Below are 72,089 nucleotides of genomic sequence, written 5' to 3' on the forward strand. Positions count from 1 at the left end.
AAAAGTCCTTTTAGCCCCCTAAACAATTTCCATTTTACCCTACCTCATATTACTAGCAAAGTAACCAAATGGAAATAGCCCTTGTTCTGTTTTCTCAAGTCTTTCATTGCAAATAAAATGGTTAATTTATTTAAATGAGATAGTGTATGTGAAATCTACATCTGGCACTATAAGCTATAAAACAAGCTAGACAGGACTTCCCTGGTGGCACAGTGGTTAAGAATCTGCCCACCAATGTAGGTGACATGGATTCGAGCCCTAGTCCAGGAAGATCCCACATGCCGCGGAGCAACTGGGCCCGTACACCACAACTACTGAGCCTGCACTCTAGAGCCCGCGAGCCACAATTACTGAGCCTGCACATCTAGAGCCCGTGCTCCACAAGAGAAGCGACTGCAATGAGAAGCCCGCACACTGCAGTGAAGAGTAGCCCCCACTCACCACAACTAGAGAAAGCCCTCACACAGCAACGAAGACCCAACGCAGCCAAAAAATAATAAATTTTTAAAACAACAAAAAAACAGGCTAGGCAAAGCAAAGGCTGCTTAATTTAATATTTTTAGTTAGAAGGGTCTATTAATTAATTTCAGAGAATCCTATCATGTCTGAGCTGTAAGGAACCTGGACCTTAGAGCTCACTTAGTCCAGATGAGAAAAATGAGGCCTAGAGCTTAAACAACATCCTCCGAAGTCACCCAGCTTAGCAAGTTTTCCCCAGGTAAGGAAGAAAACAGAGAAAGAGCAATAATCAGTAGAGTATTGAAACTGCAGTAAGATCCACCTTAAAACATCAAAACAGGGCTTCCCTGGTGGTGCAGTGGTTGAGAGTCCGCCTGCCGATGCAGGGGAAATGGGTTCATGCCCCGGTCCGGGAAGATCCCACATGCCGCGGAGCGGCTAGTCCCGTGAGCCATGGCCACTGGGCCTGCGCGTCCGGAGCCTGTGCTCCGCAACGGGAGAGGCCACAGCAGTGAGAGGCCCGCGTACCGCAGAAAAAAAAAAAAAAAAAAGTTGCACATGCATGTTGGGGAGAGTCCTAGGACCAGTCAGGTGTGAAAAAAGAAACAAGATAATTGGCTAAATGTAAACAAAGACCCGGAAGGGCTGTCCTATATGTGATTTAAATCACCTCTTTATTGCGCTCCTCATTCAGGAAGCCCACACTCCTTTCCAGGCGTCTATTTCTGCCTGGCTTCTGACTTACTGTGCTCCTCCTCATTAGAGAGGATGCCCATACCCTTTCTCTCTGGGTGTGTATTTCTGCCTTACTTCTGTCTTAAACAAACTGCTTCTCTGTGTGCTCTCCCATACGTTGTGCTGTCTTTAATAATAAACCTTGTACCTGTTTTTACAGTTTTTGCCTCCTTGAACAAGACATTCTTCCTTTCAAACAGGGGAAAGAGCTAGGGCCACTTTGCTTCTAGCCTCTAGCCCCTGGTGGTCTGGTGGCTACCATTCCTGGTTTTCATCCAGGCTACCTAGGTCCAATTCCTGGGCAGGGAACTAAAATCTCTCTTCAGGACTGCTCACTGCTCTCTCTGAGATCAATTCCTTTATAGAGAAATTATATATACAGATACTTAAATAAATGTTTACCTGTACTTACTTACCTCTACAATTTAAATTTTAAATGCCTTAAGATTCTCAAAAGCCAACTATAAAAATTAAAGGTTTAAAAAACAATTTCTTTGTTCTTAGAGGTGAAAATGTGCACAGAATTTCAAAAGAATATTTTTATTCAATGAAAGTTTTTTTAAATACAAATACTTCCATGAAATAAATCCCAAGTGCTACATTTAAGTTTTTCAGTACAATTTATTCTTCTTACATTTTAATTTACATTTATTAAGTGTTTTAGAAATATTACACTCAAAGTAATAGAGCTCCAGAGAGAGGCCATTAACTAAGAGGTGAACAGTCTCAGTGTGTCAACTTCCTAGTTAGCCTGCTCGCCTCCCCACTACACATACTTGCCCTCTGGTGGTTATTACTATGTAGCTGTCTTCAAGATGTGGCTGAAGCTTGAATCTACATCTGACATCAGGCCAAGTCTGTGAATCCATGAATATAGGCCACCAAATGCATTTAGAGTTCAGCCTGCTGAAGGTTCTTTCTTGACAGACAATGATGATGAATGTGGAAAGACTGGCTATTCTCTTGGGAGAAGAAAATATACCTCACCTTAAGTGACAACTACAGTTTTCTAACAGAAAAAATAATCAGCAAAGGGACAGGATCAATGATAAGGATAGGGAAAATACTCTGAGAATAGAGTAAGTACAATATATACATAATGGAATAGTGAGGCTGCTCCTGAGTCCAAACTCTTATTTTTAAAAGTCTGATAAAAATTTACTCAATTACATTTTATACAGTAATATTTCGTGAGCTTTGTCCAAAAAGGCTATGTTTTGTTTGTAAAAATAACAAAAGCTTTATCACTCAGTCTCTGGTCAATAAGAAAGGAAGAAAACCTTGCTAGAAATAACAATAAATAATTTCACACAAAAGTCCAGGTGACATAAGAATAGTATATTAATTAATATATTTTTTTGTATTTACAATAAATCCATTTGTTAATACTGCGATAGAAAAAATAATCAGTCCACATTATGTAGTAGAAACTGGCTTTGAGGCTGATCATACCTCTCACAATAAAAACATACAAGGATTTCTTCCACAGCTAAAGTACTTTTCAACATGACAGTCTTGGGTGAAGGTAAAACTGACAGAGTACTTTACTCTATGTCCTAGAATCAAGCGATCAAGGCTATTACCGTTAAGCAAGCAGCGAAAAGCTGTTTAGTTTTTCCAGGACTATTTAAATAGTAGTTACCATATGAGAATTTAATTTTACTTTGATGTAAAAAGTAAAAATCCTAAATAGGGAAACTGCATTAATCAAAAGCAGCCCCAAACAAAAAAGCCATCACTAGAAATGAAACAAGGCATTCTTATGTATCATGCATAAAAAACGATAATTATGTAATACATACTTTAATGACCAGACTAATAAATAAATGAGGTAAATTTTACAGTCATTGGAACAAATAAACTATATTCAACTACTTGAGTGCTGTACTGACACTGCTTTTGTTTCAAAATATAAAGTAACATAATTAATCTAACATCTAAAAACTGCATACTTTGAATGTTTGCTTTTTTGATACCCTTTTGAGATAGTAAAGGGGAACTGTGTAACAAAATATTATCTGAATATAAATTATCAACACCAATATGATACAATTATCATGTCATTGCCATTTTGTATATGCACAGTGGAAATATTTTGAAAGCTAGGAAACAGATGAAAACAGACTGGTCAGAATTTTAAATTTCAGACCAATCTATGATAATCTAGAACAGAAGACAAAAATAAAATTCACTAAATAGATATAACTTGATATCTTTTCCAAATTCAGTAGTCCACTAAGATGCAACTTCAAAACAAGTCTACTACCTCAAAGGTAAAAAGGAAGAAAATGTAAATCTCTTTCGAGCTTTAGTTTTCAAGTTTATGCTCTGAAAGAAGGCTGACATTAGTCAAAACAGCAATACTGTATCTTTGCTTTTGAATTTTGTATTTGCTTTTCCTATTTTAGTTATAGTATGGAATAGAGAGAAAAATATTAAATTATTAAGTCAAGGGTAAGTATTTACGGCCAGTTCATGAAATATATTGAGTTAATCAGTTGGGTCAAGAATTTCCTACTATGCTGCTACATTTATTATCTATAGCCTTGGAATAGTAATTTAGGAGATGTCTATCGTAACTACTGACAGCACTTTTCATGGTATACCAATTTCCATTTTTATTTCTTCTCTCCTTTGCCACTTAAATACATTATTTTAACCACCAGATAGGAAATTTTATTTTACAAATTCCTGTTTCATTTACTGAAGAGGTGATTTAACACATAAACCTGCCAATCCTGAGAGATGATGATGATGATGATGATACGAAAACTAAAACCCAGAGGATTATTCACTCAAATTTCTGCTTTAGTTTTTTTTGGAAGATGGCTGGCAGAATAGAAAGAAGAGCCAAAATCATTAGAACAAATACTGAGTTCCAGGAAACAGCTTCCCCTGCTGTTGTAAGCTGGTACAATGTTGTTCCTGCCTTAATTGCTACAAAAGAGGGAGGTGCAACACCTAAAATAGAAAGTAAAAGCATATGGTAAAAAACAATCAATTATTTTTAAAAATTAAAATACTGTGTGTATACAATTTCTTCTAAGAATATAGTGATTTACAATTGGAAGACTTTAATTTAAAGCCCCTCAAGTTTATTTCCATATAAAGAATTCAGTCTTTCATAATCACCGCTTAAGGATAATGAATTTAAAAACCCAAGGAAAGTCTCCAGAAAATAATTTTACAAAACTTATCAACAGCCTTAAAAAATGAATGTGCTATGATCCACCAATTTCAACTTTAGGAAATATTAATGTATATGAACAAAGATCTAGTCTCAAGGATGCTCATCAAAGAATTATAATAATAAAAATCTGGAAACACTCTAAGTCTTCAAAAATAAGATTGAGTAAATTGTCATTCACCCTTGATAGAGTATACTTAAAAATGAGTGGTAGGAGATACTCAGAAATGGAAAGATACTCAAAATATATGAGTAAAAAGAGCAGTTTATACAAAAGCATGGTGGAACAGCCACATTTTATTAAAAGCCAGAACAAATTGGAAAAATTACTTTAGCCAAAGCTGAAGTTAACTTTATCTCTAGGTATTTCATCTGTAAAATAAGGAGACAGTACAAAAATTCTCTCTTCTGATTCTATCAGTGTAATATTATTTTACAAAATCCAAAATTACCCCTGCTAAGATTTTTTTCCCACTTTTATAGAGAACCTGCTAAGATTTTTAAGTTTGTCTATAAATTTTTCTAAAAATAGCAATAAAAAATTAAGTATTATTGTAAAGCTTTAACAGACAGTCAATACTTGAGGAATCTGCTCATTTTGTTGGTATCTAAACAATTCACCTTAAATTTGGAAGAAAAGCAGAATACTCTTATTAAAGAACTATCAGAATTCACAAATATATAAATGAATCTTTACACCCACTGATTAATTTCAAAATTAAGTGTTAGCTCCTTGAAAGCAAGAAACTTCTTGTTCATCCTTGCTTTCCCTCAAACTTTCAGTAATGCCCATAATAAGTTCTATGTTAATAAAAAGATAGGATCAATTTTCTATTGAAAATTAAAGTTCAGTATTTCAGTACCTGATTAGAAGACAAAGGAGAAAGTACTCAAAAAAGGCATCTTCAAATTTTTTTTTCTCTCCACTGAGGGAGAGAATGGAGTTAAAAAGTCCTGCTTTAATTCTACACGATTAAAAAAATATCCAGCAGAGAGTGCTCTTGTTTAAAAAAAAAAAATTAAATCAACACAATCCAACAAACATTTCCAAGCATCTATTTATATGGGCCAGGCTCTGTGCCCACCAGTTATATATGGTGCTGGCATGCCTGCAAAGAGCACAAAATCTAGCCCAGCTGGACACTGCTAGACATGTACACAATGAGTTCTAACACAGCATGAACCAGAGGGCTTACCTAGAAAAGTGCCAATAAAAAAAACTTTCAATGGCACGTTTATCACAGGAGATGTAATATTAATAAACCAGTTAGGCAGAAATGGTGTTATTCTCAAAAATATAATGTAGTTAATGAGATGTTCTCTATGACGTTCAACCTGTCACAAGAAAGAAACAAGTTAGGATCAAGATAAAGCCAAGCCTGAAAATAAACTGATTATAAAATACCTTATTTCAAATTCTTATCCCTGATAGCTCAGCATTTACCCAACAGAAATGATCGAATAAGGAGCTTGAAAATGACAATGAACTGCTTATCAAATGTTCATTATCAGAGCTAAATAACATCAGATGAAAGTTTTTAAGATTGTGCTTATAGTGTAATGTTATACTACTAAAGATGGCTCTACATCAGCCTAGATAATATGGCTCAACAACATTTTAAACCTAAAAAGGCAAAATTAAATTTATAACTATATATAAGATAGATATCAAATGACCAACTTTTTAATGCCTTTAACATCCTGTAATATAAAGGGCTAGTATAGTACATCAATAAACCTGGCCTCCAATTAAAAATTCAGATAATCTTTATGTTAATGTACTTCACATGAGTGAATTCATTCATCATTGATAGATGAGGTTAAACAAGCATATAGAAACATTTAGCTGACTAAATAAAAGCACTGATTTCAGTTTATACTTCCTAGATCTTGCTACACAAATAGTGATTTTGATTTTGGACAAAATGCTTAATTTCTCTTAATTTCCTAACCTGTAAAACAAAGGGGTAAATTTCTAAAATTCCTCTGATTTAATAGTCTGCTTCTTCTGATTCTTTATAAGAATAAGATTCTTAGCAATACTATGCTAGACTTTCCTGGGCAGTAGACCTTCTATTTATCACTGCTAGTCTTTGCAGAGACCCTAACGGAAGATAAGTTCTTCCCACTGATGAAAGGCCTTAAAAGAGTTGGCTGATACAAGTTTTTCAGAGACCCACTGACAGCATCCTGCATCAACACAAAACAGGTGAGGTGTCTAAATATATGGATGCCTTTACATTGACACTTTGACTTTTGTGCTCTGATTGAAGTTATTAGGAATAAAGAATTAAGATTACTGTTACAAAAACATCATATTTGAAATAATTAACATTCATTATTTGCCTACCACTTAATTTTCAAAAGATCATTTTTATCAAAGCCCTGAGTCTGAGTTAATTTATGTAGATATTATACACTGACCCCCCAAGTAGCCAAAGAATTACATCAAATAATTTAAAAATACATGTTTACCTGCTGTGACCATTTTACTGCTTTCTCAGTTAGGTATTTATAGACAACTGGCCTCCCAACTAAATAGGAGAGCATATAGCAGAACGAGGCACCGAGTCCAGAACACTACAAAATAACAAGAACTCATAAGCACTTTGTACTTTTCCATCTTATTCACATAGATATATATTCACCTAAGGCAAACCTCACCTAGTTTCTTTCTTTTGGGGTATGGGGTGGATACTCTGTGTAACATCTCTTGAGCAGAGCAGAAGAACCCATCTGATCTAGTCCTTTCTCTGACCAAATTATAACTAAAATGAGACCAGCTAAAACAAACTGGCACTTGTGATTAAACTTCGTGACTATATCCAAATAGTTAATGTTAGCCATTGGCCTATGAATAAAACTTCAAGAGCAATATTTTTTCAATTCCTATGCTTGAAAACACCACCTCCTGCCATGGGACTTAACTCCTTGGGCCCACCAACATTCTTGGACTATTTGAATTACAAAACAGTATAGAAAGCAAAGGCTAGAACAGAGCCTATAAATGCAATTAAGTCTATGATAACCCTGTTCTAGAAAAAAGCCAAACTATAACATCTCCTTACAGAGGGACTTAACAGATATTACGGTAACATTAACCCCCTTTTAAAACTAATAAGTCTATGCTTCCAGAGACTAATGGGACTAGGATGCCATCTGCATTCCCATCATTCTATTTAAAGTTATTTCTTTCTAGTCTCCCGATTCCATTTTATATACTTACCAAACAAACAAGAAATAAGGCTAGTGGAAAGGGATAAAGAAACCCTGAGAGTATACTGAGAAATATAGAGCCTGGAATAGCAAATGTTTGCAAGCTGTTAACTTCTAAGTTAAGGATTAAAACATAATTAAATGAATTTTTAAACCACAAATCCAACAATCCAGAAAAAAAGTATCAATACAGAAATTAGATGTTAATAAGATTATATCCATATTTCAGTATTAAAAAAAAAGTAAAATTATACCCAAAGTTTAAAAAATACATGATTCTACAGCTGCAATACCTTTATAACCATTTACTAACATTATCGTAAATCAATGCTAATTAGAGTGTGTTACTAAGAGAAAACAAAGACAAATACTGAATGTGTACCAGATAGAGAGGAACTGGGCACTTTAGGGGAAGGGGGGAGGGGGGGGACGCAGGGCAGAAAAAAAGAAAGAGAACAGAAGTCTTCAGTAATCTTGTAAATGACATGCTTCTCTAATGCACTGGATTTTTTTTTTTTTTAAAGGGCTCTTTTTTAAAAAAATTTATATATTTTTTGGCTGCATTGGGTCTTCATTGCTGGGCGCAGGCTTTCTCCAGTTGTGGGGAGCGGGGGCCACTCTTCGTTGCAGTGTGCGGGCTTCTCATTGCGGTGGTTTCTCTTGTTGTGGAGCACGGGCTCTAAGCGCACGGGCTCTAAGCGCACGGGCTTCAGTAGTTGTGGCACGTGGGCTCAGTAGTCGTGGCTCGCAGGCTCTATAGTGCAGGCTCAGTAGTTGTGGCACACGGGCTTAGTTGCTCTGTGGCATAGGGGATCTTCCCAGGCCAGGGCTTGAACCCGGGTCCCCTGCATTAGCAGGCGGATTCTTAACCACTGCGCTACCAGGGAAGCCCCTAATGCATTGGATTTTTACTCTCAAATATTTTTAGGAAACATGATTTCTATGGAAATACAGGTACAATATAATGTATAATAATTACTATTTCTAATTTAACTTTTGGACATTTACTTCAACTTACTACTCATTTAAAAAAGAATAAGGGTTACAAAATATAGTAAAAGTCACAAATCTTATTTTTAAAACAGAATTATGTTTTTTTCCTGCGTCTCTCTAGTTCCTAGTTTTGGCCTGGACCTCTGCATCACCCATAATGTGATTTACTTGTAAGACAGACTGAGTGAATTCCTTCAACATCTCTCCCTTCTACTTTAAAATTTCTATCTTTACCCATCCTTCCTTTTTTCCTCTAGTTCCCACTTTACTCTTGTTTTCATTTCAATCTCCTTCTTCCTGAGTTCTTTTATCTTTAACTTCTTGCTCCTGCACAGATCCTTTCTGTATAAAACCACTCAGATGCCTATACACTAAAGAAAACCTAGGCTTTTCCTTGAGCAAGGTATCCTATCCAGTTACTGCCTCTCATCTTCACTGCCTCCCTTGCAACCTGGCTTAACCATCCCTCACTCTACTGAAACCCCCTCCTGGACAAAAGTAATGACTTTTTCTCAGTAGGAATTTTCTATTGACCCTTGCATAGGATTAAACATCCTTCAGTGTAAAACTCACCTCCAGTGAACTGTATTTTTCTTCTGTGTTACAGATCATTACTTCTCTAGTTTTTCTCTTCTCCTCACCCTCAAACCTGAGATTTCTCTAACATTCTGTTAGCTAATCTCTCACTTTTCTTTGCTAAATTCAGTCATTTCCATGTATACGGATGTACACATGGCTTCAAGCATATGGTGACAGATAGATAGATAAATAGATAGATAGATAGATAGATAGATAGATAGATAACTTTGAATTCTCTATCTCTGATTCAACTTTTCTAATCAAATACCAGTCTCAAATTTCCCAGCAGTCTACTGGATGCCTCCATTAAAAATTTAAACTTAGTTATTTCAGGGCTCTTTAGAATCTTTTACTGGGAAGTCTCAAACACATATGAAAGTAGAGAAACTAGTATTATGATGCCCTATATTCCCATGTACAGCTTCAACAATTAACATACAACCAATCTGGTTTTCTCTATATCCTTTACCTTTGATTATATTGAAGCAAATCCAAGACACATCAATACATGTACAACTACATTAATACCTTTAAAAGATAAGGATTCCTTTTCTTTTTAACACAACTATAATACCATTGTCAGAGATTAATTAACCAAAATTCCTAACTATCATAAGTAGCTATTGAGTGTGCTCAGTTTCCAAGAGTCTTAATTTTTTTTTTTTTGGACAGCTGGTTTGTTCAAATCAGGACAAAAAAGGTCCACACATGGTATTTGCTCTCCACAGCACTTAACTACAGGTTTGGTTCTTTTTTTGGTCTTGTAATTTACTTGTTGAAGAAACTGGGTCATTTGCAGGATTTAACAATTTTTGAACTTTGCCTATTGTATCCCTTAGGGTGGTTTAATATGTTCTTTTGTCATTTTTTTAAAATTAATTTTTATTGGCGTATAGTTGATTCCCAATGTTGTGTTAGTTTCTGCTATACAGCAAAGTGAATCAGTTATACTTCCACCTATATCATTCCGCTGTCATTTACCTTATAGTGTTAATAAAGCCATTCTCTCTGCATGGGGATATAATTTGACCTTAACTTTCCAGCTTTGTATAGATTTGTATTTCTTTTCTCTAACACTGAAAAATCTTGGTTCTTAATGTCATAAATATAATTAGCTATTTCCTTTACATACTATTAAGTATATATATATACACACATATATATATACACACGTGTGTGTATATATATACTAGATACATTAATATCACATATTTTAAAATTTCAGAACAATATAGCAACTGAAAATAGTTTAAGATTTCTTTCAAATCTTTTGTCCTTAAGATTTATCCCAGAAGGGACACACAGCCAAATTACTTTTTTCAAGGAAACAATTTGAAATAATTCTTCTAGATAGTCAAATCCCCATCAACTCAATATATTGTTAAATTTCTTTCATTTTGCTTTACATTGTTTAATTTTTTTAAATTTTGTTAAAATATACATAACATAAAATTTACCATCTTAACCATTTTTAAGTGTATGGTTCAATAACATTAAGTACTTTCACACTGTTGTGCAAGCAATCTCCAGAACTCTTCTCATCGTGCAAAACTGAAACTCTATACCCCTTAAATAACATTCCCCCTCCCGCCTCCCCCAACTCCCTGACAACCATCCTTTTACTCTCAGTCTCTATGAATTGGGCTACTCTAGGTACTTCATGTAAGTGGAATCATATAGCATATCTTTGTCATAGGCTTAGTTTGCTTAGCATAATGTCCTTAAAGTTCATCCATGTTGTAATATGTTTCAAAATTTCCTTCCTTTTTAAGGCTGAATAATATTCCATTGTATGTATATACCACACTTTGTTTCATTCATCCATTAAAGGACACTTGAGTTGTTTCCGCCTTTTGGCTACTGTGAATAATGCTGCTATGAACATGGGTGTGCAAGTATCTCTTGAGACCCTGCTTCCAATTCTTTCAGGTATACACCCAGAAATGGGACTGCTGAATCTTATTTTTAATTTTTTGAGGAAATGCCATATTGTTTTTCACAGCAGCCAAACCATTTTATGCTCCCATCAACAGTGCACAGGGATTTCAATTTCTTCATATCCTCACCAACACTTGTTACTTTCTGGGGGTTTTTTTTCTTTTTGATTAGTAGCCATCCTACTAACGGGTGTGAGGTTACTTTAGATTTTTAACATTTCTGTTTCTTTTTTCAATTTGATTTAATTGGTTTTATAATTACGTGAAATATTTACTTGGTTCTAAAGTCAAATCTATACAATAAAATACACTTAGAGAAGTTTCACTTCCATCCCTGTTTCATCTCGCTCCATAGGTAAACATTTTTATTCGTTTTTAAAACTATTCTTTCTTTTGTCATCCACAGCTCAAAAGTCCTCAACGACTATCCAATACCAAATCAATATTCTATATTCCTTAGCCTGTACTCAAACTTCTCTACAATCTGAGTGCAATGTCTAGCCTACCTTCCTAAACTTATTTCTCAAATCCTCCCCTTCTCACACCCTATATACCAACAAAACTGGACTACTGATCACTTCCTAACTGTGCCCCGTGCTTATAAGCTCTGATCTAGACTTGCTTTGCCTAGAATGACTATACCGTATCTCTACCCATAATTCCCATTATTCCAGATGGAAATAGTTGTTTTGGTTTTGAATGCTTAAAACACTAGATTGTACTCAGCATATAATTAGTACTTTCTGGTTAAATGGATGAAAGCTAAAGTTAAAATAAGTAATTATAATGTAAAAAGTAATTAACATACAAGAGTTTGAAATAGGTATTACCAATGAAAGTACCAGTACTGCACTGCTGAATACAATGGCTACTAGCTACATGTGGCTGTGGGGAAGAGACACTAAAATGTGCCAGGTCTGAACTGAGATGTGCTATGAGTGTGAAATATACACATTTTAAAGAGTTGGTACAAAAAAAAGAATGTGAAATAGTAATAATTTTTATGTGGTTTCATGTTGAAATGATATTTTTGACATTTCAGTTCAAGTAAAATGTATTAAAATTAATTAAAATTAATTTATTCTTACTTTCCTTAATGCGCTAACTAGAAAAATTTTAAACTGCATGTGGCTCACATTATACTTCTATTAATGAGCACTGTACTTATTATACGCCCAAAGATAAGTCTTCTCTTTTGTTCACTGAGTTTAAAAAGTACCTTTTTAACACTCAGAGCTTAAGATTCCAGAGTGTAAAATAAATAGAAAATTATAAGAAAATATATAGATTTAACAAATTATCCTATAAAAAATCTATAACAGGGGCTTCCCTGGTAGTGCAGTGGTTAAGAATCCACCTGCCAATGCAGGGGACACAGGTTCGATCCCTAGTCCGGGAAGATCCCACATGCCATGGAGCAACTAAGCCGGTGCGCCACAACTACTGAGCCTGCACTCTAGAGCCCACAAGCCACAACTACTGAGCCCATGTGCCACAATTACTGAAGCCCACATGCCTAGAGCCCAAGCTCCACAACAAGAGAAGCCACAGCAATGAAGAGTAGCGCCCACTTGCCGCAACTAGAGAAAGATGTGCAAAGCAACAAAGACCCAATGCAGCCAAAAATAAATAATAAATTAATTTTTTTAAAAATCTAAAACAATGCAGAATCACTACAATACCTTAATTATTAAGCAAATAGTAACCATATGCAATAAAACCTGCTGAATTGACAATATTAACCAATGATTCATTTAAAATTGAAAAATTTAAACCAAATGTATTTTATAACAATAAACCTATTCCTATCTTTTAAAAAAAATATTTAATTAATTTATTTGGTTGTGCTGGGTCTTAGTTGTTGCATGCATGTGGGAGCCAGTTCCCCGACCAGGAATCAATCCCGGGCCTCCTGCATTGGGAGCGTGGAGTCTTAACCACTGCACCACCAGGGAAGTCCCTATTCCTATACTTTTAATTCACTTTCTACAAGTCACTTTCTTTTTTTCTACTAATTTACATATGGATATTAAGACAACTAGGCTACAACATTTATTCTGCCATAGATGGTCTAGATTCACTTATGCTAACTGGCTCTCTGGCCCTGTGGGTAGGTATCCCCTTTATCCCTCAGCTATGAATCCTTCCAAAGCTAGGGGGCAAAATGGGGCAGAAAAAGACAACTTTCCAAAGTAAATAGAAACTATATGCCTCATTCACAAAATGTTCACAAAAACCTTATAAAAGACAAATGAAAGGACTTTTTTTTTTTTTATGGTACGCAGGCCTCTCACTGCTGCGACCCCTCCCGCTGCGGAGCACAGGCTCCGGACGCACAGGCTCAGCGGCCATGGCTCACGGGCCCAGCCGCTCTGCGGCATGTGGGATCCTCCCGGACTGGGGCACGAACCCTTGTCCCCTGCATCAGCAGGCAGACTCCCAACCACTGCGCCACCAGGGAAGCCCTGGGGAAAATATTTTTTATGGTTAAAGTTTATAAATGCAAAATAACCTACAAGCCTAACACTTCGGTTTTTACAGATAAGTGATGAAATGGGAAGTAGGAAAAGGCAGCAGGTGTGAATTTCTTAGAACAGTCAGTATATAATTAAATTACTTTACAAATAACTGTTCCAAACAACTGTGGAAAGACAGGTGCATAATAATCATTCTTCAAATTACCCCCAAATTTGAATTTTTCTAATAAATAGGGAGGATAATGACAAAGTGCCCACACATAGCACACTACCTAAATATAAATGTTATCTTCACCAGCTGGGTAAAGGAGTAATGTTTGTATTAGCAGCAAAAGCTATTATAACCGTACTTGTCACTAAGTTGTTTATGCCAGGAATAACTGGTCCAATGTGTTTTAAGTATACACTCAAAACATCTGCATAAGGAGGTAAATACAGGAACATCTACATGTTAAATACATAATATCTAATCCAATAAAAATCCAAGAAAATAAAATGCTATTGAATTTTATGAGAAAAAAATTTTAGCTGAAAAGTCCAACAAACCAAAAGAAATTCAGGAAATAAGAGAGGAAGCAAGAATAGAAATATTTTGAGAGAATTAACAAAATAATTAATATGCCTTTTAGAAAGCTGATTTGGAAAAGGGAAATGATTACCTTTACAACATCAAGAGTTAATGTCGACATTTCTCCAAAGAAGATATACAGATTGCCAACAAACACATGAAAGGATGTTCAACATCACTAATTATTAGAGAAAGGCAAATCAAAACTACAATGAGGTATCACCTCACACCAGTCAGAATGGCCATCATCAAAAAATCTACAAACAATAAATGCTGGAAAGGGTGTGGAGAAAAGGGAACCCTCTTGCACTGTTGGGGGGAATGTAAATTGATACAACCACTATGGAGAACAGAATAGAGGTTCCTTAAAAAACTAAAAATAGAACTACCATACGACCCAGCAATCCCACTACTGGGCATTATACCCTGAGAAAACCATAATTCAAGAAGAGTCATGCACCACAATGTTCACTGCAGCACTATTTACAATAGTCAGGACATGGAAGCAACCTAAGTGTTCATCAACAGATGAATGGATAAAGAAGATGTGGCACATATATACAATGGAATATTACTCAGCCATAAAAAGAAATGAAATTGAGTTATTTGTAGTGAGGTGGATGGACCTAGAGTTTATCATACAGAGTGAAGTAAGTCAGAAAGAGAAAAATAAATACCGTATGCGAACACATATATATGGAATCTTAAAAGAAAAATGTTCTGATGAACCTAGGGGCAGGACAGGAATAAAGATGCAGATGCAGGGACTTCCCTGGTGGTGCAGTGGTTAAGAAACCACCTGCCAATGCAGGGGACACTGGTTTAAGCCCTGGTCCGGGAAGATCCCACATGCTGTGGGGCAACTAAGCCCGTGCACCACAACTACTGAGCCTGCGCTCTACAGCCCACGAGCTACAACTACTGAGAACACATGCCACAACTACTGAAGCCCACGTACCTAGAGCCCGTGCTCCACAAGAGAAGCCACTGCAATAAGAAACCTGCACACCACAAGGAAAAGTAGCCCCCACTCGCCACAACTAGAAAAAGCCTGTGCATAGCAATGAAGACCCAACACAGCCATAAATAAATTAATTAATTAAATAAATTAAAAAGATGCAGATGTACAGAATGGACTTGAGGACACAGGGAGGGGGAAGGGTAAGCTGGGACGAAGTGAGAGAGTGGCATTGACATATATACACTACCAAATGTAAAATAGATAGCTAGTGGGAAGCAGCTGCATAGCCCAGGGAGATCAGCTCCATGCTTTGTGACCACCTAGAGGGGTGGGATAGGGAGGGGATATGGGGATATCTGTATACATATAGCTGATTCACTTTGTTATACAGCAGAAACTAACACAACACTGTAAAGCAATTATACTCCAATAAAGATGTTTAAAAAAAAAAGAGTTAATGTCTTTCATTAACCGAGAAGATTTGGAAAATACGTTGGATTAGAATAAAAGATACAAAAATTAGAAATTAACATCCACAAATTGAAAGGCTAATCACCAGTTGCATAGGCAGTTTGAAAATATGTAGAAAGAATAAAGCAATTTTCCTGACTAGTTAAAATACAACATATATTTCTATATAAAACAAAGAAATACATACTAAGAACTGTCCAAAAAAAAAATTCATATCCTTTACATGACTAGTTACTCTCATAGGATTTTTTACCAAGAAAACCATCAAATGGAAGAAAAATCATAACACAACATCTAGAAAAGCAAAAATTAAATACAAATTATATCTTCAAACCTAAGGGAATTTTTTAAAATTTATGGTATGGTGATTATTAATTCAAAATTATTATTTAAATTAAGACAATCAATTAACTAATAAAATAATCCTAAATAAAATGATTATCTTGAATAATACAAAGGAAAGAAAAAAAGTTTATAACTGAAATAAGCAGAAAATAGAAAAACTGGTAATAAATATTCAGAAATGACAACTGACTTGAAGAGAAAGGATTAAAGTGAGAATTTTTTCATTCTCATTTTTCAATATTTTATTTAAGGTTATACTGCATTAAAATTTTTTTAAAGGAAAAATAGTTACGTATAACTGAGCAGCAGATCTTTTAAAACCTTTTTCTTAAACAAAACTAGAATACATTTTTCAGTTAAAAGGATACAAAATATATGTAGCAAAATAAGCTACAAGTACTTGAACATAAAAGGTGTCCTTATATTTGGATAAAACTTTTCCTAGAGCCTTGGCATCATCCATATCTCTGGGAACCTTCATATTCATTCTTTCTTCTCTAAAGAAATAAAGTGAAAAAAAATTTTAAATAGAAATTTGCCAAGATAATTCATATCAAAGTCACGTTCAAAACATGAAGTTTTATCCAAAATGATTTGATGCCTTGATCTGTAATATGCTAAGCATAAATTCACAAAATTAAGTTCAAAGTCTATAAATTATTTTTTAATGCTTTAATATAATTTCATGAGATATGTAATCCATTTGAAAATTCAGGATGACCCAAACTAAAGGTTAAAAAGCATTTGCTCAAACACTGGAGTAAATTTTGAATTAAGAAATGAACCACTGATGTTAGCATATTTAAAACATACTGAACATCATTTTGGGTAATCCTCATGATAAACTGAAGTCAATAATCAATTACAACCGAAATTAAGTAAAAATTTCAATGAATTTATAGTTCACATCTTTTCTTGAATATCCCAGCTCAAAGTTCAGATAAAAACTTAAAACACTTGTCACTTTCTATTAATTTTACTTTATATTTGGTGCCTTGTTTGGAACTGAATGTTCTGTTTATAAAAGCCCCAAATAATCATCTTTGTGTTTAATGTATATTGTACCCATTTATTGTACCCATTTGTTTACATGATGAAATTTAACTAACCTTGCAAAACAATGATAGAATGTTGTTTAAGTCCTATAAAAATAGCAGGTAAACTAAAATGGGTTTTCTCATTTATAAATTTAAAAGCTTAAAAAAGCTCTTTATAGGCGTGTGCATGCATCTCACACATATACACACACCGAAAGAAATAGGCAGAATATAAAAGATTTATAACAGCATATTATTATACGAAAGTGTTATATTTCCTAGAGCAGATTGGGATCCAAAACAACCTTAATCTACACTCTATATTCTTTCCCTCTTTCAGTCAGCTCTTTATTTCCTACTCCTTTGATTAAAAAGAGAAAAGATCTAAAATTCAATGATACTAATATTAACATAACAATATAACATGCTATCCTCCCAAAGGCATTTACATTCACATAAGAAATCAAAGTATTAAAATAAAAATAAGTTTAACTATAAAATTTCAAGCATAAGAAAGTGTTAATGAAAGAAATTTAGAGGAAACAGGAACTTCCTTATACCCTGAAATCACATTTCACAGTTATCCATCACCACACCAAGCTGGCCCTGGTTGAAAATCTAACTACATTTTAGTAGTCTCTGATGTAATCTATGATTACCCAAGGGTGTTGTTATTGTGGTTGAATAACCCAGGGATATTTTATCCTCATAAAGTATGTTTCAGGTCTATAATCTTTTCCCTAAAATTCAAAAAGCTCTGAAAACCAAAAGTTCTTTGTAATCTGTCAGCAAAAATTGACCCACACTTATATACAGTTTTTCACAGTCTTCTATAATACAGGTTTCACTGTAAAAATATTAATGTATTTGATTATGGGGTGCTGCCCCAGATCCTGCTGGAGATACTACATAATATACAGTATTTATTCCATGTTATCTTTCCAAAATAGAAAAGTTCTAAATTCTGAAATACGTTTCACTCCCAAGGTTTTTGTTACGGAATTGTGGCTGTATACTAGATAGACAAGTTTTTCTACAAAGTGCATTTGACAGTGAAAAGTACCTATTCAAACCATGTCACTTCTATAAAACAGGGAAGAGAAAAAGAGCTAGGAGACAGAGATGTGGTGCGGAAGTAAATGGATGAATAGAGGCAGACAAAAACTGATGACATGGAAAAGTAGGAAGGTAGAAAACAGGGATGGAAAAAGGGATAAAGCAGAGAAAAAGAGCATCAGTATTTCTCAAACTGCAGGTCAATATCTATTATGGACTGCAATATAAATTTACTTGGTCACTACTAACATTAAAAAATAATATGCAATAAATTTATTAATGTGGCTATGTTTTTCAACATAGCCATTAGAAAGATGCCTTAATTAGAGGAGCAGCGCTAGGAGAACCTTGCATAGAAAATCAAGAGACATATTTGGAAAGAAGTATTTAAATTACAGTGTCAACATGAACTTGCTACAAGCCATGAGAGCTGACATACAATTATTATGCCAGTTCTGTTCCTTAAGTTAGTTGAACTTTCAATGCACGTTCATCTCTATAAATGTCTAGACATTTTCCATTTCTTTCAGTATACTTACTCACTAAGCTGAGGAAAATTTTTATATACCAAAAACATAACAAAAGCTGCAGATAAGAAAATGGACACCAATATAAGAAGCGACATTCTTGCTGACCCAGCTTCTGCACAGGCTTTCTCTGAAAAAAAAAAAAAAATTATAATTAAGATAAATATAGAGGAAGACAGTATTCCAAGCCAGTAAATAATTTCCTGAAAGGTTTTCCTCCCAAGAAACTGTTCACACTTTTGCCCAAAACACTGTAACATTAAATTTTAAATACTACCATATTTGATGTTTATTAACTGGCCATAGTTCTTTGCAGGGATATATGCATTTTAGAAGCACAGAAAAACAGAACACCAGAATTTGTAGCACTGATTTGTTGATAAGCCAAAGGGGAAAAAAGGGCATTGCTCTAAATGCTATCACTGACTTTCAATTTTATATATCTATATTGGGAGATAACAGCATAGGCAGAATGGCCTCTTAAGAAAAATGAGGTAATCTGGCAATTACTTCAAACTGTCATGAGAAAGAACCCACAGATTCACTAATGCAACTGATGAATGTTACACTTTCTCTTTACACCAAGGGCTTCAGAATATAGTTGAACCTCAAATGTTTTGGGTGGCTCTGTCTGTGACTCCAAGAATGGGAGAATATGTTTGTATTCTCCAACAAGGTAATCTTAGTGTTATCTTAAAAATCATATGCAAGTGGGCGGAGTCAAGATGGTGGAGTAGGAGAACACTGAGTTTGCATCTCCTCACAACTAGGGCACCTACCAGGTGATGGTGGGGGACTTTGGACACCTAAGGGAACAGGAGGAACCTGTGAGCGACCGGGTAGGACATGGGGGGGAGCGAGGGGGGAGGAGAAGTGGAGGCAGGAGGGACTGGCACCCCTGAGGTGCGCCTGGGGGAGAGGAAGGGTCCCCACGCCCGTAGGGGCCCACTCACAGGGAGGGGATCAATGGGGATGGGGAGAGACCGTCAGGGGATCAGAGGATTGGAAGGGAACGTGGCCAGCATTTCCCCCACCCACTCAGGCCCCAGGGAACCAGCCCAGTCCCAGGGCTGATCCTCCACCCTCCGAGGCCCCCTCCATCTGCGTGGGTCCTGGGGGTGTGAGAGGGAGGGGGAGAGGAAAAGTAGAGGCGAGATGGGACCAGTGCCCCGAGGGGTGGCTGGGGGAGGGGAGGGGGAGGTGGGCACTGAGGAGGGGCACACGGAGGGCACACTGTGATCCCCTACCCACAGGAAGGGGATCAGTGGGGACAGGGAGGGAACCTCGGAGGATCAGAGGGAACTTGGCCAGTAATGCCCCTGCCCACTTGGGTCCCAGCAAGCCTGCTGGGGCCCCAGGCCTGAGCCTCCACTGTGAGGCCCCCTCCAGCTGTGCTGAGCCTAACCCCCGCCCCCCACCCCCCAGGGCTTTTCCAGTCCTGAGCCTAGGCCCTGCCCCTGCCTAAGTCTGCCCCTCCCCCACAGCCAAGGCCTTTTCCTGCTTTTATTCTTTTTCTTTTTTTCTTTTTGCTATTATGGTTCTGTTTTACTGTGCTGCTATTTCATTTTTATTTGCATTTTATCTAGTATATTTCTTATCTTTCTAACTTTATTTATTTTTTATTCTTTGTTATTGTTCTGCTGCTTTTTTCTTTTTTTTTTTTGGCCACACACCAGGTGGCTTGCAGGATCTTGGTTCACAGGCTGGGGGTTGGGCCTGAGCTCTTGTGGTGGGAGCACCGAGTCCAAACCACTGGCCTAACAGAGAACCTCAGACCCCAGGAATATTAATCAGAGTGAGGTCTTGCAGAGGTCCTCATCCCCGCACCAAGAGCCAGCTCTACCCAGCTGCCTGCAAACTCCAGTGCTGGAAATCTCAGGTCAAACAACCAGTAAGACAGGAACACAGCCCCAACCATCAAAAATAATGAGACGACAAAAAAATATGTTACAAACGAAGGAACGAGGCAAAAACCTACAAGACCAAATAAATGAAGAGGAAACATGAAACCTACCTGAAAAAGAATTCAGAGTAATGATAATAAAGATGATCCAAAATCTCGGAAATAGAATGGAGGCACGGACCGAGAAAATACAAGAAATGTTTAACAAAGACCTAGAAGAACTAAACAATAAACAAGCAGTGATGAACAACACAGTAACTAAATGAAAAATACACTAGAAAGAATCAATACCAGAATAACTGAGGCAGAAGAACAGATAAGTGACCTGGAAGATAGACTGGTGGAAATAATTGCTGAAGAACAGAATAAAGAAAAAAGAATGAAAAGAATTGAGGACAGTCTCAGAGACCTCTGGGACAACATTAAACGCACAAACACTGGCATTACAGGGGTCCCAGAAGATGAAGAAAAAGAGAAAGGGTATGAGAAAATATTTGAAGAAATCATAGTTGAAAACTTCCCTAACATGGGAAAGGAAATAGCCACCCAAGTCCAGGAAACGCAGAGAGTCCCATACAGGATAAACCCTAGGAGAAACACACCAAGACACATATTAATCAAATTGACAAAAATTAAATTCAAAGAAAAAATATTAAAAGCAGCAAGGGAAAAGCAACAAATAACATACAAGGGAATCCCCATAAGGTTATCAGCAGATTTTTCAGCAGAAACTCTGCAGGCCAGAAGGAAGAGGCAGGATATATTTAAAATGTTGAAAGGGGAAAACCTACAACTAAGATTACTGTACCCAGCAAGGATCTCATTCAGATTTAACGGAGAAATCAAAAGCTTCACAGACAAGTAAATGTTAAGAGAATTCAGCACCACCAAACCATCTCTACAACAAATGCTAAAGGAACTTCTCTAGGCAGAAACACAAGGAAAGAAAAAGACCCACACAAACAAACCCAAAACAGTTACAAAATTGTAACAGGAACATACATATTGATAACTACCTTGAATGTAAATGGATTAAATGCTCCAACCAAAAGACACAGACTAGCTGAATGGATACAAAAACAAGGCCCATATATATGCTGTCTACAAGAGACCCACTTCAGACCTAGGGAAACATACAGACTGAAAGTGAGGGAATGGAAAAAGATATTCCATGCAAACTGAAATCAAAAGAAAGCTGGAGTAGCATTACTCATATCAGATAAAATAGATTTTAAAATAAAGACTGTTACAAGGGACAAGGAAGGACACTACATAATGATCAAGGGATCAATCCAAGAAGAAGATATAACAATTATAAATATTTATGCACCCAACATGGGAGCACCTCAATACACAAGGCAAATGTTAACAGCCATAAAAGGGGGAATCGACAGTAACACAATAATAGCGGGGGACTTTAACACCTCACTTACACCAATGGACAGATCATCCAGACAGAAAATAAATAAGGAAACACAAGCTTTAAATGAGACGATAGACCAGATAGACTTAATTGATATTTATAGGATATTCCACCTGAAAGCAGTTGAAAACACTTTCTTCTCAAGTGCACATGGAACATTCTCCAGGATAGATCACATCTTGGGTCACAAATCAAGCCTCGGAAAATTGAAGAAAATTGAAATCGTATCAAACATCTTTTCTGACTACAACGCTATGAGATTAGAAATCAATTACAGGGAAAAAACTGTAAAAAACACAAATACATGGAGGCTAAACAGTGCGCTGCTAAATAACCAAGAGATCACTGAAGAAAGCAAAGAGGAAATTTAAAAACACACAGAAACGAATGACAACGAAAACATGACAACCCAAACCTATGGGATGCAGCAAAACCAGTTCTAAGAGGGAAGTTTACAGCAATTCAATCTCACCTCAAGAAACAAGAAAAATCTCAAACAATCTAACCTCACACCTAAAGCAACTAGAAAAAGAAGAACAAAGAAAACCCAAAGTTAGTAGAAGGAAAGAAATCATAAAGATCAGAGCAGACATAAATGAAATAGAAATGAAGAAAACATTAGCAATGATGAATAAAACTAAGTTAGTTCTTTGAGAAGGTAAGCAAAATTGATAAGCCTTTAGCCAGACTTACCAAGAAAAAAGAGAGGGGACTCAAATCAATAAAATTGAAATGAGGGACTTCCCTGGTGGTGCAGTTGTTAAGAATCTGCCTTCCAATGCAGGGTTCGATCCCTGGTCAGGGAACTAAGATCCCACATGCTGCAGGGCAACTAAGCCCACGTGCTGCAACTACTGAGTCCGCACACCACAACTAGAGACCCCACGTGCTGCAAAAAGAGAGAAGCCCATGTGCCACACCTAGAGAAGCCCATGCGCCACAACGAAGAGCCCGCAGGCTGCAACAAAAGATCCTGCATGCTGCAACAAAGATCCTGTATGCCACAACTAAGACCTGACATAAATAAATAAATAAATAATTTTTTAAAAATAAAAATTTTTTAAATTAGAAATGAAAAAGGAGAAATTACAACTGACACCGTAGAAATACAAAGGATCATAAGAGACTACTACAAGCAACTCTATGCCAATAAAATGGACAACCTGGAAGAAATGGACAAATTCTTGGAAAGGTACAACTTTCCAAGACTGAACCAGGAAGAATTAGAAAATATAAACAGACCTATCACAAGTAATGAAATTGAAACCGTAATTACAAATCTTCCAACAAACAAAAGTCCAGGACCACATGATTTCACAGGCGAATTCTATCAAACATTTAGAGAAGAGCTAACACCTATCCTTCTCAAACTCTTCCAAAAAATTGCAGAGGAAGGAACATTCCCAAATTCATTCAACAAGGCCACCATCACCCTGGTACCAAAAGCAGGCAAAGATATCACAAAAAAAGAAAAGTACAGGCCAATATCACTGATGAAAATAGACGCAAAAATGCTCAATAAAATACTAGCAAACAGAATCCAACAACACATTAAAAAGATCATACACCATGATTAAGTGGGATTTATCCCAAGGATGCAAGGATTCTTCAATATATGCAAATCAATGTGATACACCATATTAACAAATCAAAGAATAAAAACCATATGATCATCTCAATAGATGCAGAAAAAACTTTTGACAAAATTCAACACCCATTTATGATAAAAACTCTCCAGAAAGTGGGCATACAGGGAACCTACCTCAACATAATAAAGGCCATATACAACAAACCCACAGCAAACATCATTCTCAATGGTGAAAAACTGAAAGTATTTCCTCTAAGATCAGGAAAAAGACAAGGATGTCCATTCTCACCACTATTACTCAACATAGTATTGGAAGTCCTAGCTAGAGCAATCAGAGGAGGAAAAAGAAATAAAAGGAATACAAGTTGGAAAAGAAGAAGTAAAACCATCACTGTTTGCAGATGACATGGTACTATACATAGAAAATCCTAAAGATGCCACCAGAAAACTACTAGAACTAATCAATTAATTTGGTAAGGTTGCAGGATACAAAATTAACACACAGAAATCTCTGGCATTCCTATACACTAACAACGAAAGATCAGAATGAGAAATTAAGGAAAAAATCCCGTTCACCACTGCAACAAAAAGAATAAAATACCTAGGAATAAACCTACCTAAGGAAGCAAAAGACCTGTACTCAGAAAACTATAAAACACTGATGAAAAAAATCAAAGATGACACAAACAGATGGAGAGATATACCATGCTCCTGGATTGTTAGAATCAATACTGTGAAAATGAATATACTACCCAAAGCAGGCTATAGGTTCAATGCAATCCCTATCAAAGGCATTTTTCACTGAATTAGAACAAAAAATTTTATAATTTGTATGGAAACACAGAAGACCCCAAAGAGCCAACGCAATCTTGAGAAAGAAAAATGGAGCTGGAAGAATCAGGCTCCTCAACTTCAGACTCTACTACAAAGCTTCAGTAATCAAGAAAGTATGGTACTGGCACAAAAAAACAGAAATATAGATCAATGGAACAGGATAGAAAGCCCAGAGATAAATCCATGCACATATGATCACCTTATCTTTGATAAAGGAGGCAACAATATAAAATGGAGAAAAGGCAGCCTCTTCAATAAGTGATGCGGGGAAAACTGGACAACTACATGTAAAAGAATGAAATTAGAACACTACCTAACACCATACACAAAAGTAAACTCAAAATGGATTAAAGACCTAAATGTAGGACTGTACATTATAAAACTCTTAGAGGAAAACCACTCTTTGACAAAAATCACAGCAAGATCTTCTATGACCCACCTCCTAGTGAAAATAAAAGCAAAAATAAGCAAGTGGGACCTAATTAAAGTTAAAAGCGTTTGCACAGCAAAGGAAACCATAAGCAAGATGAAAAGACAACCCTCAGAATAGGAGAAAATATTTGCAAATGAATCAACAAAGGATTAATCCCAAAATATACAAACAGCTCATGCAGCTCAATATCAAAAGAACAAACAACCCAATCCAAAAATGGGCAGAAGACCTAAACAGACATTTCACCAAAGACATACAGATGGCCAAGAGGCAACATGAAAAGGTGCTCAACATCACTAATTATTAGAGAAATGCAAATCAAAACTACAATGAGGTTATCGCCTCACACCAGTCAGAATGGCTATCATCAAAAAATCTACAAACAATAAATGCTGGAGAGGTGTGGAGAAAAGGGAACCCTCCTACACTGTTAGTGGGAATGTAAATTGATACAGCCACTATGGAAAAAAGTACGGAGGTTCCTTAAAAAACTAAAAATAGAACTACCATATGACCCAGCAATCCCACTACTCAGCATATACTCTGAGAAAACCATAATTCAAGAAGTTACATGCACCCCAATGTTCACTGCAGCGCTATTTACAATAGCCAGGACATGGAAACAACCTAAATGTCCATCAACAGATGAATGGATAAAGAAGATGTGGTACACATATATAATGGAATATTACTCAGCCATAAAAAGAAATGAAATTGGGTCTTTGTAGAGATGTGGATGGACCTAGAGTCTGTCATACAGAGTGAAGTAAGTCAGAAAGAGAAAAATAAATATCGTATATTAACGCATATATGTGGAATCTAGAAAAACGGTACAGATGAACCTATTTGCAGGACGGGAATAGAAATGCAGACATAGAGAACAGACATGTGGACACAGGCGGGGAAGGGGAGGGTGGGATGAACTGGGAGATTAGGTCTGACATAAATACACTACCATCTGTAAAATAGCTAGTGGGAACCTGCTATAAAGCACAGGGAGCTCAACGAGGTGCTCTGTGATGACCTAGATGGGTGAGAAGTGGGGGAGTCCAAGAGGGAGGGGATATATGTATACATATACCTGATTCACTTCATTGTACAGCAGAAACTAACACAACATTGTAAGGCAATAATACTCCAATAAAAAAAAATCTAAATAAAGACGTCAGTAGGTAACAGTCCTCTTAAATTAAAAATTAAACAAGACATTTTGCATGGCAACTCTAAAATTTAACTACAATATTTTTCTTCCCATCATTAATTCACAAGTCCTAAGTAAGGAGTCCGAGGAGAGAAAGGTGTGTACTTAACTGGACTACAGAACACCACCCTAATCCTTCCTTGAGTACACATCTCTCTGATTGCTACTTGTTGCCTTACAGTTGGATGATGAAATATATAGACATTTGTTGAACAAAATTAACCTCCAAGTTTAACTCGATACCTTTTTTTTTCATTCTCTGAAAGGAAAACTTTTTCAAGCATTGTACTCAGTATAATGTAAACACAAGAAAACAGCTAATAATGCAATAAAACTAAGTGAGAGACAATTCTGAAGCTCTCCATTCTTTCACACAAACTTGGAAATAGGGAGTGTTCCCTATTATGATTCCACAATTCTTTTTTAGTATAGTTCTAATAAATCTAGAGGCTAGCACGTAATTCATTTAGTTCTGAACAGAGATAAAAGTTATAAACTTGGGAATTCCCTGGCTGTCCAGTGGTTAGGACTCCACACTTCCATTGCTGGGGGCCCAGGTTCGATCCCTGGTCAGGGAACTAAGATCCCGCAAGTCCAAGGTGCAGCCAAAAAAAAAAGAAAGGTTATAAACCTTGCTTTAATGATCAACATCTGAATGTGTAACATACACATTTATAATGTGCATCCTCCTTCTGGCTGCATTAGACACAAGTTATTTAGCATTTAGAGCCACCCACAACAGTGCTTTATACATTCATTAACCTCCAAATCTTCCATCATACTAATTCCCATTCTCAATTATCCCATTATCTGTTTTCCAACCTCCTCCCAGGCCAAAGGTACAGCTAGAGAAAGATCATTGTGCTCTCCTGGCTTACAAGTTCATATGCTTCCTGCTTTTCTATCGTCAATTAAGGTTATCACTGGCAAACTATAATCCTTTTACAGTACCCTCCGAAAGGGCTATTTCAAGTCTTCAAGCCTTTAATTCTACTTCCCCCTATTCTCAACCAATGAGGCTGTCTCCATACTTTAGAGAGCTTCCCAATCTCTACCTCAAGATCTGTTCATGAAATTATCTCCACTTCCCTCTTTCCCCTTATCTTTGCATCAAATGCCAACACACTTCCTTGCAGATCTTGCTCTCAGAATTATCTCATCTCCATTCACTGAATATCTCCAACTCTTCCCACTAACAAGCAACTCTTCTCTAACTTCTAATATGCATATATCTACCCTGAAAAATCAAAACTTAACCTTAATGCCCCTGTAGTAGCTCTCTATTTCTTATAACTTTCATATCAATACCTTTTGAAAAGCAAAATCTTTATATCTACAAGATTTTAGGAATCACTCTTACTGGTCATCTAGTCCACTAGTTCTAGACCTACAGAATCCTACCATTCTAATAGGTAGGAGGAAGCAAAAGACCCATCTCCCCTGAGGACACAGTTTACAGGAACTCTAACAAGGATTTCAGAGTTCTTTTTTTTTAAATTTATTTGGCTGCATGGGGTCTTAGTTGTGGCACACAGGCTCTTTGTTGCAGCACGTGGGATCTTGTGTGGCGCGCGAGCTTCTCTAGTTGCAGCAAGTGGGCTTCTCTCTAGTTATAGCGTGTGGGCTCCAGAGCACATGGGCTCAGTAGTTGCACTGCGCAGGCTCCAGGGTGCCCGGGCTCAGTAGTTGCAGCACACGGGCTTAGTTGCCCCACGGCACGTGGGATCTTAGTTCCCCGACCAGGGATTGAACCCACGTCCCTTGCACTGGAAGGCAGATTTTTAACCACTGGACCACCAGGGAATTCCCTCTAACAAGTTTTTGATGGTTACAAGAATCTATTGTAACATTTTTGGAAGTAAATTTTATTTCAAGAGCTTAAAATTTTTTAAATTATGTATTAATAATCAAAAATGGTAGTATCATCAAGTATAAATTTAAACAGCTAAAATAACTTTTTTATAAAATATAAAGAATTAACCATTAAAAAAACACACAGAGAGAAAGCATGTTTGCAGGCAGCAGAAGAAAGAGCACTACCTATCTTGTATAAAAGCTCATTCTCTGACGTTTATGCCCTGCATCTCTGCTACCATTCAACCCACACAGCCTCACTCACTATCATCAACCACTTTCAGGCACTTCCCCTATTCAGCGAAGACTAAGCCAAGCTTCAAGCAAACTTTTCATAATCCTAAAAGATACATCTATTTAGATGATTCACCCAGCCTCAAAGTTCTTATACTTTCATTTCTATTCAACTTTAGCCACCCACTTCCAGTGGTACACTAAGTTCTTACACCACCTGAGACTGCTCTATCTTGGATATTTTAAATTCCAACATGCCATTCCTTGATCATCTTTATTCTTTCATGAGCTTAACACCTCCATTTTCTCCCTCTGTTGGGCTCCTCACTTCTCTTCCTTCTATGCGCAGCCTGGACTCCATGGTGTATGCAGCAGCACCTCTGATTAGAATCCTCACTCTTTCCTTATAGCTAACCTAACCCAAAATCAGTGTTTCAAGCTCACTTTCTTCATTCCTATACCAAGATGGTTGAGCACAAGTAGAGAAAAATCATGAGTGACCCATCACAGAAATCCACGTCTATGGGAAAACTGACTTAGCCTCATTTCTACTCCCTTTTTTTAGGTGTTGAACATGAATCAGTCTGAGCCAATTAGGTTATTCTTACCCTCTGACAACAGTGATAGGTTCAGGGATAAGCATTTGATCTGAGGCAATCTAATCAGAGTTAATATCTAGATTTGTATTGCTAATACTTAGAAAAAGATTCTCAAAATTATCAAGGAAGCATTTAGCTTACCTGGACCTTCAAGAGGAATCAACCTTAAGGTAAAGCTAACATCAGGTAAGCAAAACAAGATATGAAAGAAATCTCATCCTGATGATATCACTGAGCCACTGGTCCCAGACTGAAGCCAGTGAATCCCACTTAATCTCTCAACTTTCTGGTTATATGAACCAATAAACCTCCTTTTAGCAAAGTTTTTGATTGTGTTTTCTACTGATTACAAGCAAAAGAATCCTGATATATAATATTTGGGTTGAGACTGACATCAATACATCATACTAATACCTTGGTTGATGTCCAAATGCCAATTTTAGTCTTAGTTCCCAGTTATCAGTAATCAGAGCTTTCTTCTTCTTCCTCTAAGCCAGTACCTAGCTCACAGCAGATGCTCAAAGGATATTTGTTGAACCACATTAGCAAGGCAGAACCTAGAACAGGCATCTGAGAGGGATTTATTATCCAATTTTGAACAATACTGCCTCCTAAGAGCTGTAAAACCAACTTCAAGACAGTGTTTCCCAAACATTTTTGGCTGCTTTCCACAATAAGCAGTGTATTTTATATCATGATCTGATACACACAAAATCTATATAATTGAAAAATAAAATTCAAAGAATACTTACCCCCTACTACATGCAAAGAACTCTGCTATTTTCTCTTCCATTTTTTTAAATGGCTCATGATTACCCATCAAATTCATTTCACACTGCTCACAAAGGTATGACCTATATATTGGAAAACATGGTCCTAGGAGTTCTCTTAAATCAAAATGGGGAACTTCTATGATTTGCGAGTAAAAAGACCAGCCAGGGCAAACAACAAAAGAAAATAAAACACCTGGTCCAGGTACCCTTGCACACAGAGTAGGTCAAGAGCCTCTCAAGTAGTAATACCTCTTGTCTCTCACCCTTTCTAATCATGCAAGAATTAGACTTTCAGTGTTATTGCCTTGCTCAAATCATCACAGCGGTCCTCAGTAAGACTCAGACGTCGGACTAGAGTCAAGGCAAGGAATCCACTAAATGTACCAAACACTGCAATGTGAGGTGTAAAATATTTCAAGCATACACACAATGACAACTATTTGTCAAAATTATGTAGATGTATCAGTTAATAAAAATACAAATTTATTTAAAAATACAAATACATGGAATTTATAGAAACACTCTATTACCATGTATTTCTCAAGAGTTAATAAAATTTTTTTTCTCTAAAACCTTTCCTTTTCTGAATAAATAAAAATTAAAAAAAAAAAAAGAAATCCTCTACTACTGACAAGTTTATCTCTTTATAGACACACACAAAAGGTTCACACTAACTAACCTTCAAGCCTAATGTTTCCCCCACCCAGAATCCTTTTCTGTTCTCTCTACTAACCCAAACCCTACTTCTCTATGAAGGCGTGCCTTCACATCTCTTCCCTCTGTCTTCCTATAGATTTGTAGTCCACAGAAGTCATTTGACAGCATCACAAAAATAACTTTGTTGAATGTGTTGTTCAAATGTTAAAATACAAGAAACAATTGTAAAAGCACTTTGGCAGTTTCAAGGTCTTATTTTCTGAACAGCTTAAGGTTAAAAAAATAATAATAATAATAATAATAAAATAACTGACTGCTATTCCAAACCGAATGACAATCTTTAGGGATGTCCTATCTGGACACCATGGAAAATACTTCCTAAGTATTTTCCTATCTGGAAAATACTTTTTCAGGAAGCCGTTAGATTACTGTCATTCTCAGTTGCAGCATCATCAAAACAAGGTTACTATCATTTAGAGTGGATTTATACTTTGACAACACTTCATTTCTGGTTTTTGAAGTTACTTGGCTCTATTGTCTTTAAGGTGTAAAAATATCCAAATATATAAAGCTGAAAGACCCAAATTAGACTGGAGACATTTTAAATTATTTGAAAATAAAATACCATTTTCTGCAAGACGTTTTCTAAATTTTTCATATGTTTTAAATTTGATTCAAAAAATTTCAGCTGATGGGAATTCCCTGGCAGTACGGTGGTTAAGGACTCGGCACTTTCACTACCAGGACCCGGGTTCGATCTCTGGTCAGGGAACTAAGAGCCACACCGCATGGCCAAAAAAAAAAAAATTTCAGCTGAATGTTAAACATATTATCTCCATATATAAATATATTTTTAAAGTGTATAATACTTTACTGATGACTATAGTTACAATGTCGCTAGACACTCTTAAAAGACCCTCTCTTTACCCATCACTGGTGGTGGAACACATCAGTGTGAGTAAGCTGCAGACAACTTAATGGGCATTTGTTAGGATTTCTCCAAGTTTATGGGCTTTGAAAGCATTTAGGAGCTTAAATCACTTCAACTGCTGAAAAGCAATGAAAACTCTACGCCCAAATGAAATCAAAGTATTTAGTTTCTGGGTACACTTTTTTCTTAAAATAATATTTGAGGCCCTGAGAAATGCCAGGATGGCATAGTGGAAAAAAAGCTTGAGAATAAGAGATCTTAGCTATAATAGTAATTGCTAACATTTATTCAGCCTTCACTTCATATAAGCCAAACATTACACTAAATCCTTTATGTGAATTATTTTGTTTAATCCACGCAACAATCTTAAATAGATATTACTATTATTAATATTATCACCATCCCCACTGTACAGTTCAAATACTGAGCTTTTGAAGGGTAACAAGTCCAAAGTCGTAAGTGGTAGAGCAGGGATGCAAACCCAAGTGTTCTTGCTACCTCGAAGCGGCACCTGGATGTAGTTAAATCCTTGCTTTTACCCAATACTTCACTAATCTGGCTTTCTGACTTTGTGCAAGTTATATATCCACTCTGGACCTCAGTTTTCTCATCTGTAAAAATAAATCAACGAATGCTAACGTTCCTTCCAGTTCTGCCTAACTTCAATATTATCAACCTTACAACCTCCCTGAGCGTCAACCAGCCAGTGTCATTCCTTCTTCTAATTGAACTCAACTAAAAAAGCATTTACGAACCCACTAGGTGTCCGGCCTTGTGGTAGGCCGTAGCCTAGGTCCCCGACTCTGTTCCCGCCACTAGATGCCAACAGGCCCCCTTTCCACCCGCAAATCCCCTGAACCCGCAGGGGTCCTTTCTCCTCCGAAGCCCCTCCCGGCACACTCCCGCCTCTGGGCCAGCCCTAGCTCAGGATCCCAGAAGAGCTCACCCTTCAGGTGGTTTCCGCTGCCTGGCGCCGAGGGACCCCGCGGCCCCGCTGCCTTGTCCCCCGGAGGGGTCGTATGGAGTGCCCCTGTTTGCGACCTTTCGACAACTCTGCCTTTCGTCATGGCTGCTGCAGGGAAGGTGGAAGAAGCGGGGTGATGCCGCGGCCCCTTAACAACAACTACGCGGCAGGCTCCTTACAACACCCAGGGGCCACAGCCACAGCCACTTCCGGGACGACGACCTCACCTGAGACGACCTCAGGCCCGCGAGCACAGTAACACTAAGCCGGGACCCACAGCGCCTACTCGGACTAGGCTCCGCCCCGCACCGCCCCCGAGGATAGCGCGCTCGCGCCCGCCCAGTAACCGCGAGACTAGTCAGGGTCCCCTTCCGCCCCACTTGCTGCCCCGCCCCGCTCCATGACTGTGCGGAGCATGCGCAGTCACGGTACCGGGGTCAGCGGGTGTGACTCAGAGACGCAGGCATCCAACGCGCAGCTCTAATTATCCGGAAGTGCGATCTCAGAGACTGTAATGCCTTTGTCCTGACGACCGGAAGTGCCCGGGAATGATTAGTTGGAGTTTCGCGGTGGATGCTGATTCAGCTGACTCCCTTCTCTACCAATTCGAGAATCTGTCTCGAATCTGGAGGGGCTAGACAATGCTTGGTCTGAAGATGTTGGAAAACATAAAGCCTGAGCCGAACCCACCGAGTTTCAGGAAACTAAGGCTCAAGGAGCCCGTAATCTGTGAAGGTCACAGGGTGGCAGAAATCGGTTTAGAATCCAGTTTTCTTGTTCCCAAGCCAATGCTTTCCCACGTCATCGCCCTGCCACCCCTCATTTGTAAATCCAGGTCAGCACATTTATCTTATACTTTCTCAGAGCCCAAACGTACCTTTTTTGGCTGTTACTTTTTCCACTCCTACCTCTCAGAGCGGTATTCAGCTTACTCACTGGTGAATGTATTGGAATTCCCTCTTGAAAGTAACTTGGTAATGTGTATAAAAATACTGATTGTTCCTATCCAGTAATTAAATTTCTAAGAAGCTATTCTGTGGGAATAAACATGCAGAGGGAGTTATTCCTAACGGGATTATTTCTTAGTATAATAGTAAATGGGGAAGCAATCTAAAAACCCAACACCAAAGAATGGTTAGGTAAATGATGGGAGAACCATTCAGTGGAAATGTTTTATGTACACATCCTCTGCCTACTTATATTAAGACCTTCAGTGACCACTCTAAGAGGTAGCTTCCCATTTAATTCCTTCATGGTCGTTATTAAAAGCAATAATTATTTGGATTATTTGTTTATTGTCTGCCTCCACCTCTAGAATGTAAGCTCCATTAAGGTAAGGGGCCTTGTCTTTTTGTCCACCATTGTATCACCCAGGAGATGACAGTGCCAACACCTAAGAGGGCATTCAATAAATATGTTGAATAGATTTTCAACCATAAAAAATTACGAAGAGGGGCTTCCCTGGTGGCGCAGTGGTTAAGAGTCCGCCTGCCAAGGCAGGGGACATGGGTTCAAGCCCTGGTCTGGGAAGATCCCACATGCCACGGAGCAGCTAAGCCTGTGAGCCACAACTACTGAGCCCATGTGCCACAACTACTAAAGCCCACACGCCTAGAGCCTGTGCTCCGCAACAAAAGAGCCACTGCAATGACAAGCCCACGCACCACAATGAAGAGTAGCCCCTGCTCGCTGCAACTAGAGAAAGCCCGCATGCAGCAACGAAGACCCAATGTAGCCAAAAAAAAAAAAAAAATACCCAGAGACTAATAATGTGGATGATGCTTATTCAGAAACAAATTCCAAGAGATAACTATAAAAAACAAAACAAAAATATTAGAAGGAATACATAAGCAAGTAAATTTATATCTTTGGAATAGAGGTCTTCTTGAGCAAGATGCAAAACTATTAACTTAAACCCTTGATATATTTTACTAAAAAAAAACTTCTAAGCACCAAAAAATAAACTCTAGGAACAGACTGAGAAAAAATATTTGTCACGTAAATAAGAATTACTACAAATCAATAAGAAAAGCACAACTCAACAGAAAAATGGACAAGATATGAATAATAAATTCATAGAAGAAAAATTAAATAGCCAACAAATTAGGAAAAGATGAACAAGTTCATTAATACAGTGTGATGACACTGAGAGGTGTATAGATTGCAATAGCAGAAGAGAGGAGTGTCTAAATTAGAATGGAGCTGCAGTGAAGGTCTCCTAAGAAGAATGATTATTAAACGGATTTAAAGGATTAGAGGGAATTAACAAAGGAAAGGAGGAGAAAACAGCTTTGTTTTTTTATTATTATTAATTTATTTATTTTTGGCTGCATGGGGTCTTTGTTGCTGCGTGCTACTCATCGTTGCAGTGCACGGGCTTCTCATTGCAGTGGCTTCTCTTGTTGCAGAGCACGGGCTGTAGGTGTGTGGGCTTCAGTAGTTGTGGCACACAGGCTCAGTAGTTGTGGCTCACGGGCTCCAGAGTGCAGGCTCAGTAGTTGTGGTGCAGGGGCTTAGTTGCTCCGCGGCATGTGGGATCTTCCCAGACCAGGGATGGAACCTGTGTCCCCTGCATTGGCAGGCGGATTCTTAACCACTGCTTATCTTTGAAAAGGAGCTTTAAGCAAAGAATAGGAGAATGGAAAAAAGTGAGATAAGACAAGGGCATTATCACAAAGTGCTAGAAGTTTGAACTTAATCCTGAAAGATATCTGAAACCATTGAAGAACTTTTTTAACTGGAGAGAGATGTATTAAGATTTGTATTTTACAAAGCTTATCCTTACTGCCCAGTGACAGAATTAGAGGAGTGCCACACTAGCAGCAGAAAGAGAAGCTAAGAAGGTATTGTAATAATCCCAGCTAGACCCAGGGTAGTGGACTGGAAACAAAGATGATGTCAGATATGAGATAATGTGAGAAAAATTATTTTAAAACTTTAATTACATGAGTAAATACATACTAGTTATTCCAGAAAAAAAACTGAAAAAACAAACAGAAAAATATAAAAATCATCTCTAATAACACCATCCATAGATAATCATGATATTTGGGATTTATCCTTCTGGAATATTAGAAATGTTAACTAAGGAAGTTGAATCTAGGGGAGTAATGCCCTAATTAGACAAGGATATTAAGTGAGAGTGAAGAGATTAGGTGTTCAAGGAATTTCTGGTTTAGGAGGCTGAGGGGAATATTTGTGCCTAAGATAACAGGAAGAGGAGTCACACTGGAGAGAAAGATGCTGAATTTTGTTTTGGATACTGTCTATCTATACTTCCTTGCTTCCTGACTTCTATCATCTTTTCTCACCTGAAACTCCTCTCCTTATAGTCACCAGTGAGCTTCTTTTCATTGGATTCAGTTTTTAGTCATTTGCTACCTCTCTCCATTGCTTAATACATTAACTGCTTCCTCCTTCATGGTTTCCATGACAATTCTCTGACCACCTAGTAAACTCTTTTGGAGGAAACTTCTTTTTTCCTTTCCCTTAAAAGCTGGCATCTCCCCTAGATATCCACTCTCTTCTCAGTCTACAAACTTTTTCTAGGCAATCTTGGCCATGACTTCAATAACCACTTATACATACATAGATAACAAATTTTTATTTCAAACACCAGAACTATACACATAACACTTATTAGACATTTATACCAGGGTGTACCACAAGCACCTCAAACTCAGAATATCCAAATCTGAAATCAACTTTATCCTTCCAAACTTTAAACACTTCCTGTATTCACAGTCTTGGGAGATGGCACCATCAGTTCCCCTTTTGCTTGAGCCAGAAACCTAAGAACTCTCATTTAACATTCATTAAATTCAACTTGTTGAATGAATGATGAATGAATGAATTCCTCTTATCTTTCACACCACATCCAAACACTGGGTCTAGTCAGATCTCCATCTCCTCTTCCTTACCTTCCTCATTCAGATCTCATGACCTCTCTTCTCACTCACCTCTAAGCAATTTTCCATATTACCACTAGAGTGGTCTCTGAGAGACAATCTTGAAGCCCTTCATGGTCTGACACAAGCTCAAATGGTCTAGCTGACTCTGAATCTAACATGAATAAACAAATAAATGAATAAAAGAAACCATTCCGAACCACATATAGTACCCTGAACACACCATACTCATGTATGCTACTGTGCCTTTGCAATAGTTGTCCCTCTGCCTTAAATGTCTTCCCCCCAGTGTTTCTCTATGATCAATTACTGCTTATCTTAGAAGAGTTGTCCTAAAGGTACCTACCAATCATGACAGGCACTTCCTCCCCTGGATTGACTCTATTTTAGTAATTATCTAATTATATTTAATTGTTTACTTTGTTGTGGGGGAGGGGCACACCACATGGCATGTGGGATCTTAGTTCCCTGACTAAGGATTGTACCTGTGCCCCTGCATTGGAAGCGTGGAGTCTTAACCACTGGACCGCCAGGGAAGTCCCCTAATTGTCTACTTATTATCTGCCACCAGACTATAAGCCCCTTTGGTGATTCAGCCTGGTGCCTTTCTCAATATGTTTTTGTACAGTGAATGCCTTTGAGATACATGAAAGCTCTCCAAATGCATATGATCACTAGATAGTTAAATGCACAAATGAAAAAAGAAGGCTGAGAGGGGTAGACCTGTATCAGGAGATATAAAAAAATATTATAAAGTAATTAAAACAGGAATGTACTGGGTCAGGAAAAATGTAGGTAAACAAATGAGATCAAGTAGACCCACATGATCATTGGGATTAGTATATGATAAAGGAGGCTTTTTTTTTTCAGTTTAAAAAATTTTTAATTTGTTTCAAAGTTAAACCCAAGACACATTGACTTCATAGGAAATCCACTGAGAAATGTTTTTCTAGGCTGAACACCTGTTTCCCTTTAGTCTCCCCCAACAGAGCATGTACATGTTAATTACTTTCATTTTATAATCACTGCTGTCCCACCACTATACCAAGAATATCTAACTGTGTGTGTGATATTCTGAATGTTCTTAGCTATACCCTAATTTCACTAACTGCAAAAGATTTTCTGGGATAACCTGTCACTTGAATTCTTTGGCTACTTTTGAAGATGAAGTCCAAAGAACTCTTAAATGATTCTCCTTTGTGTGTGTGGGGGGGTTATTTTATAGGCATTAGCAACTAGCACCTGGGGCTGTGCTGATCCCATCTGGCATCACTGGGAGACAACCTGTAAAACCAAAGAATCATTTGATGCAACAGGCAACTGACTCAAAACTGAAGGTTAAATTTAAAGAAAAAATAATTTAGAGAAAAAAAGGGCAATCCTAGAGGAACTCATTCTAAAAACTCAATCATTATGCCTCTGTGTGTGTGTGTGTGTGTGTAAGGCACAACCAGATCAATTCAGTGCATGCTGGTGGGTCCCACATGACTCAAAGGAGGCATTTTAAACCAGAAGAAAAAAGGATAGATTATTTAATAAATGGTACTAGGATAATTGTCTAACCAATTTTTAAAATCAGATATCTATCATATACTATATACAAAATTAATTATCAGATGATATTAAAGCTTTAAATTTAATAATAAGAGCTATGAAAGTATAGAAAGATAAAATAGAAAAAATGTTTTTATTATCTTGAGCAAAAAGACCTTTCTTAGTATAACCTATAAGAAAGCGTCTGATTTTATCCCTGTGCAAATTTAAAACAGAATTTAGCACCCATCACACACCCAAAGGAAAATCTACTCCACAAAACAATAATGAATAATGTAGAGATTATTGAATTGTTTGAAGAGAAACAGAGAGACAGTTAATAAATTCTTCTAGACATTTTTTTTTTTTTTTTTTGTGGTACGCGGGCCTCTCACTGTTGTGACCTCTCCCGTTATGGACATGCAGGCCCAGCGGCCATGGCTCACGGGCCCAGCCGCTCTGCGGCATGTGGGATCCTCCCGGGCCGGGGCACGAACCCACATCCCCTGCATCGGCAGGCGGACTCTCAACCACTGCGCCACCAGGGAAGCCCTCTTCTAGACATTTTTGTTCTTCCCTCTTATTGTCAGCACCTTACTTTTTCTCCCCCCCTCCTAATCTCTAGAGCAAACACAGTGCTTTTCTGCTTTCAGTCTTGACTTGACGGCCCTGGAGGTCTAGCCTTTGTGCAAGCATAGCAAATATTTATCTAATAAAAGTTGAAAAGCTTTTTTAAGGATCTAAAATTAATATTGGAATAAGGAAGACATTAAAATATATTTTACATAAAGAAATATGGACATAATTTAAGTTTGCAGCTTGCTGAATATTCACAGACTCAAGAGGGGCATCTCCAAGTCAAGAGACAGAACAGTACCAACACCCAGAATACCCAATACTTCCTTCCAAGTCACTATTCACCCTCCCCAAGAGAGATCACTGGAAAAGCCTCTTAAAATATAATGCAAAACCTAAAGCCAATTTGAGATTTCCCTATCTAGCCATGACAAAGTAATTGGTACCAGACCAGCCTTCCCACTGCAAAGAACTAGAAAACTAGGCAAAATATCTGAAACAACTGTTTTTAGATGCTGAACAATAGTCAGTCAAGGACTATGATCCTTGAGAGAAGAGAAACAAATGAGTCTCATGATTACATGGTCTTCTGCCTAGAGGCACTTTCTGAACCACAGCACAAGAAGGGGTAGCCCAAAGAGGGCACAGTGATATTACTAGGCCAAAGAGAACAGGATGGGAGTTCAAGGCTACCATTAAGGCTGGAATTTGCAGGGCAGGACACCAGAGAGGAACAAAGAAGAAGCTCCAGATAGCTGCATAGGAATCTCCTTGGGTTTTTAGTTGAAAACCTGCACAAGCCAGCGTAAGACCACATGAGGTGGAGCAAAGAAAAATGCTCGCGACATAACGGATACTGGAAAGCTGTGAGCTGTGTGGAGATTCCAGAGCTTACATGGGACTGGAAGACGTTAAAGTTCCACTAAACCAGAGTGAAAAAAGCTCGTGACCAAGTTTGCCATTCAGAAAAGACACCAGAAAGGCAAAGCCTTAGTATTAGGGCTAATCTAACCCTAGAGAAAAGGCTGCTTTAGACATACACTAATACAGATTAAAAACAAGATTCAAAGGACTGATTTGATGCACAAGTAAATTAACCGTCTACAGAACAAAATTCAATTATTTTTATTGAGGTAAAATTGATATATAACATTATATAAATTTTAGGTATACAATATTATAAATTGATATTTGTATACACTGCAAAGTGATCACCACTAGTTACCATCTAGTTACCATCCATTACCACACAGTTGATCCCCTTCACCCATCTCATCCTCTCCGCATTTCCCTTCCTCTCTGGTAACCACCAATATTTTCTCTGTATCTATGAGTTTGTTTTTGTTTTGTTTGTTCATTTGTTTTTTAGATTCCACACATAAGTAAAATCATATGGTATCTGTCTTTCTCCCCCTGAGTTATTTCACTCAGCATAGTACCCTTAAGGTCCATCCATGTTGTTGCAAGTGGCAAGATTTCATTCTTTTTATGGCTGTATAGTATTGCACTGTAATCTATATATCTTTATCCATTCATCCAATCATAGACACTTAGGTTGTTTACATATCTTGGCTATTGTAAATAATGCCACAATGAACACAGGGGTGTATTTATCTTTTTAAATTAGTGTTTTTGTATTCTTTAGATAAATACCCAGAAGTGGAATAGTTGGATCTCATGTCAGTTCTCTTTTTAATTTTTTGAGGAACCTCTGTACTGTTTTCCATAGCAGCTGCACCAATTTACATCCCCACCAACAGGGCTTCCTTTTCTCCACATCCTCTCTGATACTTATTATTTCTTGTCTTTTTTTTTTTTTTTTTTTTTTGCGGTACGCGGGCCTCTCACTGTTGTGGCCTCTCCCGTTGCGGAGCACAGTCTCCAGACGCGCAGGCTCAGCGGCCATGGCTCACGGGCCCAGCAGCTCCGCGGCATGTGGGATCTTCCCGGACTGAGGCCCGAACCCACATCCCCTGCATCGGCAGGCAGACTCTCAACCACTGCGCCGCCAGGGAAGCCCTCTTATCTTTTTGATAGTAGTCATTCTCTGATAATAGTCATTCTCTTTGTGGTTTTGATTTGCATTTCTCTGATAATTAGTGATGTTGAACATCTTTTCATGTGCCTGTTGGCCATCTGTATGTCTTCTTTGGAAAAATGGCTATTCAGATCTTCTGCACATTTTTCAATTGAATTGTTTGTTTTTGTTGTTGTTGAGTTGTGTGAGTTCTTTATATATTTAGGATATTAACTCCGTATCAGATACATGATTTGCAAATATCTTCTCCCATTCAGTAGGTTGCATTTTCATTCTGTTGATGATTTCCTTTGCTGTGCCGCAGCTCAATTTTTTTAAAAAGAAAATAAAATCAAGAAGTTTTATAGCATGGGATCCACAATGTTCAGCATGCAATCTAAAATTACTAGGCACTCAAAGATTCAGAAAAAGGTGACCTATAATCAGAAGAAAAATCAGTCAATAGAGACCCAGAAATGACTTTTTTTTAAAAGCTATTATGAATATGTTTAAGGATTTAAAGGAAACCATGAACGTAATAAGGGGACAAACAAGAAAGACCACTAAAGAAATGTAACCTGTAAAGCAGAACAAAACAGAAATTCTGGAACTAAAAAATACGATACCTGAAGTGAAAAATTAACTAGATGGGTTTACCATCAAGTTAGACACTACAAAAAAAAGGCCAGTGAACTTAAAGACAGGGCAAAATAAATCTTCCAAATTGTAGCACAGAGAGAAAAAGGCAGAGTCCAACATATTATATGTCTAATTAGAACTTCAGAAAGAAAGAAGAGAAAAATTAGGATATTTGAAGTACTTTTTTAAATAATGGTCCATTTTTTTTTTTACAGATTTGTTGAAAACAATAAGCCCAAAGATCAAAAAGTTAATTGAACCCGAAGCAGGATAAATATAAAGAAAAACACACTTAGACCTGTCATGATGATACTGACAGCCAAAGATGAACAGAAAATCTTTGGAACAGCCAGAGGGGGTTTGGAGAAAAAACACATTTCATTCAGGGGAACAGAAAAAGAATGAATGCAAACTTCTTGTAGAAAAATAATGCAAATAAGAAGAAAATGGAACAACTTCCTTAAAGTGCTTAAAGAAAATAAAATCAAAACTGTGGACTGAGAATTTTAAATCCAGCAGAAATAGCTTCAAATACAAAGGTGAAAGAAGGATATTTCAGTTAAACAAAAACTGAGAGATTTGTCATCAGCAGACTTAAAATACAAGAAATGTTGAAGGAAAATGATGGCAGAAGGAAATGCAGACCTACAGAGGAATGAAGAGTGCCAAAAACAGATGGGTAACTATAAAAGACTTTTTTCTTCATTATATAGTTTTTACGGGATAATTGGTAATCATATATCACTGGTGGGAGTATTAAATTGTACAACCACTTTGGAAAAAGTTTTGGCAGTTTCTTATAAAGCTAAACAAACACCTATTTTATGACCCAGCAGTGCCACTCTTAAATATAGTTTAAAATGCATGTCCATGTCCACAAAAACACTTACACACAAATATTCATAGCAGTTTTAGTCACGATAGCTAAAAACTGGAAACAGGTAGTGTGAGGACATTGTCCCTGAAATGGGGTGGGCTACTGTAGGGTGTCAGAGCCTGGACAGAATGAGGAGACTCGGTCAGCATAGGGGTTTAAAACCCAAGCAGAGTGGGGAGGGTGTCCTTATAGAGAAGCAGCCCAGTGTGGAGTTTCAGAGCCCAAGCCAGGTGTGTCAGAGGTCCCAAGACCACCCCCAAGTTCAATGATTAACTAGCAGGACTTAGCACACAGTCATACTCATGGCTATGATTTATTACAGCAAAATGATGCAAACCAAAATCAGCAAAGAGAAAGGCACATGGGGCAAAGTTCAAAGGAAACCAGGCACAAACTTCTAAGAGTTCTCTCTCAGTGGAATCACAGGGAACGTGCTTAGTTCCTCCAGCAACAAACAGTGACAACATGTGTGAAATGTTATGTATCAGGAAGCTCATAAGATTCAGAACCCAAAGTTTTTATCAAAAGTTGGTCACAAAGGTACTCCATGCCTGTATGTACAAAAATTCCAGATTCCCACAAGGAAAGCAAGTTGTTCAGGATAAACCATATTATTTATACAAAAAGTTTGGGCACAGTGAACCATTCTTATCAGTATGAGGTAGGTGGGAACCCTCCTGAAATCCAAGGTACCAGGTGCCAGCCAAGGACCAAACTTGTACACAATCCCTTCTAGCAATAGCAGCCTCAGGCCTTCTATATTAACTCTTCTGCACATCAGGTGACAAGGGTATCCTTGAGGAGGGGCAGCTCAAAGCAGGTTTTCAAAGCCAAAGAAGGTTGAGGAGAGTGTCCACACAGGGGGCAGTGATGGTACTAGCCTGGTACTGGGAGTCAGAATCAAAACTGGGTGAAAAATGCATCCATATAGGGCAACTTGGTTCAAGGTGTTGGAGTCAAATGGGATAAGGTGAGCATCTACACAGGAGAGAGAAGGGTGCAGCAATAAGAGATTGGTTACAAACTGGTACATTGATAAAAAATAAGTAACAATATTACGATAATAGTGGCCTGGATTTTCTTACCATCATTAGAGTTAAAAACATGTGAAGGGAGAAAAGTAGACTGAAACTTGTGATGTTGGGGGTATTGAAATTGGAGGTATCAGTCTGAAATCATGGTTTTCAATAGATAGATGGAAGTAAGAATGAATATAAATGTAAATGAGTGTGTCTACCAAACGGGCCTGGAGCAGTGACACCTCAAGGACAATGAATATACTTGGTGTTAAGATCTTGGTTCTAAGTAATATTTTTCACTTGTTGGAGAAATGGCTAATTACAGGGTTAGTTGCAGGCATGGAAAAATACAAGATGAGTCTGGAGCATCTTGTACAAGAAACAAGGAAGTGCTCAAAGAATGACAGGGACATATCAAAAGGACAAGAGCCAGCTTGAAGAGGCTCCAGTGGCCAAATTGGGTATAGCTTGAGTTGCAAAATAAATAATGATATATTTTTAAAAATATTCATTCATTTATTTATTTTGGTTGCGCTGGGTCTTAGTTGCGGCAGGTGGGCTCCTTAGTTGTGGCACTCAGGCTCTTTAGTGTGGCATGCGAACTCTTAGTTGTGGTATGCATGTGGGATCTAGTTCCCTGACCAGGGATGGAACCCGGGCCCCTTGCATTGGGAGCATGGAGTCTTAACCACTGTGCCACCAGGGTGGTCCCAAAATAAATAATGATATTAACAGACTATAACTCATTGGATAAAATATGAAATCATGAATTTATGTTGATAAAAAATCAATGAATAAATTTAAAGTTTGATGAAAATAGAACATTTACATAGTTTTGAAATATCTATCATAAAATATTGATTAATTACTTACAAAATGAAAAAGAGTAACTTTATATCCCACTCAAATGATTCAAGAAAAAAATTCTTTGTACTACTGGCAACAATTCTGAAAGAAATAAATACACAAGTCACAGTTATAGTTGGAGATTTTACCACTTATCTCTTAGTAATTAACAGAACAAGTAGTTGTTCTGTATTCTGATTGTGATATTGGTTATGCACATCTGTATATTTGCTAATATTCATAGAACAATACTGTAAAAAATCAGTTATACTGTATGATAATTTTTATTTTTTAATTAATTTTTATTGGAATATAGTTGCTTTACAACGTTGTGTTAGTGTACGATAATTTTTAAATAAAATAATAAATAATAATATCTACATATATAGTTGGTGAGGAAAAATCTTAAATTTTCTATGGCTGGACAATCAAACTAAGACAGAAAGGAAAAAAAAAATGACATGACCCCTTTATGGTAGGCCTTTCCCAATGTGCACTGTGCATCTACATTATACATTACCCAGACCTTCTCAAAGCAGGAGGATGAAATCAAACTTTGAGAAAAAGCTGGTCCCTTTCTTCAGATGCCAGCATTGTAATTCTATGATTAATACTTCTTTTTCATCTCATACAAAGGGTCACATTGACCAAGGGCTTGTTCTGTACGGGCCTAACTGACTAAAAACAAAAAACAAAAAAACTGATGAACTGTGTGCACAATGCTAACCTTTCAATATGGTACATTATCTCAAAAATGTATAAAACTGTATCTCAAAATGTATATCTCAAAAATGTATAAAACTGTATCTTTAACTCCTGATCAATGGAGCAGTTCTCAGAGTTTCTGAGAATCTGTTTCCTGGGTTATAATCCTCAGTTTGTCTTGAATAATATTCTCTTTTCTTTCTTCTTAGCTTGATTGTTATTTGATTTTTCATTGACATAATACAGAGAGTGGCAAAGTTAATCAATAAAGTAACTTTACACCGTAAGGAGCTTGAAAAAGGAGCAAACTAAAACAATAGCTAGCAGTAGGAAGGGAGTAATAAAGAACAGAATGGAGACAGATACAATATAGAATGGAAAAACAATAGAGAAAATCAATAAAACCAAGAGCTTTATCTTAAAAAAAATTGACAAATATTTAGCTAGATTGACTAAGATACAAAGCAAGAAAAATTAAAGTATTAAAATCAGAAAAGAAATTGTTACCAAAGTTCATGTGCCCGATGCACAGTGAGGCCAAATAAACTGAAACATCGGAGTTTGAAGCAGAGAAAGGTTTATTGAAGTAGGACATTTCTACAGATTTTACAGAAATGAAAAGGATTATAAGAGAATACTGTGACTTTTCACAAAGATGGTGCTGAAAGCGAGGAAGGAAGCCCCTGCCCCTCCCAAAGCTGAAGCCAAAGCAAAGGCTTTGAAAGCCAAGAACACAGTGCTGAGAGGCATCCACAGCCACGCAAAAAAGATACGGACATCACTCACCTTCCAACTGCCCAAAACACTGTGGCTCAGAAGACAGCCCAAATGTCCTCAGAAGAGTGCCCCTAGGAGAAACAAACTTGACCACTATGGCATCACCAAGTTCCCCCTCACCACCAAGTCAGCCATGAAGAAAATAGAAGACAACAACATACTGGTGTTCATTGTGGATATCAAGGCCAACAAGCACCAGATCAGACAGGCTGTGAAGAAGCTCTATGACATTGACGTGGCCAAGGTGAACACCCTGATAAGACCTGATGGAGAGAAGAAGCGTATGTTCAACTGGCTCCTGATTACAATGCTTTGGAAGTTGCCAACAAAATTGGGGTTATCTAAACTGAGTCCAGTTGGTAATTTTAAATATAAAAGTTTTCACTAAAAAAAAAGAGGATACTGTGATGAACAGTTTGCTTCAGGGAGAGGAACTGGGTGGCAGGGAAACAGTGAGATTTTACTTTTGGAATTTTGTCCCAAATGCATGAATAATATATTTAACCAATAACAGCAATAAACATATGAGCACAAGAATAGATAAAAATGAAAATAATTTATTAAAGTATAAATTATTTTTACCATATTTTCTAAAGTTTTTGCAACAGGCTTGTGTTACCTTCATGATTGGAATAAAAACAAAGAAGATTTTTTAAATGTTCGTAATGTTAGTATGCGTACAATTTTTATTGTGTTTCTTTAATATCATATCAAGTCTTACCTCTTCTTTGACTAGAAGAATTTAGCGAAAACAGCATCTTCTCCTTGGCTATGAGCAGGAACTGGAACCCCTAAGTTTTACACTTCCAGGTGAGGAGACCTCAGCCTGAACTAGGAATGGAAACAGTTTAGAAACAGAAAAAGAAGAGTAGTTTCTCAGGGAGCCAAAGAAAGAAGATGTTGTCCTAGAAATAGGTTGGAATGTGGTGGCTGGACTCAGGCATTTAGAACTAATTTTTAAGTCCCAGTGTTCAGGCAGCTGTCAGACAAGGCAGGCCAGAAGCCAATGGAAACCAGCTGGTAAAGCTGGAAAGAAGAAGCAGGCTATGTATGTGGGGTAGGCAGGGTCAGCACCTTCACATACTGGCACAGCAGTGAGTTCTGTCCCCAAACTGAGTGAGAAAAGGGCTGGGCTCCAGTCAAGAACAACCAGCCAGGTCAAACTCTCTGGATTGACATCACTCTTGTGCCAAAAGAACGCAGGCATCTCAAACTGCCTTTTCATTTGTGCTGGATGGAGAGAGTGTTGGCAAGAGTCCGAATAGTTCAAGGCTTTGAGGCTTGGCCCTCTGGCCCGTTTCTCTCAGTGCTGCTATTTGCCCAGGCCAGTAAAGAATCCTGGTCTCTAAAGAGTCAAGATTATCTGAACAAGTCAGAATAGAATAACTTTTAAAAATGAACACTTTTAGTTTTAAAAATTATTTTTTCCATGGGCCATGTCATCACTTATTATATTATAATAGCACATTTGTATAGGTTTTTTGTTTTGTATTACTCCCCAATTGGAATGTAAGCTCCTTGAGGACAGGGGACTTTTTCTGCTTCATTCACTGCTATCTTCTCAAAGCTCAGAAGGGTGCCTGGCACAAACAGAAGATTTTAGTTGAGTTACAAAAAATAATCACTGCCAAAAAAATGTTACAAAAAGTTCAAATAGTAAAGTTCAAAATGTAAAATTTGAGTCTGTCCATATCTCCATCTAATTCTATTCTCCCAAGATAACCATTATAACATTTTTGTGTATACAATATTAATCCTAGAACAACCTGTCTTTTTATTTCTGTTTATCTTAAGCAGACCACAATGCCTGGCATAGAAGAAAGTACTTGATACAACTACTTGAAAATCCATTGAATGAGTTGTAAGCAGTCTTGGAGTTGGGGTGGAGTGGCTAAAAAAAGAGTTGGCTGCTATAGGCTATTTCCCTGAACAAGTTAGGGTGAGTTCCTTGAGTTAAGCATCTGTATATCACACGTATCGAGGAGAGTGCCTGAACAGGACCGATTATTTATTAAGCACTTAGTCTATGACCCAACCATATAATGAGGAGAAAGGTTTGATTCTCCAGCCTGCTGCACTACTTCTGGCTTTCTTGAATAAGACTCCTTGCCCTGTTAAACTGGCTCAGTGCCATTCTACCTGAGCATGCTGGCCCCAGGGCAGAACTCCCATCCCAAAGGGCTCTACATGCCTTTTGGCTGCTGGCAAGACAGAATGAGAAGACTGTCCCATAGGCCAACAGACACAGACACCCACGCTCATGCCCAGCATGTCTGCATGGAATGTTGCCCAGTTAGAACCTCTGAGAGACAGACATCTGTCAGCATCTCTTTGTGAGGGTGTCTCAGGGGATTTGTCTGAGTGCCAGCTTCTCTATAGAAAAGGCAGTCAAAGCCGGAAAAAGCCAGCCATTCAGTCACACTGAAAATACAATATTGAAGCATTAAGCTGGAATGTGACGATTTACAGCTGTCACACCACACTCTCTAAGTGAAATCACATTTTGTGCCAGACTTCCAAAGACATAATCACATGAAAACTATTTTTATTGCCTTGATGCATGGTTAAAAATAGTTTACCACAAATGTAAGAAAATCTGCTATGGGATCTCTGTCGAGAAGCATAAATACAGGGAACAAAGTGGCTGTTTTCTATTTTACTTCAGGAAACATTTAGTTATAGATAGAGTGATACACTAAGCATAGAAGAAGAGTGACTTAGGGTGGATTCCTTGCTAGTCAGTAACTTTATTGAATCAACAAAACTAAATCAACAAAACTAAATTTCCTAGAATCCACCTTAATGATAGAAAAATCTTAGTAGGCCTTTCAGGTTCCAATTCATCTTGGTTTTCTTCTTGACTTCTGCTTATTTCCTTACCAGATCTTTCACTGTCCAGAAGTTAAGTAAAATATTCCAATCTCTCACTGTACTTACTGCTGGGTTCTTACCACTGTGTGTGTGGTGGGGAGCTGGGGCAGGGGCAGGGAGTTCGTTGTAGAGAGGGCCTGCGTTCTCAGTACCCAAAACATTAAAAGTTGCCACACATTTCCTCAGGCCTCTGCACCGGCTGGTTCCTTGGTTTGAGAGGCTCTTTTCCAAATCTTTGAGCAGCTGCCTCCTCATCATTCAGGTTTCAGTCAAATGTCCGTCCTTCCTGACTATCCTGTTTAACATTGCCCTCCTCCCATGACTCTGTCTCATGACATTTAGTCTTATTTTCCTCACACTACAGCATCTGAAATTTTACTTACTGGATTATTGTCTGTCTCCCTAGATAAGACCTAAGCACCATGAAAGCAAATACCCTGTCTGCCTTGGTTACCACAGTACTCCACCACCTTGAGTAGTTCCTGGTATACAACAGGCTTTTTGTACATATTTATAATTGAATAGGTGGTGGCTGATAGATGGTAGTGGTTAAGTGTAAAACTTCGGAGGAGTGATCTGTTTAAGGATTTAAAAAGAGAATTTTAAATTTCCAGCCAATTACTGTCTTGCCAAAAAGAAAAATGAATTGGGATTATCACGTCCGTTGTCAACTTCTAATTATGCCCTTAGCACTGGTTTCTGTACCAGGTGTGAGTGTATCACACACAGTGCATTTTACCACTTGGATTGGAGATCAAAGGAAATCAAAAGTCATTAGCAAATCATAGGTTAACCATTACACATATTTTCCTCAATAGCTCTTGGAAGAGTCACCCTAAAACACGCTGTTATTCAATGAAATATGTAAATTAGTAATGAAAAAGTTCGTTCAATTAAGGTGAAGAGATACACACGAATAGAGAAGACACATTTTAAAAGGATAGAAAAAGTCCCCGTTGAACTTAACAACAATAAGGTCGTTCTTTTCTTTAGTTCTCTGTAGTGAAAAAAACTGTAAGGATGGCAAAAACTGACATTTTTTTTTTAATTGACATTTTATGGCTCTTGTGAATTGACACAAAGTAAAGGCATATATTTGCATCAGAAAAAAATTAACATTAGCAATCAGAGCTATCTCCTAAATGTCCGAAATATGACTTTGTTTATATTGCCTCTCTGAAATCTTAACTAGATTTTCTTTTTGAAATTAAGTAAGAAACAGGGCCCTCAAAATAATGGCAATTGATTTAATTCCTCTTACCTTCACTATCCTCGTCCGTAAAATGGAGCTAATAATACTTATCACATAGAATGGATAATGTATACTAAGTGCCTAGCTTTAGTAGATATCCAATAAATATTATTTTGGGTTGTTGCTATTTTTTTAAAAAATAAATTTATTTATGTTATTTATTTATTATTTTTGGCTGCGTTGGGTCTTAGTTGCTGCGCGCAGGCCCTCTCCAGCTGCGGCGAGCGGGGGCCACTCTTCGTCGCGGTGCGCGGGCTTCTCATTGCGGTGGCTTCTCTTGTTGCGGAGCACGGGCTCTAGGCACATGGGCTTCAGTAGTTGTGGCTAGTGGGCTTCAGTAGTTGTGGCTCGTGGGCTCTAGAGCTCAGGCTCAGTAGTTGTGGCACATGGGCTTAGTTGCTCCGCGGCATGTGGGATCTTCTCGTACCAGGGATCGAACCCGTGTCCGCTGCATTGGCAGGCAGATTCTTAACTACTGTGCCACCAGAGAAGCCCCTTGCTCTTTTTAAAATACTTGAAATCCAGAAGCCCTTTGGGCAGCATCTGGCCTTGAGGTCTCTGATCTGCTTCAGCCACTCTTAGCTCTATAACACATCCTTCCTGGGAGGTTACTCAGCAGGCACTGTGGGAAATAAGAATTTGTTCTGATTGTAAACTGTCCCTGCTTGTCAGAACAATAACAACAACAACAAAATCAAGCATCATTTCCAGTCTCCTCTCCAGCACCAATTGTGCTTCAGTAATCTATCACTAAAGAGGTATCTGGGGAAAAACTGAACATGTGCATAAAGAGATTGTGAACCCATTTGGGTCAAGACTACCACTCCATCAGAGGCCACAGCAGTAGCAGGACAAAACTGAACCAGAGTAGTAATTTCAGGGATGCCTCTCCAACAAGAGGCAACTAGCTACATGAGAAGACCTCTGAGTGCCTCATCCTTCTCTCTGACCCCTTCCTGAGAACAGGGAAGAGGACAAGGTGTCCCAGGGTATGACTCAGACTCCACCTGCCCTTTAGGGCACTAGAGTGGGAGGAGGATTAAAAAAAGTCCACTGATCTCCTCTGCCGTAAGTCTAGCTTATACTGGGGCAGGTGGAGAGCTTCGAACCAATCATGAGATTGACATTTTAGGTTTTGTTGTTTCTTTCTTTCTTTCTTTTTTTTGCAGCTCGCAGACCTCTCACTGTTGTGGCCTCTCCCGCTGCGGAGCAGAGGCTCTGGACACGCAGGCTCAGCAGCCATGGCTCACGGGCCCAGCCGCTCTGCGGCATGTGGGATCTTCCCGGACCAGGGCACGAACCTGTGTCCCCTGCATCGGCAGGCGGACTCTCAACCACTGCGCCACCAGGGAAGCCCCCGAGATTGACATTTTAAACCAGACTGAACTGAGTTTTAGTTGTCAAGTCATAGAATCTGCCCAGGATGTCATTAAGGTACAGGTGAGGGGGATTTGCCACATCATACTTGAAAGTAGTAATCAAAAATAATAATACCGGGCTTCCCTGTTGGCGCCATGGTTGGGAATCTGCCTGCCAATGCAGGGGACATGGGTTCGAGCCCTGGTCCGGGAAGATCCCACATGCCACAGAGCAACTAAGCCTGTGTGCCACAACTACTGAGCCTGTGCTCTAGAGCCCGTGAGCCACAACTACTGAGCCCGTGTGCCACAACTACTGAAGCCCTTGTGCCTGGAGCCCGTGCTCAGCAACAGGATAGGACACCGTGGTGAGAGGCCCACGCACCGCGATGAAGAGTGGCCCCCACTCGCCGCAGCTGGAGAGGGCCTGCGCGCAGCAACGAAGACCCAGTGCAGCCAAAAATAAACAAATAAAAATAAATAAATAAGTTTATTTAAAATAATAATACCTCACAATTACTGAGTGCTTAGCCTGTTCAAGAACTTTACATATATTGGGCTTCCCTGGTGGCGCAGTGGTTGAGAGTCCGCCTGCTGATGCAGGGGACACGGGTTCATGCCCCAGTCTGGGACTATCCCACATGCCACGGAGCGGCTGGTCTGTGGGCCATGCTGGACCTGCGCGTCCAGAGCCTGTGCTCTGAAACGGGAGGGGCCGCCTCTGCAACGGGAGAGGCCGCAGCAGTGAGAGGCCCGCGTACCGAAAAAAAAAAAAAAAAAAGAACTTTACATATATTATCTTGTCTAATCCTCATAATAAGCTTGTGAAGTAGATCCATTACAATCTCCACTGGGCACAAGAGGCAACTGAAGCACAGAGAAGTTAATTTGCCTAATTCAGACCCCAGCAGTCCCGCTCCAGAGCCAAGCTCCTGACCAACGTGCTTTACTGCTTCTTATGCCCTGATAGGTTGAGATTTCTTCATAAACCAGTTACATATGTGGGCGCCATCATATATCAAGACCATGTAATGTGTCAGTGCAGAGTTCTCCCTTTTGCTTACTTAAAGAACAAAACCTCTCAAGATACAAATTTCAAGAAATCTTCACTATTCCAAGCAGTCTTTGTTGTTGTTTTGTTTATTTGTCTGTTTTGGCCACTCCACGCAGCTTGCAGGAGTTAATTCCCTGACCAAGGATTGAACCCGGGCCACAGCAGTGCAAGTGCCGAGTCCTCATCACTGGATGGCCAGGGAATTCCCCAAGCAGACATTTTAAAGGCAAGACCCACCTGGGTTGTAGGATAAAGGCCAAATTCAATCACCTACCAAGAGGAGTTAAGAGGGCATCTGCCCTAATCTACTTTTGCCCCATCTCTCACTCTATTTTTTTTTTTTTTTGCAGTACGCGGGCCTCTCACCGCTGTGGCCCCTCCCGTCACGGAGCACAGGCTCCAGACGCAGAGGCCCAGCGGCCATGGCCCATAGGCCCAGCCGCTCCGCAGCATGCGGGATCCTCCCGGACCGGGGCACGAACCCGCGTCCCCTGCATCAGCAGGTGGACTCTCAACCACTGCGCCACCAGGGAAGCCCTATTTTTTTCAAGTTTTAAAGGCTACTTTATTGGCCTTCTCTGGACATTCTTTGTTTTTTTTTAGTTATTTTTTTTATACATATTAGTGTATATATGTCAATCCCGATCTCCCAATTCATCCCACCACCAGCTCCGGGACAAGGCAAGATTTAGACAAGAAAGTGAGAATGGGAGCAAGACTGTGGTAGGAAGGGAGTACCAAGAAAAGGAGCCTAGGGGAGAAGAGAAGAGGTATCCGGAAAGGAAGTCTACAAAGCTGGGCTGGAGACTAGAAGACAGTGTGGCTTGCAAGAGAAGTTCAGTATGGAAGGGACTGGTGTCTAGAAAAGCAATTTGAGACCAGGTTAAGGAAAGGAGAAGTTCAGTTTGGGACATTTTTGCAGTGTTTGCACATTATATAGGTGGGGATATTCACCAGGAGAGTAAAAATTAGGACCTAAAGCTCAGCAAACTTTAAGGCTATGAATAATAAATGAAGAAGTCATCAGCCTATGAGTGCAAGAGAAAATCGTTGGAGTAGATAAACGTATTTAGCAAAGAGGGCAGAGCAAGATGAGAAGGCAGCCAAGAACAGAATCTTAGAGATCACCTATATAGGGCAAGTGGAAAAAAGAAAACAGTGAAGGATACTGAAAAAGAACTGTCAGAGAAGTAAAAGGAGAATCCATTGAGGGGGGATCACAAAGGCCAAGAGAGGAGAGGTTCCAGAAGGCAAAGACAGTCAACATGGCAAAGAAGAATGAAAAGTGAGTAGAAGTCATTGGGTTTTGCACTTAGAAATTGGTGACCTTTGAGAGGGAAGTTTCAGTATAAGAAAGATGCTTCTCTACATCTTGCAGAAAGTATATAGCAAAAGCCATCACTAATTTTCATAGTAGTTGTCTCAGTCATTGTCCTAGTCAGCTCAGGTTGCTCTAACAAAATACCATAGACTAGGTGGCTTAAACAACAGATATTTATTTCTCACAGTTTTGAAGGCTAGGAAGTCCAAGGTGTCTGCTGATTCAACTCCTGGTGAAGACTCTTCCTGGTTTGCAGATAGCTGTTTTCTTGCTGACTACTCACATGGCAGAGAAAGAGAGCTCTGGTGTTTCTTCCTTTTCTTAGAAGGGCACTAATCCCACCATGGAGGCCCCACACTCATCACCTCATTTAAATCTAGTCACCTTTCAAAGGCCCCACCTCCAAATAGTATCACAGTAGGGGCTGGGGGGAACATAAACATTCAGATCATAATAGTCATAATTCTTTGGATTGCAAGAAAGAGAAATTCACTTTAAACTAGTGCAAGGAGAAGGCATTTTAGCAAAGCCCCAAGGTAGCCAGTATACAAAGGGAAAGGAAAGAGAATCTGGAAAACCATCAAGAACTGTGATCCTGTTAGTCCTCTTACTATCTCTCATCTCTGTTTCTCTCTGCACAGCTGTTGGTATCCCCTGTCTTTGAAGCCTAGCTTTCAGTGTTTTGACATGCATATGGCTATACATGGCCATTCCACAGCTTCTGAGAATGCACCTTCTCCACTCAAGCAACATGCAGATACTGAAATAGAATTTCTCAAATCCAGTCATAGTTCCTGATGGAACTTGTATCCCTGAAGCCAATTCCACCTTTGTCAGGCTTTAGAGGAATGTGACAATAACCTTATCTTTTTCACCTTGTTTGAATTGGGTTTCTATCATATGCATTTGAAGAGTTCAGAATTTCTGACGGTAAAAGTTATTAAGCCCCAGAATGCATTCCAAGAAAGGCTCTCTTTCTAAAGAAACTCTCCAAGAATTGTCTAGAAAGGACAGTTCTTTCCTTTAAAGGGCCTTAAGTCTAGATTTTTCCCTCTGATTTCAAAAGCAAGTAACAAAGAAGAAATCAATCGTCTCATCGTCTCCCTGGGGAGGCAGACAGATGTTATTATCCCATTCTGACAGGTACAAATGGGCACAAAAATACTGAATTATTTTCTTTTGCTATCCATCATGTCAAGAGGCCTGCTAGGAATGGGAAACCCTTTTTAGCCTCAAGACAGCACTTTTCCTTTTAAAAAGAAAACTGCAGGGACTTCCCTAGTGGTCCAGTGGTTAAAAACCCGCCTTCCAATGCAGGGGACACAGGTTCGGTCCCTGGGAACTAAGATCCCACATGCCACGGGGCAACTAAGCCCACGTGCTCTAGAGCCCATGTGCCACACCTAGAGAAGCCTGTACACCGCAATGAACATCCCGCGTGCTGCAACTAAGACCAAATGCAGCCAAATAAATAAATATTTTAAATAATAAAAAAAAAAGAAAACTGCAACATATGGGAAAAGAATCTAAAAAATAGTGGATATATGTATAACTGATTCACTTTACTGTACACCTGAAACTAACACATTGTAAATCAACTATAATAAAATTTTTTTAAAAAGAAAAAAAAACTGCAACATATGAATACTTAACCAAGAACGATGGTTAACTTCTAGAGCTCATTTATTCCACCGAAGTAAACTCTAGCCACCCCTTAGTCAAGCATCCTGGATAGCTTCAGGCAAATGAACCCCTGAGCAGAAAATATGATTGGGAATTAGATCCTTTAGCTTTTAATCTTTTTCACCCATTTATTTCTGTATACCTTTTCTGCTCTGAATAATCTTTCATCATTTATTCTTCAGGGAATTCAAGCATTGGGTTGCCTTTTTTTTTATTTTTTGCATTGCCTTTTGAGATCTGGTTGTGAGGCATGTCAAGTCCTTTGGTAAGAGCAAGATTTCCAACTGTGAGAAAGGTATTTTACTAGTAACAGCTGCTACCTCTGGGGGATGGGATTGTGTAGAAGTTTTACTTCCTAAATTAAATATTTCTGAAATGTTTGAAATTTTTCAGTAATTATGGGTTGCTTTTGTAATCAGAAAAAAAATGTAAACACATATTTCTTTAAAATGTTCAATGCCAAAAAAAAAGAAAAAGGCAACCCAACAAAAGAGAAAGATATTTTACCTATGGAGCTCTCCAAGGGTATAGTATTTCTCTATCATCTAGTGCATTTTGTCCTTTTTATCTTCTAATGATTAAATCCTATGTTTTTCTAAAAATTGTAATGTCTTAACCAAATTTTAATAAGCTCAGGTCTCTGGCTCCAGTTGTCTTTTCAAATCATTCCCCACACTGTTACCAGAGGGATCTTTCTTAAACAGATCTGAGCAAGTCACATCCCTGCTGCAAATTATCTGAGGCTCCTCCTCCCCTGCAGACTCCAGGGACTCCATGAATCAAGCCCTACCTACCTGCTTCTCTAGGCCCATTGCCCTTTACTAGTCACCTTGCTCTTAAAGCTTCTACGATACCAGACTAAGTTTTAGGAACAGCATTTCAAGGCCCAGACTGAACCATCTCCATCTCTGCCTAGATCAGAATGCACAAAGACCTCTCCAAAAAGCTTGACTTTGCTGGGGCTGGGCTCAGGGGTGCTCCTGTCAGTAGGACTGAGGTCATAGAGACTGAGACACAAGAGTTGGCACTAAGGTGGGTGGAGTGTCTTGCAACAACATGGACAGACACAGAGGGTATCATGCTTAGTGAAGTAAGTCAGACAGAGAAAGACAAATACTCTATGTTATCACTTATTTGTGGAATCTAAAAAAATAACACAAACGAATGTATATAACGAAACAGACTCACAGACATGGAGAATAAACTAGTGGTTGCCAGTGGGGAGAGGGAAAAGAGGAGGGAGAGGCAAGATAGGGATATTGGATTAAGGGATACAAACTACTATGTATAAAATAGATAAGCTACAAGGATATATTGTACAGCACAGGGAAATGTAGGCACTATTTCATAATAATTTTAAATGGAATATACTGTATCCAAATATGGAATCACTATGCCGTACACCTGAAATAATAAAACATTGTAAATCAACTATACTTCAATTTTAATAAAAGGTGGGTGGACTGCCATCACCTTGCTGATCCTCTGTGACTACCTCCTCACTCCTGTCTTTTTTTTTTTTTAATTTTATTTATTTATTTATTTTTAGCTGCTTTGGGTCTTTGTTGCTGTGCGCGGGCTTTCTCTAGTTGTGGCGAGCAGGGGCTACTCTCCGTTGCAGTGTGCAGGCTTCTCATTGTGGTGGCTTCTCTTATTGCGGAGCACAGGCTCTAGGCTCGCAGGCTTCAGTAGTTGTGGCACGCAGGCTTCAGTAGTTGTGGCTTGTGGCTTCTAGAGCGCAGGCTTAGTAGTTGTGGTGCACAGGCTTAGTTGCTCAGGCATGTGGGATCTTCCCAGACCAGGGCTCGAACCCATGTCCCCTGCATTGACAGGTGGATTCTTAACCACTGTAACACCAAGGAAGTCCCCTCACTCCTGTCTTAACAACAGCAGAATCACTAGCACATCTCTATATCCCTTGATATTGGTTTTCTCTGTGATTTTAAGGGCTTGACATAACTCTCTGGTGGCTGCTGTGATATCTGCTACACGGATCATCTGGTATTTCTAGCCCAGAAGTAAACTCAAAGTGAGTGTCATGTAGAGCAGAGGCTGTGTTAGCTTAACTCTACCGGACCTCTTGAGTTCCTGTTGTTGCTGAAGGATCAGGAAGTGAGGGTGGGGAGGGGGGAAGGAGAAGGAGGAAGAGAGGCCACACCAGAGTAGTTCTGTGCCCCAAAAAACTGTCTTATCAAAGGCCACCTTGTTCCTTGCCTGCTCTTATTATGCAATAATTGGAAGCACCCAAGCTTTTACTCCTCTTGGTCATGCATAGTGTATTGAACGGGGGGCTCTGTAAGAACACAAAAAGTATGTGCTAGTGATTGCAACTGGGACAAATATGCAGATAGGTGGTCAAGATCTGGAAAGGAATTAGCCAAAAGATAATTAGTAATGTGTCAGGTTAGTGGTATTATGAGTTACTTTTTCTTTTAAAAAATTTAAAATAATTTATCTTTTAAGTACTTGTTAAGAGAAGATGGGGCAGGGGAAAAAGAGAATGCTGCACCTTTGAGACCTGAATGTCTAGGGCATAGTGTAATGGGATGTATATATATGCACCATCATAACCCATCCCACTCCACAAGTCACCATGGAGTTCAGCCTAATACTCCCATAGAATTGGAAAGTCGTGGAAGGTCCCTTCGGGGTACTTTAGAGACGGTTTAATCCAATTCTTCCTTTTATAGAAGAGAAAACTGAGATCCAGAGAGATCAAGCGGTTTTCTAGGGTAGCACAGTTAATTTGTGGTAGAGCTGAAAGGAGAACTCAGGTTTCTTACCTTTTAACCAATGGAAGGAATAATTTTATTCTTTCTTATTACTGCCTTTCAAACTCATTCTGTTAACTCTCCCTTCCCAGCCCCTTAACCTACCATCTTTGGTCCTCCAGCCAGCCTCTCACCTAGCTCTCAGGTGAGAAAAGGTATCAGTCTCTCTACACCACAGCTCAGGGGACTCAGGTCAGATTGTCCCAAGAACTCTCTCACCATACTCTGCTCCAGGTCCCAGCCACCTCAGGGCATGTCTTCCATTCGGCACACATCCACCTGCGATGTCAGTCTCCCCTCTTGGCAGGTCCCTATTCTTTACGTTCCCTTGACCAAAGATAGAGGAAAACCACAGCTCTCTGTTAGTTCTCTTCAAAACAATCCTCACTTTTTAAACGTCTCCTCTTTTTTTTTTTTTAACATCTTTATTGGAGTATAATTGCTTTACAATGTTGTGTTAGTTTCTGCTGTATAACAAAGTGAATCAGCTATATGTATACATGTATCCCCATACCCCTCCCTCTTGCGTCTCCCTCCCACCCTCCCTATCCCACCCCTCTAGGTGGTCACAAAGCACCGAGCTGATCTCCCTGTGCTATGCAGTTGCTTCCCACTAGCTATCTGTTTTACATTTGGTAGTATATATAAGTCCATGCGACGCTCTCACTTCGTCCCAGCTTACCCTTGCCCCCCAACTGTGTCCTCAAGTCCATTCTCTACATCTGCGTCTTTACTCCTGTCCTGCCCCTAGGTTCATCAGAACATTTTTTTTTAGATTCCATATGTATGTGTTAGCATACAGTCTTTGTTTTTCTCTTTCTGACTTACTTCACTCTGTATGACAGACTCTAGGTCCATCCACCTCACTACAAATAACTCAGTTTCGTTTCTTTTTATGGCTGAGTAATATGCCATTGTATATGTGTGCCATATCTTCTTTATCCATTCATCTGTTGATGAACACTTAGGTTGCTTCCATGTCCTGGCTATTGTAAATAGTGCTGTAGTGAACATTGTGGTACATGACTCTTTTTGAATTATGGTTTTCTCAGGGTATATGCCCAGTAGTGGGATTGCTGGGTTATATGGTAGTTCTGTTTTTAGTTTTTTAAGGAACCTCCATACTGTTCTCCTTAGTGACTGTATCAATTTACATTCCCACCAACAGTGCAAGAGGGTTCCCTTTTCTCCACACCCTCTCCAGCATTTACTGTTTGTAGATTTTTTGATGATGGCCATTCTGACAGATGTGAGGTGATACCTCATTGTTAAACCTCTCCTCTTGATCATCTTTTCTCAGACCAAAAGTGGGAGTGGCAGGCTACAGATCTCAGAACCAATCTGGGGGCCACCCCCTGAGCAAGTCATGCAAACACCATCTGACATGTCTTCTTATAATATGAGGGTACTTGCCATCTATTATTCTAAGCTGTGAAAAGAAGAAAAGAGGGAAATCTCAGTTAACATCTTGTTACAATTGTATCTATTTCTTTCCAGGTGTCTTTGTTTCTTAATACATTCCAGCTGTAAGTTTTTCAATTTGATTTTTTATTAGGTTATGCATTCCAATGAGAACACGTCTCAATTTTTTTTACTTGGTTAGACCCTGTTGTGGGCCAACTTCTGTCTCCCTCCTTCCCCTCAGCTGAGAGACTATTCAGTGGCATCTGCAGGCTCAGGCTTAATCTAGTCACTGGACAGAATCCTCAGCAGAGGCAAGAGGAATTTATGGCACTTCCATCCCTCACTCTACGGGTTCTTACCAAGGCTGTTGCTGATCTGCACTTACGTCCCGGTCCTATCTGTTAACTGACCTTCAGTCTTATTCTTGAGACTCAGCCCTGCTGTGGACTCCAGACCTAGTCCATGGATTTCAGCCTAGTGCCTTAGATCCAATCCTTATACTCTGCCGAGTCCTGATCCCCCTGCAACTGGCACACGCATGCCCCTTTCAATTCCCCACTCCTTGAGACTGGACTGTCCCTGAACTTTAGTCCAGAGGCTGGAGTCCTGCTACCTGCTGACCAGACTTATCTGTTCATCTGAAGTCCTGAGTATCTCCTATCTCAGAATTTTTCTCTCTCCCATTAAGACCTGTCAGGTCCCGTTTGGCCCCAGGAACGAACTGCTTGCCCATGCTACTGCTCGTTGGTTGTTCCTGTGCCCTCCCAATGGCAGATTTGGCCTGCCCAGTACTATTGCAGTTGACACTGTGTCCCCCCTGGTGGTATCAGATCGCAGTCTTTTCCTCTCAGTGGCCCTAGGCCATCATAGGACTCAAGCCAGACATGAACCATTTCCCCTGAGTAGGATGTTTTATATAACTGCTCTGAAGAACGGTGCAACCCTTGGGACCAAATCAGAACAGCCTTGTGTAGTGAGTCATTTGAGGACAGATCATGGAGTCACCTGCAGTCTCTACTCAGGCACAGTCAACCTGGATCAGAGACTGCTGAGTACTAGTTAAGTGAATGTGTGTTTAATGGACATTTATTTTGCCTGTTCAGCATCCCTTCTGGTCTGGTACCATAATTTTTCCTTTCCTATTCTCAATCCACCATTCTGGTAGGGTTAACCCAAACCCCAGCTTTACCCCCTGGCCAATCAGAGCAACATGACACTACTGGGACTCAGTGATTACAGTGATGTGCATGTGACCTAAGCTGGGCCAATGACAGTCTTACCTGGAAATGTTACTCACCCTATCAGAAAAGAAGTGCTTTCTGCTGGGGTTACTAAATTGATAGAATGTAACCTGGAGCTACTGTGTGCCATCTTTGACACCACATAGGAAGAGACTGCCTGGTAACTAAGTCAACTTAGAGGAAAACAAAACTGAAAGAGAAAGGAAAAATTGTTACAACATTGATCCAATCCTAATGCCAGCAATCCACCAATGGATTCCTTGGTTTATAAATCAAGAGATTTACTTTTATTGTGTAAGTCAGTATGAGTTGGTTTTCTATTACTTGAAACTAATACAGCTGGCAAAAAAAACTGACTGGTATTTCCTTCTGCTTTACCAGCTGGGTAAACCTCCAGGAAGGAAATACACCAAAGAAAAGCCAGTTGAAAAAGTGTTCAAAAATGTATTCTTTCATTCATTCAACCATTCCATTTTATTTTATATTTATTTACTTTTGGCTGCGTTGGGTCTTCCTTGCTGTGCGCGGGTTTCTCTAGTTGCGGCGAGTGGGGACTACTCTTTGTTGCGGTGCGCATGCTTCTCATTGCAGTGGCTCCTCTTGCTGCAGAGCATGGGCTCTAGGCGTGCAGGCTTCAGTAGTTGTGGCACATGGGCTCAGTAGTTGAGCCTCGCAGGCTCTAAAGCTCAGGCTCAGTAGTCGTGGCACACAGGCTTAGCTGCTCTGCGGCATGTGGGATCTTCCCGGACCAGGGATCGAACCTGTTTCCCCTGCACTGGCAATCGGATTCTTAACCACTGCGCCACCAGGGAAGTCTGGGCTAGTGTATTTTAGAGGGATTTAAAAAACAAAAAGAAAAGTGAAAAAACTTGGTCACTACTTCCAGAGATTCAAAATCTAACTAGAGGAAGAGATAATGTTAGAGAGAGAGAGAGACAGAAAGAGAGAGAAAATAAGCTGTCATGTGACTGGTAGAAACCTTGATAACTGAGAGGAAGGAGATAATTTCCTCTGGGGTGAACGAAAAAGGCTTCGTGGAAGAAGTGGAATTTGGACTGTGAACAGAATTTTTGATAAGCAGAGATTGGGAGGAAGAGCGTCCCAGAAAAATAGAAGAGTTGGGGGAATGACAAAATGCATGGCTATGCCTATGGAATTACAGAGCATATCAACATGGCTGGAGTTGGTATCCATATAGGAGAAGGTGCAGAAGTTAGCTGCTACCAGACCTGGGGTGGGGGGTGGGGTGCTGAGGCATGGAGCTTCTATTGTATTCTCAGGGAATAGAACCTTCGAATAGAACGAGACAAAGGGAAACTTTGAATGCTTTAGGATAGTGTTTGTACAAGATGAAAGTTATGATTGATCAGAAATCACTTGGATCCTCTTTCAAACTACACACTTCAACCAGATATCCCTAGAACCCCTGCTTCAGTGAACCACTGTAACTGAGAAATGCCTGTTATAACTCTCAGCCAGGAACATGAACAATGGTTGGGAAACATCATCCCAGAGGCAGAAACACTATTTCAGAGACTATTGTGTGTGGTCAGAAGGGCACCAGGATCAGTAAAGCTGTTTTAAAAAAGGAGTTGGGGGGAGGTGATGGGGAAGGACCTGAATTCATCCCTCACTTAGACTCCTTATAGTCATTTCCTCCTAGCTGCTTTCTCTGCCTCTGGTCCTGCTCCATTTCAAACTATTTTATATTTCATGGCCCGATTAATCTTCCTGTCCTGATGCTGTCATTCCAACTCCAAAACCCGTTATGACAAGCCACTATCTACAGAACAGGCTGAAGTCCTTTGATTTCCCGTAGAAGGCTCCTTTTGAATGAGGCTGCAGCCATCTTTTAAACCTTGCTTCCTGCTATTTGTCATCAGGTATTTTCTAGTCCAGCCAAGCAACTACTCAAGAGTCCCTTGCTTTCCTGTCTCCATGCCTCTTTCATGCTGCTCATTCTGCCTGGAGTACCATTCCACATTTCCTTTCTCATCTATCTTCATCTTCTCCGTCCTTGAAGGCATAGTTCAGATGCCTTTTCTGAACCCCTCTCTCTCCCACCCTGCCTTTGATAATGTCTCTGCATTCTGAACTCCCACAGAACTTTACCTATATCTCTCTTTAGTCATGCATAATTTGCTTTTTTAAAAAAGACTCCACAGTTATTTATTTATTTATTTTAAATTTATTTATTTATTTATTTATTTGGTTGCGCTGGGTCTTAGTTGCGGCCGGCGGGCTCCTTAGGTGTGGCATGCGTGTGGGGTCTAGTTCCCTGACCAGGGATGGAACCCAGGTCCCCTGCATTGGGAGCTCAGAGTCTTAACCACAGTGCCACCAGGGAAGTCCCCACAGTTATTTATTTTTAAAAAATCAAAAATTTAAAAACAATATAATACATAAAATAAAAATCACACATTTTCCCACCATCCAGAAACACCAATTTTTAAGCTTCATATTTGCATTCGTTTTTTTCTTTTTTTTTTTTAAAATCTGTTATTTTATTTATTTATTCATTTGGCCTTACTGCCCAACATGTGGGATCTTAGTTCCCTGACCAGGGATCAAACCTACACCCCTTGCATTGGAAGTGCGGAGCCTTAACCACTGGACCACCAGGGAAGCCCCTTTCTCTTTTTTTTAATTGAAGTATAGTCGCTTTACAATGTTTCAGGTGTACAGCAAACAGATTCAGTTGTGTATATATACATATTGTATATATACATATTCTTTTTCAGATTCTTTTCCGTTATAGGTTATTACAGGATATGCATTCATATATATATTTTTTTCCCTTTGGCCACGCCGGGCAGTATGCAGGATCTTAGTTCCCTGATGAAGGATTGAACCCACGGCCTCCAAAATGGAAGCATGGGGTCTTAACCACTGGACTACCAGGGAAGTCCCTGCATTCACCTTCTTAAAGGAAGGAAAACATTATAGATAATTTTATTGTCTTCTTTAACCACATACTCTCCCTCTCAGTCCCATTTCTGCTCTCAGTGTCCAGTGGAAACAGCCACCATGAGTTTGGTGTGCATCTTTCCATTCCATTCCCTGTAATTTTATCTGCGAACACATACGTGTCCATCACCAATGGACTGTGATGTTGTGTGTGTTTTTTTTTTTTTAATTAAAAAAAATTATTTTTTGGCTGCGTTGGCATTGGGTCTTCGTTGCTGTGTCCCCTTTGAACCTGTGTCCCCTGCCTTGGCAGGCAGATTCTTAACCACTGCGCCACCAGGGAAGTCCCTATTGTGTGTATTCTTAAATTTATATTAATGCTATCATGATGTATTTGGTTTTTGTTTTTGTTTTTTTTTTGCTTGCGCTGAGTCTTTGTTGCTGCACATGGGTTTTCTCTAATTGTGGCGAGTGGGGGCCGGTCTTCGTTGCAGTACGCGGGCTTCTCATTGCAGTGGCTTCTCTTGTTGCAGAGCACGGGCTCTAGGCACGCGGGCTTCAGTAGTTGCAGCCCCTGTAGTTTGTGGCACGCAGGCTCTCTCCTTGAGGTAGGCGGGCTCAGTAGTTGTGGCGCCTGGGCTAATTTGCTCCGTGGCATGTGGGAATCTTAGTTTCCCGAGCAGGGATCGAACCCATGTCCCCTGCATTGGAAGGCAGATTTTTTTACCCCTGGACCACCAGGGAAGTCCCCTGTTTCCTTTTCTGATACTAAAACATGTTCACGATGGAGATTTTAATTCAGAAACATCAAAAGAAAGAACTTAAGATCAACTGTAATCGCAGTCCCTGTGTAAACTGCTCCTCTTGCCACCACTTTGCTCCCTTGTCCTCTCTCCAAGTACCCAATCAATGCTACCTGGGCTACCTGCAAAGTGTCACGGAGGTGTCCTAGAACGCCGAGGTCCCTTGGAGCATCCACTCTCTCTGCTACTGCCATCTCGAGTCTGTCTCTGCCAACTTGCAGATCTGTGCTGCCCTTCTCTCTCTGGTCAGTAGGCAAATGCCTGTCCCTTTCTTATGCAAAGCTCTTTTCATTGGGGATCTCACAGCTGAGTTCCTAACAATTCAGTTCTTTCAGCAAGCCATCCAGAAGGGTACCTGGGCTCCTGGTGAGTTGGCTGTTTCTGTTTTAGTACACAGCCTTCTCCTTCCTAGGACTGAGTGGGGAGCAGGTTCAAATACAGCTTTATAAAATCTTCATAAACACCCTTTTCTAACATTCAGGCCCTGTGGCTGATTCTACCCTCTATGGGAACTCCTTCTTCAGTAAGGGATTTTTCCCTTAAGGAATCCATTATTACTTTCCACAGCCTGTGTTTCATCAGGTGATGTTAATTTTAAAAACTCAAATTTTACGTACTTCTTCTGGACCCAAGAAAATCAAGGGAAGGGACTAAGTGTTTCAAGCATTCTGTCACAACAGTGCAGAGCCCAACTTGATGTCCGGGTTCTACACCAACCAGGACACTGATATATATATTATCTATCACAGTGCTGGCAAACTCCACCGAGCCACTGCCCTTACCACACACACCCCTATATGTTACTTCCTCCGTGAAACCTTTTCTCATCCCCCTCTATTCTCTCAGTTGCTTCCTGTCTTGTTCGCACTTAGATGAGAGCATTTATTACATAGTATACACACACACACACCCCAGCTCTGAGAGGGCTGGAATCTATGAGCCATAATGTAGGATGAAGAGTAAGCATAAATATTTATAGGAGGGATGAGGGTTTGGGTGAGCCAGGCTACACTCTAGTGCTTAAATACCAGAAAAGGGACTTTCTACGCAAACCAAAAAACAACAGGGAGGTGTTCCATTTTCTTGAAGCAGGGCAATCTGTTTGAAAAATGTAGTGTGCCTTAAAAATGTGCCAGGTCATTGTGTGAGAGTCGGATGGGAATGTGGCAAAACCAGTTAGGAAGTCACCCGCGGTGACCCTGCACTGAGATGTTAATAAGTGCAAGATGGTTGCGGTGGCGTGGAGAGAGAGAACCACATCCAAAAGGTAAATTCAAAAGAAATAATAAAAAGTTAGATTTGCTGAGTTCCCGCTATTTGCTAGGCTGGGCCAACACCACCAAGGTGGGTATGGTCTCATCCCCATCTCGCCCATGTTTAAAATGAGATTTGGTCAGATTGAGCGACTCTCTAGGGGTCTCACACCCGGCAAGCAAGCAGCTATGCTGAGCTTCCAACGCAGTCATGGGGCTGCCCAGGCCTCCGCTGCCTCAACCCCAGTCACCCACTCTGCACTGCGCGGTGAGGGCCGTTTTCCCGACCTGAGGCCTCAGCTCCTCAATTCTTCACTAAGAGCCTTGCAGAGGGCACTGGAGTTCAGGGATGCTTTATCCAACTGCCAAGCCCTGTCAAGCCCTGGGACCTTAGAGCCCAGCGGCTGCGGGCGGAAGAAGGCGCGTGGCGGCGGCGGTAGCGGCTGCAGGAGCTGAACGGATCCCGAGGCGGAAGCGGCTTGGTCACGGCGGGGCCAGAACGCGGTCAGCGCGGAGAGCGCCGGCCGCTTGCGGCTCTGCATAGTGAGCTGTGACGCTCGGCGGCCGCACGTGCGGGGGCAGTGGGGAGCCACCACTGACCGGAAAGGCCGAGTCAGCGCAGGCCACGCCCGCGGAGGCACGTGTGGGGGGCGGACGCGCGACTGCAGGACCCCCGCACCTTCGGCTCCCGCGCGCCGCGTCCGGGCAGCCTGCGCCGAGGGCTGCGCCTGCGGATCCCAGGCCATCCCGGCACCACCGCCCAGAAGAGATTAGGCGCAGGTTTTCGAATATCCCGCCCCGGGACTGGAATCTGAGACCGAAATTTGACATCTTGAAGTCGCCCCAAGCAACAGATGCTCTGTGCAGGTTTCAGTGGAAGCTCCTGACCTGTGAAAGGAGACAGGCTGTGTGTCTCAAAGACTGAGTGGATTTTGAAGATCAAAGGGACTTGCCCAGGAACAGAATTGGTTTGCCTGACCCAGTTCCCAAATTTAGTAAATAATAATGAAAACAAAACACTCACTTTTGTTTTTTTAATACAAGAGCAAAACTTCTAGAATTCCAAGAGAAAATAAACCTTGGTTTCTGAGACAAAGTTTCAACAAGATGGGAGTGTGGCAGAGGGAACTTTCTAGAGATCCCTGATAAACGTGATCCCAAGGTCTTTCTCCTGTTTCTCCCCACTTCTACAATAGTGAGGCCAGAACCCATTTTAGTAAAATAATGCTTTATCGTTTTTGCTCAAATTTATTTTTTAGTTAAAAATGATACTATAGAAATTGCTGGGGGATGGGGGGTTGGAAATTACACCTAATTACAGTCCCTCAACCAGAAAGCACAATTACTATTTATTTATTTATTTATTTATTTATTTATTTATTTATGGCTGCATTGGGTGTTCGTTGCTGCCTGAGGTCCTTCTCTAGTTGTGGTGAGCAGGGGCTACTCTTCATTGAGGTGCACGCGCTTCTCATTTTGGTGACTTCTCTTGTGGAGCACAGGTTCTAGGTGCGTGGGCTTCAGTAGTTGTGGCTCGCGGGCTCTAGAGCACAGGCTCAGTAGTTGTGGTGCACGGGCTTAGTTGCTCCACAGCATGTGGGATCTTCCCAGACCAGGGCTCGAACCCGTGTCCCTTGCATTGGCAGGTGGATTCTCAACCACTGCACCACCAGGGTGGCCCCAGAAGCCACAATTACTTTTGCTTCTCTCTTTACTTAATGTTCACAAAGAAGAGATTTTTACATAGCTGCAATAGAGCTATCACTTTCTATTTTACTGTTTTCAGGTAATGTTATGTAAACATTGGTCCATGGCTCACAGATCTTCAGGATCATTATTTTAAATAACTGCATTATGCCCACCACATAATCTGCTATCCTCCTGTTGGTGTGCTTGTAGGTTGTTTTATTTTTATTTTTTAATTTTTTTGGCCGTGTTGGGTCTTCGTTGCTGTGCGCGGGCTTTCTCTAGTTGCAGCGAGCGGGGGCTACTCTTCGTTGCGGTGCGTGGGCTTCTCATTGTGGTAGCTTCTCTTGTTGCGGAGTACGGGCTCTAGGCCTGCGGGTTTCAGTAGTTGCAGCACGCAGGCTTGGTAGTTGCAGCCCACGGGCCCTAGAGCACAGGCTTCAGTAGTTGCCACTCACGGGCTCAGTAGTTGTGGTGCGTGGGTGCTAGAGCTCTCGGGCTTCAGTAGTTGAGGACTGCGGGCTCAGAAGTTGTGGTGCATGGGCTTAGTTACTCCGTGGCTTGTGGGATCTTCCCGAACCAGGGGTCGGAGCCATGTCGCCTGCATTGGCAGGTGGATTCTTAACCACTGTGCCACCAGGGAAGTCCCTGTAGGTTGTTTTATTGACTGTAGGTTGTTTATTGCTCTTTACTTGTTTCTGATTGTCAGCCTTTGTCCTCCATTGGAAACGTTCTCACTGGGCAAAATGAGGAACCTTATGAGGAAAAGTGGCTGCCAACCATTGCAGTACAGGAAAGCTTATTTTCTTTTTAAGAGTTCGCATCATTTTCCCAAATAGTCTTGATATTTTATCCCCCTTGGATAATCACAGCCTTTCTTTAATGCTGTAAGGTATACATTTTAAAAGACCAGAACTTTCCAGGAGTCTGACAGAAGTGGGATTCAGAGTTGTGTTGTGAGACATTTTCAGATTTTCTTCAAGCAGTTTGTGTTCAAGTGCCACTGTTTACTGTCTTCTGTATGACTCAGAACATGTTATTTAACCTCAATCTCAGTTTTCTCATCTGAAAAATTGGGATAATAATAGTACATACTTCATAAATTGTGAGAATTAAATGAGATCATATTTGTAAAGTGAGTGCTTCGAATGCCTGCACATAATGCTCAACAAATGTTTACTTATAAATAAATATTATTGTCTTTCTGCTATTAAAGAGAACAGTGGCTTTATACTGAGTAATGACAGACAACATCTGCCATGGCCACCAAAGTTGAAATGGTAGAAGTGTTTCCTTGCAAACTTTACCCACCATTTGAAAATCAACTCCATGTGTTAAGTCTTCTTAATCAGATCAGTAGTTTCATAGTTAGAGAAAATGGCTTAAGCTGAAAATAGGTGTATAATGTCATACGATCTTTTGAACAAAGTTTTACTTTTAGAAACTTGGACCTATCTGGGGCAATGAGACTGAAAGGTGTGGGGAGAGGATCGAGAAGCTGTTACTTGGGACTTCCCTGGTGGCGCAGTGGTTAAGCATCTGCCTGCCAATGCAGGGGACACGGGTTTGAGCCCTGCTCTGGGATTGCCGCGGAGCAACTAAGCCTGTGTGCCACAACTACCGAGGCTGCACTCTAGAGCCCGTGAGCCATAACTACAGAGCCCAAATGCCACAACTCTTGAAGCCCGCACGCCTAGAGCCCATGCTCCGCAACAAGAGAAGCCACCGCAATGAGAAGCCTGTGCACCACGACGAAGAGTAGCCCCTGCTCACTGCAACTAGAGAAAGCCTGCGCCCAGCAACGAAGACCCAACACAGCCAAAAATAAATTTTAAATAAATAAATAAATTTATTTATTTTAAAAAAAAAAGAAGAAGCTCTTACCTTTCATCTTAGGCTCTTCTGCATTACGTTGTCACCATGCACATATATTACTTACTTTTTCATTGTCGTTTTGTTTTGGATGTGTAGCCTGAATGCTTGCTTTTGAGTCAGTCTGTTAGATGGTTCTTCAAACTGAAAACTAATGGAGTCCCGGATGTGGTTCTGGTGTAACATACACTAGAATTTTGCTTTTCCATTTTTCTATCTTAGGCACTGTTTTCAACTGCTGCTATTCATTCATCCATTCAACATATATTCGTTAAGTGGTTATTATGTGCCAGGCACTACACTTGGTAATGAAGACATTCCTCAAACAGGCAACCAAAGTTTGAAACACATGTGTGCCAGCTACATAGAATGGATTTTTTGTTAAAGACTTCTGTGATTGTTGGTCCTTGCGCTTGTTGCTAGTGAATCTTGAGATGATCTGACAGAATGTAGCTTTCTTTTCAATAGAGCTGTACCTAGAACATTCTATTTCAGACTCCAGAATCCTGCACATATGAAATAGAGATAGGACTAACTTTGGGCCCTGTGGTAAGGGAATCTCTTCCACCAACGCTGCTTTTCTGGAGCTCTGCCCAAAGCTAATGTTATACAAAAGGGCCCCGTGGGCACTTTGCTGGAGAAATTCTTTGATTCAAATCAATTCAATTCAAAATCATGTATTGAGTACCCACTGCTTATAAGCACTGGGGTAGGAGTGGGAGATGAGCCAAATATGAAAACAACCCAGACCTTGAAGCTTATTATCTTTTAGGGTCTTAAATCTTCCTGAAGATTATTCTGATCCAGGTACTTCTCTTTTAAAAATCTTGAATGGATCTCTTTTGTTTTTGAAAAGTTTTTTATTTATCTCAAAAAACTCTAAATCTAACTGAGTACTGGACACTATGCTAGGGTATAACGACACCATTTCAAAAAATTACCGTTACTGGTTCCAATATTGTTGATGGCATCTGAGTCACCAACACAACGCACTTATATTGGTCTGAATTGTAGCCAGAACTTGTATAATTTTGTGCTTTTGTATTGTTGCAAGCATCTGACTACTGCTTTATGACTTCTAGTGTAGCTGTCCATGAGCAACTGCATATTAAAATACAGATTATTTTATTGTAAATCACTTTCCTTTTTTAAAAATAAATTTATTTTATTTATTTTTATTTATGGCTGTGTTGTGTCCCCACTGCTGCGCGTGGGCTTTCTCTAGTTGTGGCGAGCGGGGGCCACTCTTCCTTGTGGTGCACGGGCTTCTCACTGCAGTGGCTTCTCTTGTTGCGGAGCACGGGCTCCAGGCACGCGGGCTCAGTAGTTGTGGTGCATAGGCTTAGTTGCTGTGCAGTATGTGGGATCTTCCCAGACGAGGGCTCGATCCCGTGTCCCCTGCATTGGCAGATGGATTCTCAACCACTGCGCCACCAAGGAAGCCCCCTCACTTTCCTTTTATTTCTTCCTTGTATTATAGTTAAAGCACTATATTGATTCTTTAAAAATATGTGTATTTAGACTATAGTATCTATAGACCTCATTTAAGAATAGCATAGAGGACATTACAAAAAGAGGTTGGATAAGGTTGAGAACAACTGGCCTAGTCAAATAAATCTAAATGACTCATCCTGGCACTTATGGCCATCATTGTCTTGTCTCAGGTTTATTTCTCCTTGCTATACCTAGGATCAGGCCAAGTTGCTTCACTTGATATTCCCAGTTTTGGAGCAGTGCCTTCTATTCCCAATGCTCTGAGGTCACCTTGTCCTATGCCACTGGGCTCTGTCAACTTTGCCACATCTAATTGACCAGTCTATTCATAGTCTGTCCAACTGCCCAAGAGAGATGTTCAATAGGAATGATAATAATTAACCAGATCAATCAAATTTTCTCTTGCAAAGATTGAATTTGAGACCCAGACAGGCAATTAGTTAATGGCAGGGTCAGAAGATGAAAGACACACAGAGAAAAGGCTGTAACCAGAAGTTATGACACAGCATAATGCAGGAGTAGACAGACGTCTTGAGTACCCAGAAGCAAAATGAGAAGTAGTAGGAGCAGGAGCAACGGATGCAGAACGAACGTCCCTACACAGCGGCGCAGCCTTAGAGAGGTGTCCACACAAAATACCTGTTCCCTTGAGCTGCCTTGGATCTAGTATAACTTTCCCGTTCCCAGATGGAATTTAACCCCCCACAAGGCCTCAGTCCTACATGATTGAGATTCCTGTCTTCTTTATTTTCCCACATAGCCTTGGAGGAAATCTTTATCACTTAAGGTAATATGATCTCTTTTTTTTTGCGGTACGTGGGCCTCTCACTGTTGTGGCCTCTCCCGTTGCAGAGCACAGGCTCCGGACGCTCAGGCTCAGCAGCCATGGCTCACGGGCCCAGCCTCTCCACGGCATGTGGGATCTTCCTGGACCGGGGCACGAACCTGTGTCCCCTGCATCGGCAGGCGGACTCTCAACCACTGTGCCACCAGGGAAGCCCAGTAATATGATCTTTGCAGCCAAAGATCCCAACTACCAGCTTCTCCAAATCATGCTCTCCCATTTCTGTGTCTCTGCCATTTCCTCTGTTTACAATGTTCTGCCCCACGGTCTCGTTATTGCACGACTCAGTGTTATGTACCCAGAATCCAGCTCGGACACCATCTCCTCCATCCTGTTATCTTAGCTGCAAGTAATGGCTTCCTCTGTCCTTGGAGCTCCCATTTCTACTTCTTTTAAGAATATTTCTCACTCCCAACTCTATTACAGAAAAACATCACCTCTATTAGATGAGTACCTTGAAGTAAATACAATGACTATCTCGTCTCTGTTACCTTCATAGCAGAGCTAAACATAAAGCCATGCGTAGAATAGGTGTTTAATTATTTACTTCTCCTATTGATACGTTGCCTATCTTCTCCCCATTTCTCAGTCTTAGTTCATTCATGGTGTCAGTTATCTTTAAGAACACGGCATTGAACCAGAACTGGTTTGCACGTAGTAGAATTTCAATATATGTTTGCTGAATGCAAGATCCAGCTTTTACTCGATATCTAGGTCAGCATGATATCCTATGCACTGGGCATCACAAAGATATACCCCAATATTTATTTATTTATTTTTTGCGGTACGCGGGCCTCTCACTGCTGTGGCCTCTCCCGTTGCGGAGCACAAGCTCGGGACACACAGGCAGGGGACATAGAATGGCGCAGTGGTTGGGGGTCCGCCTGCCAATGCAGGGGATATGGGTTCGTGCCCCGGTCCGGGAAGATCCCACATGCTGCGGAGCGGCTGGGCCCGTGAGCCACGGCTGCTGAGCCTGCGAGTCCGGAGCCTTTACCTCAAAATGGATGTAAATGGATGCTTCATATATTTTATCCAATTTTTTTTTTTTTTTTTTTGGCTCCACCGCATGGCTTGTGGGGATCTTAGTTCCCCAACCAGGGATTGAAACTCTGCCCCTGCAGTGGAAGCGTAGAGTGCACCACCAGGGAATTCCCAATTTTATAGTTGTTTACAGTGAGATGGCTATTCCTGGAGTTACTTTATTATGGTCAGAAGTGGCATGTGTATAGGTTTGTAATTTACATCAATGTCATTGTGCTATGAATCTCATAAAGTTGCTTCCTTTTTCACACAACACTGTGTTTTTCAGATCTGTTCGTGTTGCTATAAATGCACTGAGACTGTTGCTTTTAACTGCAGCATAGTGGTCCAAGGTGTGAATTTACTACTTTTGTCTTTTCCACTGCCCTAATGATAGATATCTGGGTTCCCTC

The 72,089-nt window shown here is 39.8% G+C and overlaps 1 protein-coding gene, 1 long non-coding RNA gene and 1 pseudogene across 2 annotated transcripts; 2 read left to right on the forward strand and 1 right to left on the reverse strand.

The window, feature by feature from the left end:
• Nucleotides 1-1,801: 1,801 nt before the first annotated feature.
• Nucleotides 1,802-32,338, reverse strand: TMEM41B (transmembrane protein 41B). Its single transcript, XM_029208719.1, has 7 exons — nt 31,925-32,338; nt 18,561-18,678; nt 16,297-16,425; nt 7,608-7,701; nt 6,857-6,961; nt 5,578-5,716; nt 1,802-4,155 (listed from the first exon to the last, which is right to left on the reverse strand). Exons 1-7 carry the CDS (start codon nt 32,043-32,045, stop codon nt 3,986-3,988), a joined length of 876 nt encoding a protein of 291 aa, XP_029064552.1. The 5' UTR covers nt 32,046-32,338; the 3' UTR covers nt 1,802-3,985.
• A 194-nt stretch (nt 32,339-32,532) lies between these two features.
• On the forward strand, nt 32,533-41,131 carry LOC114887287. The gene is made up of 2 exons (XR_003791523.1): nt 32,533-32,777; nt 40,831-41,131. It is a non-coding gene; the product is annotated as an uncharacterized LOC114887287 (long non-coding RNA).
• A 3,180-nt stretch (nt 41,132-44,311) lies between these two features.
• On the forward strand, nt 44,312-45,184 carry LOC114887286 (annotated as a pseudogene).
• Nucleotides 45,185-72,089: the final 26,905 nt, after the last annotated feature.

The sequence above is a fragment of the Monodon monoceros genome, unplaced genomic scaffold (genome assembly GCF_005190385.1).
Source record: "Monodon monoceros isolate NGI ecotype Baffin Bay Population unplaced genomic scaffold, NGI_Narwhal_1 Super_Scaffold_7, whole genome shotgun sequence".
Lineage (NCBI taxonomy): Eukaryota > Metazoa > Chordata > Mammalia > Artiodactyla > Monodontidae > Monodon > Monodon monoceros.

Excerpts from the sequence above, each read along its gene's own strand:
- TMEM41B (XM_029208719.1), bottom strand. The coding sequence starts at position 32,045 with ATGACGAAAGGCAGAGTTGTCGAAAGGTCGCAAACAGGGGCACTCCAT. Across the intron at positions 16,426-18,560 it reads AATTTTCCTCAGCTTAGTGA|AGAAGAAAGAATGAATATGA; the intron begins GTAAGTATACTG and ends TTATTTCTTTAG. Across the intron at positions 6,962-7,607 it reads CCTTATTTCTTGTTTGTTTG|TGTTCTGGACTCGGTGCCTC; the intron begins GTAAGTATATAA and ends GTTATTTTGTAG.